Genomic DNA, 53,350 nt, shown 5'->3' with positions numbered 1-53,350 from the left:
TTTACTGACAGGTCATGTAAGAATCATGTGGAACTCTCCATGTGAGGAACACGTGATTTTTGGAAGTAGGTGTTTCAATCTATCTAGCACCTCATTTTTCCTAGCGCTCCTATAGTTCTAAAACATAGCTTTGATCATTATAAAATGGAAGAACTGCTCGGTCTCCAAAAGTCTCCTCCCTTCGTCCTCAAATTCATTTGAAGATTTTTTTACTTTGTTGGCATCTATCAATTCATGATTGTTGTTATTAACTTGTACAACTATCAACTATAGCTTTCTATAATCTACCTGCATGTCCACATTGACACTCTTCCAATGTTGGGAGCAAGGCATGGTTGATAGCTCTTATCTTCTCCACATGATAGGAACTTTGATTATTTGTTCCATATGAGGCTGGTCCATAACTCGTAGCTACAAGCCCATCATGGAAGATATGCTTAGGATATGCCCTATTGATTATTTACCTTTATGAATCTTAATATATGTCGATCTATTTGCATGCCTTTGCCCTGTGCCTAATTGCATCGGGAATCCATTAATGATTTTTTTTGACTATCAAGGAGATGTTTCCAGCTATATATTAGTTAACTGCCGACCCGTAAGCCGCATCGACAGCAATGAGATTACAAAACTCTGGGGGAGCGAGGCTTAACCAGTCGTAATAGCTAGAACCGGAAGCCACACTCGCCTTAGCCGCTACCTAGTCAGCTACATTATTAACTTTCCCTACCAACATGAACAAACCAAACTTACAAACATTCCTTCGCGAGATTGAGGCTCTCTTGCACCAGATTCCTAACACGCCAAGGGCAGTGCTCCACTCTCTGCAGGCATCTGATGGCCTCCTAGCAATTTGTTTCAAAGACTAACCTGCAGTCTCTTCCGGCCACCCTCAGTCCCATTCTGATTGCCCATAGCTCAGTTTGCAAGGCCGAGCTCCCTAGACAAGGTTCCCACACCGCCTGGACGAAGTCACCCCTTGCACCACAGAAAACGGCCGCTGCACCTCCTTGACAGGCGCCCTCCCTGAGCGCGCCATCGGTGTTTACCTTAATCCACCCTGGCTGTGGTGGTTCCCATCTCTTGCTGCTGCTCGCTCCCTTCTGTTTGCTTCCCTTTATCATCTGCCTGTGCTCCTCCGCTAAGGCAACTGCTCTTCTCACCAATACTATCTTCAATGTCTTCTTCTTGCCAAAAACAACTTCATTCCTGCTTCTCCATAGGATCCACAGTGTGCAGGCTATCATCCCTTTGGTCATTAGATCTTTGTCTTTATTCGAGCTCCATTCTCTCGTAATCCATTCCTGGTCTATCATGTCGCTCTCCACCCCTTCTTTGGCTCGCAGTATCTCCCAGACCTCCCGGCTGTATCTGCACGTAAATAATAGGTGGTCGGCCGTCTCGCGAAACAGCCTGCACATGGCGCACCGTTCCTCTGTTCCAATATGGATGTACTGGAGGTAGGCTCGCGTTGGGAGCCTGCCCCAGAAGAGTTTCCAACAGAAGGTTCTAATCCTCGGAGCTACCGGTAGCCGCCAGAGAATCCTCCACCCTTCCCATTGGTGCTCACTCCGCCTTTGCAGAGAGTGGTAAATGGCTTTCACTGATGGAGTTCCCCTTGGGTGCGGCCACCATATCCACCTATCCTCAATGGTGGCGGCACCCATAGGGAAGCTTGATATCTCATACGCCATATCCGAGCCCGCCTCCCTACAAAGCCTCTCGATAGTCCAACACTGGTTGTTAGTGATGTCCGCCACCATCAGGTTTTCGTCCATTAGAGACTTCGCAAGCTCCCTAGGTTGTTTTCTCCACGAAACCTCCTGCGTCCAGGGATCGTAGGCTGCTCTCGTGTTCCTGTCATTCCCTACCAACACTCTACAGCCCATCTTTAGTTGATTGGAAGTTTGGGTTAGAGCACGCCACACCCACGATGCATTTGTTGGCCTCTTTGTTTTCCACGGGTGCAAGCTCCCGTACTTGGCTTGCACTAGCCTAATCCATGGGGCTTGCTCCTTGTTTAAAACCTTGAAGACTAGCTTACCGAGATGTGCCGTTCTTGCATCTCTGAGTCGTCTAACCCCGAGGCCGCCTTGCCGCTTAGCGGTGGTAACCTGTTCCCAGCTCAGCAGGTGCAGCTCGCGGCCAGCACTGTTTTCCCAAAGAAAGGCCCGTGCTTGTTTGGTCATCTCATCCAGCACTGCATTCGGCAGCCAGGTGCTGCCCAACCAATATGCCGGAATCGACATCAGAGTTGCATTAATCTAGGTTAGTTTGCCGGCCTGGGATAGTAGCTTTCTTTTCCAGCCTGCAAGTCTCTTGTTGATGCGTTCCACCAAACCTTGCCTCTCTTCCCCGAGATGAGCACCCCAAGGTATTTGAATGGCATGGCTGCCACCTTTAACCCAAGCTTCTCGCTGAGCTGTCTACCGGCTTCTTCTCCGATCCTGGTTGGAAGGTACATCTCCGACTTGCTGAAGTTTACTCTCTAGTTGGTGATTTGCTCATATCGGTTTAGGCTGTCTAAAATACACTAGGCATTCTTAGTAGATGCCTCCATCATCAAGAGAAGATCATCTGCGTACAATAGGTGAGACATCTGGACTTCTCCCACCCTGTATCCCCGCAGCAGCCCTTGGTCCACCTTCTCATTGATAATCCTCGACAGAATTTGAGTGACTATGATGAAGGGGTAGGGTGAGAGCGGGTCCTCTTGCCGAAGGCCACTGTGAGGTGTGATCCAGTTTGTCGGGCTCCCGTTGATAAGCAAGACAAAATGGGGGGACGAGATGCACGCATGTACCCATTCACACCACTGCGACGGAAAACCCATCCGTTGAAGCGAGCCTACCATGCCGGCCAACTAACACGATCATAAGCCTTTTCCATGTCCATCTTGATCATCATGATAGTCTGATCACCCTTATCGACAGCCATGGAGTGCGCCACCTCTTGCGCCACCAGCGTGTTGTCGACTATGCATCTCCCGGCTACGAACGCCACTTGTTTCGGTCCTATGAGTTTGGGCAGAATCAGCTTTAGACGACTGACCATGACCATGGCGATGACCTTATACACAACATTGCACAAAGGAATGGGTCTATAGTCAGCCACCATTGTTGGGTGGTCCTTCTTGGGTATGAGCGTTATGAAGGTTTCCCCCCATGATTGCGGCATAGTCGAGGAGGTGAAGAAATGGCCAACTGCCTGGCATAGGCTGCCGCCAATGGTATTCTAGTATTTAGTATAAACTTCCGCCTGCATCCCGTCCGGGCCAGGAGCCTTGCCCCTTGGTAGGCTCCATACTGCCGCTTTGATCTCCTCCTGCGTAACAGGCCTCACCAGCTCTATTGCTTCTTCAGCCGAGATACACGGTAGTGTGGGCCACTCGTTAGTCCCCTGGCCTTGTTCTTCCACTTCACTCTAGAGCCCTTGGTAGAAGGATGTGAAGGTTTGGCACACTTCTGTGGGTTCCTGCAACCATCTCTCCCCGTCACCCGTTATGCCAGGTATCGTGTTTCGTTGTCTTCGCATGGTAGTCGAGATATGGAAGAATTTGGTGTTTCAGTCTCCTTCTGTCGCCCACCTGAGGCGAGACCACTACAGCCACTTGATGTTTAGCTGTCTGTTGAGGGCGGCTTTACGGTTGTAGTAGCTTCTTAGACTCTTCAATCCTTCCTCAGACAGCTGGCCATTAGCATCCAGTTCTTCTAAGTCTGCAAGCTGAGTATTAGTGTCCTTCAGCTGACGTTCCATGCACCCTACCATCTCGCGGCTCCACCTGCTCAGGTTCCTCCGGAGTTCACTGATGTGGTGCATGAACGTGTGCATTGGATTGCCTTCGGCGCGCCGCGCCCATGTGTCTTCCACAATTCTTTGGCAGTCCTCGTACTTAGGGGTGGCAAATTTTGACCCGACCCGATAACCCGACACGATAACCCGGCTCTTAATCGAGTTTGGGTTTAGTATAATCGGGTTTGGGTCATAAACCGCCTAACCCGTTTAATAATCGGGTCGTGTTCGGGTTTATATAGCTGACCCGTTTTGATCTGTTTGACCCGTTTAAGTATACGGGTTAGGTCGGGTCGGGTCAAACCAACCCGCCAACCCATATATATATATATATATATATATATATATATATATATAAAGTAACTAAAACCTAAATCACTCATCTCTCGTTCTCTCCACTCTCCGCTCTCCAGCCGCCTCACCTAAATCACTATACCGTCGAATCTCTCCAATCGCCTTCGTCCGCGGTGCCTCCCACCTCCGTCTTTGCATGTCGTTTGCCCCAAGAGTTCGCCGGCAGATCTCCTCACCATCTGCGCTTAGCCCTTCACCCTCATCGGATCTCTCCTGGTCCTCAAATGCTTCAGCACCGGGGACTCCTCTTGCTCCGGCGGATCGACGGATCCAGTAGTTTTGGCCAACGCCTCCGACGTGAGCGACGTCGGCTACTTCAAGAGGAATGCCGCCAAGGAGTTCATCCTTTTTGTCGGTCGGACCATCGCCAAAAGGATGGCACCGGGCTAACGCCAGTCCTTGAAACACGAAGGTGACCCTAGGGTTTCTATTCTTGTGATATGGATTTTTTGGAGGTTTTATGAGAAATTATACAGGTTTGTGTTTCCTTTCATGTGGGGGACGGGAGGATCATATTGCCAGATATGGAGTCGATATGACTTTTCGCTGCCATGTTGGCACATGTAACTTCTCCCACATCTGGAGTTTGTGAAAAGCTTTCCTTTACCAAGCTTGTCTACAATGGTTATTTTGATTGATATGCGCTGAAACTGATTTCAGAATTTTCTCCTTTAACAATAACTTTTTTAGTTCTATTTGTAATATGCCATATGTATTTATATGTGGCTGTGAAAGCAGATTACCCATGCCTTATGGGAGATATGTTTAGATTTAAGCAGCATCTTATTTGTTTCTTAAGGAGTTTATTGTTCCGCTCTCTAGAAGCTTTCTAGATCTAACGGATCTCGAAGACATTTCAGTTCTTGATGGGCCGATCTATTCCATTATTCGTTGCCGTTGTAAATGATCAAGGAGAGTTATATTTTCTTTTGGAGATGAGTTAGATTCAGTGTTTATGGGACTAGCATCTGACTGTTCTCTCTTATGAAAGATGCCTTTGGCACCAACTCATTTGAGGGGTGAATGCTTGCATTCTGAGTAAAGAGCAGGCTAGAAACATACCAGCAGTTGGATCCCATAATTTTGCCATGTTTGGGTTTAACTTTTTAGTACCATGTTGCCTGCATTTTCTGTTATCTCAATACCCTATATTCTCATACTGACTGAAGCCATATTATAGTGACTACTGAAAGTTTCAATCCCTCTAATACTTTACAAAAAAAAATTTAGGAGTTTTACCATATTTCAGCTAAATTTGTATAATTTTGTGATGTTTATTCTGTTTCTCAATGTTGTTTGCAGGAACTGATTGATGATTTTCCACCACCACATCAGAATAGGGGCACAAGAGGACATATGGAAGGGCTATTGTTGGTGGTATTTCATACCCCTGGGTACAAAATAATATGGAGATCCAAATCCATCGGCTTGAGCAAGAAGCATACTGTTCTGTTCTTCGAGCATTTTAGTCTCAACCTGATACCATTACTTCGGTATACATCCCGCATCATCTGAGCTAAATACTTTTCCTGTACATTCTTTTTATTTCTTTTTCTAGTGTTAATCATAAGTTGGCTTCCACTAATTTCTTCAGGAGAAGCAGAAGGAAGGTCTAATAACTGAACTTAAGAAGGAGCTGAGAGTATTTGATCAAGAATTGCATTTCTGATGTTGTATTAATTTTGAGTTGAAAATATATTTTTTTGTTTGTATGATACATCATTTAAGAGTAGTTTAAACTCCATTGTATATTTGTATAGACTTTTGTCACGGTGAATTGTAATTTTAATATTGTATGAGTTTTGAGTTAAAAATAGGTTATTTTATTTATACAATATATTATTTATATAGAATAAATCAGTAAATATTAAATTTTATATAGAATTTATATTAAACGGGTTAGACGGATCGTGTTAACGTGTTGGGTTAATATGACCCGTTTAAGTATACGGGTTAGACGGGTCGTGTTAGCGTGTCGTGTTAATCCGACTCGTTTATTAAACGGGTTAGGCGGGTCGGGTCGTGTTACCCGTTTATTAGTCGGGTTGTGTTCGTGTTTACTAAATGCAACCATTTTATTAATCGGGTCGTGTTCGTGTCAAGGTAAAGTTGACCCGACCCGAATTTGACCCGACCCGAACCCGCTTAACTTGACCCGATTGCCACCCCTACTCGTACTCCATCCAGTAGAGTTCGAACCAGAAAGGTCTCCTCACCTTTGGCTCTGCTAATGGCACATTGAGGAGTGGCGCGTGATCCGAGGCAGCCCGGTCCAGATGCTGGACTTTGCATGCCGGGGTGATCACTCACCCACTCTGTGTTACCCAGGGCCCTATTTAGGCGAATCCACATGCGACGGTCACCCATTTGATTATTGCACCATGTGTAAGGGATTCCTTTGGACCCCAGGTCGCACAGCCCAGCGTCGTCCACAAACTTTGCGAAGGCTTTGCACTTAGGCCCTAGGGTCACCGCTCCGCTGCACCGCTTCTCCTGAGGGGAAAGGAAAGCATTGAAATCCCCTATCAGTACCCACGGCGTATTGATTGTAGCCATAGGCAGCAGTTCTTCCCATAACTCCTTCTGAGCTTCTAGGTGGGTGCTAGCATAAACCATCGTCCAGATCCAGGTTTGCCCTAACGTGAGGGTGACAGTGAGATGCACAGCATATCTAGATATAGCTGCCACATCCACCCACCCGATCTCCTTCCTCTAGAGAACCAGGATTCCTCCTAATCTGCCCTGAGCTAGGATGGCGAACCAAGCCCAGCCTCTTCCGAGCTTCCTTGTCACTTGCTCAACTTCCTCCCAACTAGTATGCGTCTCTAGCAAGGCCAACATGTCCATCTTGAGATCCCGTATCATGACTCTACATCGATCCAGTGCCTCTTTCTTGCGGGCACCTCTGCAATTCCACACTAAGGCTTTGAACATTTAGAAACCCTTAGTTTGGCGAGAAGACGGCCTGTCAGTGAGTCCGTCCTCTCTTGGAGGTAGGTATGTCTTTACTTCCTCCATTGATATCTTCACTTGGCCCCTCCAAATCCATGGCATCCTGATCGGGAGCAGCAATTTCGTTGCTTGCCACTAGAGCCAACTACAGCTATCTCTCTTCCCCTTCCTTTTCCTCCGACTTCTCCTCCCGCTCAGCCAGTAGTAAGCTACGCTTAACCCTCTCCGCCATTGCACCATGCTTGTCCGGTGGGTTCGTCTTCTGCACTGAGGTGGGTGTATAGCTTGTCGTGGCTATCCCATCTTGTAAGATATGCGCCGGGTATGTGCTGGTGTTCCCTCTCATTTCTTCCTGACTTCTAACTGTTTTGACATAGGCCGACCGGTTAACCCGCTGGTTACCAGTGCCCAGCAGCACTGTTATCCCTTGGACTACAACAACTCTCCTTTGCACGATGTCTGAACCTGTCGATTTGTGGTTGGCACTCTCCTTCTGCTCCATCTCATCCTGCATTAATTGGTCCCCTTCAGTGTCGCCATCTCGTTCCGCCATCCATACATCATTCTGCATCTCACCATTGGATTGCCTCTTCTGCGCGGGCCCATCAGCCCGATCTGCTATCATCACTCCTCCCAACCTGATTGGCTTCTGTTTTGAGGTGTACTGCTTCGCTGTTTCCTCTCCAAGGTTCACCTCTACAACCTTCTTGAGCTTCTGACTCTGCTCTCGTTTTACATGGGGAGAAGGCGCCCAACATAGGCTAGCCTTTTCCATGATATCTCTACCTTCCACCCTCCTGCTTGTTCTGTCTTGCTGGTGATCTTTGCCATATTGGCTCGAGATCTTCTTTTTGTCCTGAGCAGTGTTGCCCCTCTGGTGTTGTTTCCTATCTCGCAGGTTGTTTGTCCGCCCTTCCTCTAGCGCGATTGGTACCTGGCCTTTTCTCGCTCCTGCATTGTTTCGATTGAGGCCGCTAGTTCCTTGTCCTCTCTGGGTAGTCTGCCACCTAGGCTTCCTTTGAACAGTGCACCATGGACCATAGTATGAGGTGTCTTCCTCCTCTGGCGAACTAGGGTTTGGCCTTTGGTGGTCTCCTCTACCTCCACCATCTTTGGCCTCCGCGGCTCTTCCGTTGCTGTCATTTGGCTTGAAAACACACTCTTCCACCTTATGCCCTATCCTACCACACGTGAAGCAGAATTTTGGGATACTTTCATACATTACTCTCTGGCCCACTCTCTCTTCTTTTTGCCCAAGCCAGACCGATGTTTTCAAAGGCTTGCTGAGGTCCACCTCAATGCACACCCGAGCAAATCTACTTCTAGTGTGATCTAAGGTTGTGGTCACCCGAGGAATCCATTAATGATCACCATGTTGTGGTCAGAAATAGAGATTTCACTAGTATTGTGATTGGATTCAATGATAAACTCGTACATCCTATGCAATAAATGCTCTATTGATGTATCGCTTTGGGAAGGTTCCAACCTAATTGCCCCTTCCTTTTGTTGTTTGAGCACTGCTTGTTTGGTCATTTATATCCATCCTATATACCGTATTTATCCCCCGAGATTGGCTTGAGTCATTTGGGTCAGCTTTCATCTGTAATGCGTCCTACACGACACGTGCGGCGCATGCAACAGTATGGGTGGGGTCACCACATAAAGATATCTTATCATGAATCAATAATACTAAACAAAGAGTAAATCATGTATTGAATAATATAAATCACAAAGGAGCATGATATATAAATCAGAAAGGAGCATAATGTCATATTCAAGTATACATATATATATATTATTAATAATAAATATGCATGTAATAAGTATTATTACATGAATGCGCATATTATATACTCAACCAAAATTATTTCTTACAATGAAATCATAATATTGCTCCAAGCTCTAATTCACAGCTTCTCAAACTTTCGACTCTCAAACTCTCAAGCATTTTGTGCAACAAGAGCCACCTCCGTGGCGATGAAACATAATATTTTCCACCTTATTACATTTTATTCTATTTTTTTTCTCTCCCTATTTTACTGAAGATAATCAAGTGGCCAATAGATTAGCTCATCTAGGGCAGGAATGAGAGAATTCATGGCAATCTGGGTCTAACTCTAATATTTTAGATGATATTCTGTATAGAGATACATTGGATATCTCTTCAAATACCTAATAAAGTAAATGATCTAAGCCTAAGAGAACTGAGAGCTTGAGAGTCGAGATTAATTTTTTCGAGCTTGAAATTATATTTTTCCTGGTTCTAGCCGGAGCATGAAATTTCTGCATCAGGGACTGCACAGGATCTGCTAAGTGACTGCTTACCACTGGACTTCTCCAGTAACTGGCAGCAACGACTACTGGAACCCCTCTCCCTCTCTCTGTCTCTCTGTCTCTCTCTCTCCAGAAAGTAGTAGAGAAATCAATGCCTTCTTCTCTCATGGACGACCTCAGATTCCAACCCACTTGGGTTCTTCTTCTCTGCTCTCTTGGCCTCTTCACCCTCACGAAATCCTTGTTCTCCCTCCTCCGATGGGTCTATTCCTACTTCCTCCGCCCACCGAAGCAACTAATCGACTACGGGTCATGGGCCGTGGTCACCGGACCCACCTCCGGCATCGGAAGAGCTATGGCCTTCGAATTAGCCCGTAAAGGCCTCAACTTGGTCCTCGTCAGCCGCAATCCGGACAAGCTCGGGGAGGTCTCCGAGGCCATTTGGGGGGTATCTCCCACGACTAAGATCAAAATTGTGGTGTTTGACCTATCGGTGGATGTTAAAGGTGGGATCTTTCGGCTGAAGGGGGCGATCGAAGGGCTTGATGTGGGTGTTCTGGTCAACAATGCCGGGGTGGCGACGCCGAGCGCGGTGTTCTTCCACGAGGTGGATGTTGATGCGTGGGTGAGGATGATTAAGGTGAACTTGGAGTCGTTGACGGAGATTGCACGCGTGGTGTTGCCTGGAATGCTTCAGAGGAGAAGAGGTGCGGTTGTGAATATTGGGTCGGGGTCGACGGTGGTGATGCCTTCGTTTCCGCTCTATGCTGTCTACGCCGCGACGAAAGCGTTAGCCTTCTTGCATCTTCCTCTGTTGATTTCTCCTCTTTTTTTTTTCTGACTAGATTTCTAATGATTTAGTTTTGAATGCTGGTTGCTTGCATGCATGGATACTATTTTGACAAAGAAGACGTTACAAAGATTAGTTTTGAAGATTGTGAGTTACCAAAAGCATAGGTTTTTAATATATACTGAATAGTACATACGGAATAATTGTGAAATTTTAAAGTGATCGGTGGTAAATCAATGAAGTGCCAAGAGATAAAAGGGGACAGTATTAGACAGTGTGTTAGGAGGTATTTTAGGCACCTTGTGAACTTCGTAGTCCCGGTGGGATAGACAAAAAAAGAGAAGCAGAGCAGCCAATAGGACACATCACTGTTGTGGTCATCTGGGTCATCAGAGGGAGACAGTATTACTAGTAATAGAGAAGAGATAAAGGGAGATGGTATTAGCCATTTCACAGTTTTTTTTTTCTGATGGTTGTGTATTTTGATATATGATATAATAAGTTCTTATACCTTGATTATTCAGTCTATGATGTGATTTTAAGGAAAAATATACTGAGCAGACCCTTTGTCAATTAAATCGCCATAATGTTATAGAAAAAGTAGACTATTTGCTCTAAGATTCAATTTTCAATTTTCAACACATCAACCATTCTTTGAGAAGGAAACAAGTCTCAAATATTGATGTTTTTCTTTTTCTTTTTTTCAATTCAGCTTATTTCAGTGTTACTAAAATCATTCTTAGTGAAAGTAACATATTTATCATCAGATTAACACTTAGAAGTATCAAAAATTTAATATGCTATGATAAGTTTCGAAATTTAAATTAACATTGACTACAAAGGTAGAGTGTCATATTCCATATATTTGAGGTTTGATGCATGAAGCCTATTCTGGCATTCACCTCTTTATAAAGCTTTGTGTCAAAGAAACGCCATTACTATCTTTCCCATCTTGTATGTCCAAGGCATGTTTTGACCTTTCTCTTTCCTATATGATCTAAATATTTTCATTTCAATTATTGATCACCAACCTCCTCACATTCTGAATAACCACACACCTTATAATTATATGAAAATTTCCTATTGAAATTTAAGAGAATACATAATTAAATAGCACACCAAGACCATTTTTCCACTTTGATTCTATGTTTATTAACTATTCATTTTTTGTGAATAAATTACCTGAGCTGACGGGAAGCAAAAGCCAATGCTTTTTGAATATCAAGGATAACTTCTCTTTATATTTTTAGCTAAGTTATACTACAGTTGGACACCATATCAAGGTTTTACTTACCCCTGTCTCACTTATTGGCACTATCAGGCATGACCTTTAGAAAAAACCAACTTGCTAGTTCAGTAAGACTCTCTTTGCTAGAAGTATCCCGTACTTGTTTAAGAAGGTCTATTGGATCAGCACAGATCGACATTGATTCTCAAAGATTGATATCATCTAGTCTACTTTAGTCCTTCATTTTGGAGTCAAGTCTGCTTGTATGGTACCTGACTACTTGTCATTTGTTGTGAGTTGACATGCCATCTACGATTAAAGAAGTTCCAGACTTATTGTCTAATTATGGTACCCAAACTATTATTACTTTATTTGTAAGTTAAGTGTCAAGAATTACAACTGCTATTTTAAATTTTAAGTGCTTGCAAAAATTGATTTGCTTTTATGTTTCAGGCTATTTGTCGAGTTTAAGCTGATGCAAACTAGGCTAAGAAGCAAAGTATAAAACTTGTTGCTGAAACTTGAAAGTTGAAACTGCTTTATGTCTTATTTTCTGATCTTTTCATAGATTTTTAGCTTATTTTCTGATTTCTTCTGGCTTTATAATGTTGTTTTACTTCAAAGTATTTGAAGCAGGAGGCTTTACCCCTGAGCACTAGGATGAAGCTATGCGAATATGCCCTCATTTTATACTTGACAGTGCCTTATGTTCCTCTTTGTTGGATAGATAAAGAGAAAAAACCCAGATGACTCAGCCCTCCACTTCAACAAGATGAGTGTTTGGGGTTACTTGACTTCAGCCAAGTTCTATAATGGGGCTTACAGATTTTATAGTAGTCTCTCTCTTGCTGGATTTTCTAAACGGTGCCAAGACGATAGTAGGACAATTGGTTATAGAGCAATTCTTATATGGAACCTTCATTCGTGACCTTTATCAATCCCATATTCTCAAGAAAAATGCTATGACGATGATAAGATCACTTCCAAAGTTCCCAAATGAGATGATTTTCATGGATATGGATGGTTAATTAACTTATTTTGATGAAATTCTAAGCTATCACTGGAACTTCTTTCAGTTTTTTCCTCGAGTCTTTCATGCTGACATTGAGACTTGAGCATATTTATTTTCTGCACAGGTATGTTGCTCAATTGTCGAAAAGCCTCTATCATGAGTATAAAGATAAGGGAATTGATGTACAATGTCAGGTAAGCCTAATTTCATCTGACTTCTTGTAATTTGAGTTAACTGGCACCCTGAAACATCTCTTACTCTAAAGGCTTGAAAGCTTCTTTGTAAAATTTTCGTACTGTACTTCTTAATTATTCTTAATTCTAAGAAGTCTTCATTAGGATTATTCATGTTGAAACTGCAACATGATATCTATTATGTCCTTTTCCAAAATGACCTGAAAAAACCATGAAGCATGCAAGAGTTAGGTATGTGAAGGACTAGAAAATTTTGAGCCATAATGAGGGAGGACAAGTAAGAATAGTGTCTGCCAAATTTGAAGATCCATTAACCAAACTAATGTTTAGAAAGATTTTCATTTATTTATGTATGTTCACTTTCTAGGACAAACCTCTCAATTACAACTTGTTATGAAAGATATAACAGTATGAATGAAAGGAACTAAAATAATAGTAAGGTAGCATAAACAATTAAAAGAAGATCACGATTGAGAATCAATGGAGCAATTGAGAATCATTGGAGCAAATTTCTTTGCATCATCGTAATTCTGTTGTAAGCAATATTAGTTAATGTGTCCCACTTATAGTATCGTAATATTCAAACAGACATACTTACATCTTCTTTGTCTGCTGACCCTTCTGGTGGTTGTATATTTTGAACCCACTCAATTTCAGCAACCCAATAGCTACAACCAGAGAATCATAAACACCCACCAATTTATATAAGCATTGAGCCATATAAACAATATCTATATGCCGCTTGTAACAATTTGTGACATATAATGAGACTAATTGACTAGAAAATAGAACAGCTTACCCATCTTGATCCCAAGATCGTAAGATATGTAATGCCTGCAACCTTCTACCTACATGGAGTAAGTCATCCCTGTATTTTGGATAAAATATTGATGAATAATCAAGCAATATATGTATTTTGGATAAGATATATGATGCTTAAGGAATTATTCTATCTAAATCTTGACTGCATATCAACAAAATTTCTTTATGTAATGTATACTGGAGCACACATCCAAGCTTGAGGACATGTGAAGAAGATGTGAAATTATCACCCTGGAATGAATATATATATTCATCATTAAGGTCTATGGCATATATTGCTTCACTCAGGAAGAACATATATAACACCTAACTTGGTAAATTTCTTCATATATTATACCTTTAAACAGATTGCAGCTATCTGTAGTTTTGTTATCTTATGGCTCCTAAGTGATCAATAGGAGACGAACACTTTAGATTCCAGGGGATTTTACTTAGCTGGTAGTCTGATTTTATTCTTGTAACATGTAATGATGACATTATTACATGACTGTTGACAATATGCACGCAGTCAAATTCAAAGACAATTTTACTTCCACTAGTAGGATCTCAAAATTGTCTACTTATGCTGACTTCTTTTGCAAAGAAGCAACACAATTACCGTCTTTTGTGCTTTCTTGCTGGCTTGCATTGTTTTTCCTGTCAGACAGTATTGAGCAGTCCTTTCAATGTAGAGATCATGAAATCCTCCACAGTGCTTCCAGGCCGATGACAATAGATTTCTACATGAATTTCATAAGATTCATTCTTCAAGTGTATGTTCCCCTACAATTATGTTTATCCTTCTCTAAAGGTATCATGTAATTGCACTTTTATATATATTGAGAAACTTGACTGCATTAGTTCTTGAGCCATAAGTTTGCTCTACTACCAGGTCTCTAATTAAGCTGATATAGAGTGATGTACTTAACCTTTTATATTTTGACAATCACATTTTTGTTTGAGTTGCATTTAATAGGTCGTATGTGTGAATTTGCAAGTGTTGGAATGATTTTATGACCAATCCATCAGCACCCGAGAAACCATCAAGTGTTTGAATGCCCGAGCCACTTGAAAAATCCGTGGCCTTCTGATCTGGACCATTGATGGGGTTTCGGTGTTACACTACATACATCTGAAAACCCTAGTTAGGGTTAACCACAATGGCTATCATTGAGATTTCAGTTTTTGAAGTGTGGTTCTTGGGAGAAAATACGGTTTCAACCGTTGTATCTACCAATTTGATAATGTTTGATTCGATCCTGGAGAAGGGATCCTTGGTTTTTTATCTAGGATTACAAGGAGTTTTTTCACATAAAATTTCATGTGTATTTACGTTTGCCTTTCGCTTTATTCTTCTCATTATTATATTGAGTACGCTGTGTTAGTTAATTCCCTAGGGCTTTGAAGATTATCATCTTCTAAAAGGTTAAAGATGATAGCGAGGTGGATTTGATCTTTTACATTCTAACAATAAGTCCTTCCCTAAATTATGCAGGTCCCTTTATTTGTGGCAACAAAGATGGTATCAGGACTGACTGAAGCTAAAAAGCGTTCTGTATTTGTACCATCATCAAGTGAATATGCTCAAGCCGCCATTCGTTGGATTGGACATGATGTGCTGTGCATGCCTAATTTCATTCATTTCCTTGAATGGTGGATTGCAAGCTTGGTACCAGAATTCATTCATGATAAATTGCGGTTGCGTGTTAATCTGAGACAGAGAGAAATCATAAAGCGGCTCAGAACAGAGGCACGCAATGCTGCTACTCAGAACTAAATAGCTATATGTACCAAGTTTACTGTTCAACTTCACTCATAAACCTTATATTTTCCTCAGTTTGGTTGTGCTATAAGACAATTTGTCTTTAGCATTATCCACATTCTCTTTCTGTATTGTACTTTTTGGTTTTGATTGAGATACTATAATAATTTTGTTCCTTATGCACGATTTTTCATATCGGATGTTCAACTATGGAAAAAAAATATGTAGAAAAGGTACTTTTTGGATCTAATTCTTGAATAAGGTTCCCTTATACTAGAACCAAATGAAGACCAGTTATTAACTTTTGTGTCAAGCAAAGTTCTAAAAGAGACCTCCTTTTCTGCTATATTTTTCTTGAATTACTTTGTGATACCTATTACAGAGAGAGAATCCTCTGTTGGAACTCCTCCAAAATGATAGATAGTATCAGAGATTGTCACAAGAGAATACAGCTAGAGGGTTCAAGGAAAAGAGGTGCCTATATTGTAATTTTGCAGCAAGTTTTATTACTTCAAGATAAATCTAGGGTTCAAGGAAAAGAGGTGCCTGTATTATAATTTTGCAGCAAGTTTTATTACTTCAAGATAAATGTACCTTTCCTTCTTCTCCTTTTCTTTTTCATTTTCTCAAAATGTATGCTTTCTTTTGGAGAGAACACCATGATTCATTAGCTTTTCTGTGCTTGCCATACATTAACTTTTTGGAAAGAAAATTTACACTTTTGTTCAATTGAATGCACCTAAAATTTTGCAAAAGCTCCTTCCTAGTTTAATTAAAGTAAGAGAGTTTCCAGCCCATCTCTTTGTATTTTGAAAATTGATAGTATTTGCCTTCAGGCTTGAAGAAAAAAGTTAGCACACTACTACAAGCAAAACCTAAGCTATAGTTAAACCAATTATTGCACAAGAGAAGAAAATGAACATAGACTGCAGCAGTGGGTCCAATTCTATATCTTTTTAATTTATAACATCCATTCTTTATTACAAAGCATTAACTCCTAAGAAGCCATGAAAACCTGCAGCTCCTGAAGTGTAGCATTGATAGGAATGACCAAGACAAAGAAAAGGACTGACAGTAAAAGTATGTCCTAAAATTTCTGGTTTCCTACAATCAATTACCAGAGTTGTTAAACTAGATGTGTATCTGCAAGAAACCAGGTGCTGGGAGTCATTTTAAATCATGTACAAAAGGTTGCCTATGGATTCACAGATGACATAAAAAAACATGTCATAACAATGTTAGAAATAGAAGAACATTTGCGTGTTGGTTCCTTCATTTCCACTTCAAATACATGAGCTATCGCATGGCCTTGCAAAGCAAGAACACATCCATCTAACTTTTCATTTCGAAAAGCCAAAATAATTGACTTCACTGATGTATAGCTCAGTTCTTTCAAACTGTTAATTAGAAGAAATAACCTGCTGAATCCCAAAGCGTAATGCACATTAATACATCACACAAATTTTCACCACTGCTCTAGAAGTTCTTTGCTTATTAATAACAGGTCGCAGCTTAATGTAATGATTATACAACACCTACAAGAACTTTTGGCGTCCCAATTAAAATGATGTCGTTGGGATTTGAACCCGAAATACGTATACAACATGAACCCCCTTTAACCATCTCAATACTATCCAGTTGGCTTGTGTTCCATCTTATTATCAAACCTCATCGTCATCCAATTAACAGCTAGACAAATACCGTCAAACTCTTCTGCTTCGTTTAGTTCTTTTTTTTAAGGAAATGAAAATAACACTTCTCTATCTTCCTATCTTCCTTGCCTTGAAATAAAAGTCTCCTATATGACAATGCAGCACTGAAGCATTTGATGGGGATATTCTCATCTCTGTCATTGTACATATCATCCCTTCTTTTCTCTTTTTTGAGATTCCCTCCTTTTCTCTTGCTAACTAGTAAGTTTCTAGAAAGGGAAAAGCATAGAAGTTCAGCTACTTTCATTCAAGGTGCTATAATTCATCCTTGTAATTAAGGCTTGGATGAGATGATGATGAACTTTGAAAAATCCCTAGACACAAGTATGTATCTAAATACTAGGCAATGATATCACTCGTTCGCTTAAGTAAAAGTCCGTAGAAATATTAAGAACGAAAGCAGAGATGAACGCCAAGATTTTAACGTGGAAAAACCTAAACGGGAAAAAACCACAGATCCAAACTCGAATTAAAACCAATCACTAGAATAGTAGCAGTTACAAGACTGACTCACAAAACAACTTGTCGATCCAAACGACTTTGTTCCTCTCAGTCTTGCTCGCTAGAACCCACGATTCACTGCTTCTCGTGATTGAAGTCCAACCTCAGTAACCCTCGAGATTGATCTTTCGTCTAGATAGCCCTTAAGACGAAAGATTAAGTTTTATAGATGAGTGGAACCTTGATAGTTGAAGAACCGATGTAGCCTCAAGAAGTCTCCTTCAATAATGCTTCTTCAACCACACTCAAGATAGGGCATCACAATCCTTATATATGATCTCCAAGATAGAGCCAAATCCAAGTCTTATTCGTACTCACGAAAGTCCAATTTTATCAAACTTCGTTGGTGCGTTCGAACGCGACAACTTGAATTTTTCAGGTTGCGTTCGAACGCGTTTGTGAACGCGGCTCTCTGTCTGTGTGAACGCAGTACCCGCGTTCGAACGCGTTTATGAACGTGGCTCTCTGTCTGTGTGAATGCAGTGCCCGTGTTCAAACGCGTTTGTGAACGCGGCTCTTTGTCTGTGTGAACGCAAATTCCGCGTTCGAACGCGTTTGTGAACGCGATGTGAACTCGATGGCTTTTCTCCAATAATCTTGCAATTCTTCAAACCAGAGATATTCTAGACTTGTGTAAAGCTCATATACATGAAAAAATACACTTAGAATATTTTGTACACAATTGCCAACAAATAAAAACCTAACAAACTTTTATTATTGCATAAATCTACTAGTTTCCTTGTAATTATCCCATAAATCTACTACCCATGCTTTATGGATCAAAATGCTAGGCAACTAGGAAATAGCATAGACAATGAGTGATGTTACTTTTAAAGATGGGATAAAAAATGAGCATTTCTAAACAAATTAGGTAGCAGCTAGCTCCAACCGAGGATAAGCTATGAAAGAATCAATTGACATTATTCAGGCATGTTCAAAGAAGACTGTAGAATGCACCGTTAAGGAGAAAGATCAAAACAACACATAGGAGGAAATAGTAAGAAAAGGCACGACAATACTCAATTCAACAAACAATCTTACCTTAAATAGAATTGATGGAGGAAAAGGATCCATATAAGTGTTATCCACTAGTTTGTTGGAAACCAAGCTATATGATTTGGACGTAAAAATATGAACAAAAGATAGTAATAAATCAAAGCCAGAAGTATGCTTCTGCTGTTGTTAGCAAATCATCCTCAATAGATGGCAAAGCAAAGTATAAACTCAGTTAAATTAGTTAATTTGGAACCCATAACTGAAGAATAAGGAAATTTATTATGAGCCACGACAAGTAATATGAACTGTAATTTGATAATTTAAGTAAAGCTAGCAAAGACCCTTACAATGAATTCTCCTCCGAAGTTTGTGCATATATGAGAACTCTAGTATACCTAAAATATGTCCAACCACGGTATTATCTTTCTTGCATGTGTGAGGTGTATACTTCTGTCTTGTCAAAAGGTTTTGCTCTCCTAGGAAGATCTGCAAAGTGACAGAAATCTGACATATCCCTTCGTATCATGATGTTTTTCCTTTTCTCAAATGGCCGAGGACCTAAAGCATTTAGATCTATGCTAGTACCATAATCTTCACACGACTCGATGACAGCATCAAATGATTTTGAAGAAAGATTTAGCCCCTCATTGCAAGCCCTTAGGTACATCTCATAGGCAAGTATTGGTTTACCATCTCGTGCAAGGGCTTCAATCAGCATATCATAAGTAATTTTGTTAGGCTTGATATTTTGAACTTTCATTCGGTGAAACCACTCATAAGCAGCACTAGTCATATTATTCTTAGCACATCCAGTGATTATTGCATTGAAAGTAACAACGGTTGGCTCAATTCCTACTGAAGACATCTCACGAAGGACAGAATCTACCATCTCAGGATTACCCTTTCCGATATAAAGTGACGCCAATATTGTGTAAGCATACAAGTTTGGGCTAATACCCACTTTACACATATGGTCCCATACCCGAAGTGCCTCATCATAAAGCTTCCCTTTCTCAAGTGCGCTAAGCAAAGCTCCATAAGAGAGTATAGTTGGCTTTTCCCCCTGCTCTACCATCCTTCTAAATATCTGTACTGCAGCAGATGTTTCTGATGCTTTCGAGCAAGCAACAAGGACTGCATTCCACTCTCTACTTCCTGGTCTTAAGCCTCTATCTTGCATCTTGTTCAGCAGCCTAACACCCCACCTCCAAATCCCCTTTCTCCTAGCAGCAGTGAGCAGGATATTGAAGTGAGAAATGATTAGCTCATATGATAGATTATTGGGCTTTGGTCCTCTATCCAACAGGTCCTCATAAACCTCAAGAGCTGCCCACCATTTTTTAGCCTTACCCATTAACCATATCAGATGATTACACACTGATAAGCTGATTTCATCATCTGCCTCTCTTATTCTTCTGTACAACTCTTTAGCCACAGTATAATGGTCTTCACGAGTACATGCCCATGCAAGCCGCTCATAATCTGTTCTAGCTAGTTTTAACAAAGCCTCATCCATATCACTTAGAAGATCTAAAACATTGCCAGTTGGATTTTTTTCATCTACAAGCCATTGGCGAATCACTAGATAACAGATGCTAATTGTAAATTTTTCAAGTTTTAGGAACTCATTCTCCCAATCTTCACTCTTATCTTTCCCTATCTCCCCCTTTTCATACTTCTCTCTCAACTTGACAAAGAACCCAAGTGCGCCACTTGCATCATCCATTTTCTTGTAAGCCAGTAGGACAACAGAATAGGTAATGGCAGATGGTGATAAACCATGATTCTCTATGTCAGCAAGAACATTGAGGGCCTCATGGGTTTTCCCTTGCTCCAGATAAATAGACATCAAAGTGTTGTAAGTTACGATGTTTGAGACAATGCCTTGCAAGTTCATATCTTCTAAAACATCTTTAACTTTGTCAAATTGCTCTGTCTGCTTTACCGCACTCAAAAGGCTATTGTAAATGAACAGGTTTGGAGCAATGGAGCCGGTTGTCTCTTTCTTCCTCTTCAACCATTCAACAACAGCAAATGCAGCATCTAATCTTTTATCAACCCCTAAGCCCCTGATCATGGAAGAATAAACAGGGAGGGGCAAATCATCATAGTTCTTCAACAAGTCCTCCACATCATCTGCTGTTTTAGAGTTGTGAAGACTCAACGCCAATGCCCGGACATCGACCCTCCTCTTTCCAACTGATTTAATCCCACCACTACGATCATTCTTTTCATAGTCCACAACTTTTTCTTCTTCCTCCTTGTCATCAACTATCTCACATTTTCCAACATCATCCAAAGTTTCCGAACTAATCTCCAAATGATCACTCCCAACAGTTTCTTGCTCTAATGCCAAGACCATAGAAAAGTACCTGCCAAAGGGAGTTCTCTTTCTTTCACTACAGCTAACTTTGGGATCATTACCTGAAAACCCACAACCCAAATTTACGCCTGAACTCCTCAAACCACCATAATTGCATGAAAGAGAGACTTGGTGAGCACAGCAACTGCTAACATTTGTCCCACCAAAATACCATCTTCTTTTCCTTCCCTTCCTCAATCTACGAGAACAGAGCTTCTCTGAATCGAGATGGGCAGCCGCCAAAAAGGCTCCTTTGAAGTGTAAAGTGCTTAAAGATTGCATTTCGGAGATGGGTTTATGCACAGAAGTGAGATTCCAATGACAACAACATGAATGACCACAGAAATCCAGAGAAGCCTTTGTGAACTATCTACAAGATGACAACCCAACACGAAATCCTATTCTCCGAGTATGATTGGGAAGGGAGTTGAGGTTGGATATTACCTTGTGATTCACAAGTGAGAAGAGGTGAGGAGTTGCTTCTAGAGATAGGGAGGGATTGAAGAGGAAGAAGAACGCACGTCCCTCGCTAAGACCACTCACAGCCGTTCACTTTCGAGATTAGTGTTCGAACCCGGTGCAGAGGCCAACGTTGGCTTGGCTGCTGGTTTGGTTAACCCTGGTTGGCTCGATGGTTCGAATCCAATAGGTTGTACTCGAATTAGTTATCGGGTTGGATTTAGATCCTTACTAGATCCGATCCGAGTGCAGGTCATACTGTTATAATGGAATTCTTTTTAAATAAAATTTAGGATTTTTACAAATCATATCTCATATTTTATTTATTTATAATTCACACTTCGTCTTTTAGGATTTATAATCTGAACCCTCATTTTCCTCTATAGTTTTTATTTAATATTCTGGGTTAACTTAGGTAGTACTAAAAAAAATATTTCTTATAATATATAAAATAATTTATAAATACTTAAATTACTCCTGTCTTTTTTATTTTTTTTTTCTCTTCCCAAAGAAAAAGAAAAAGAAGAAGAGGAGGAAGAGGATGGGGAGGGTGGAAGATAAGATCGGAAAAGGTGGGGGTATTTTAGTAACTCGATCGATATTAGTTAGTCAAAATAAGGTCAGGGTGTTAAATGAGAATTATAAGAGAAAATTAGGGATCATATTACAAAATCATTAAAGATGGAGTGTGAATCACAAATTAGGTAAAATATAAGGTGTAATTTATAAAAATCCTTAAAATTTATTAAAAACATCCTCCAATTTTCTATAGGGTCAAATTACAAGGTGGCTCCTTCCTGAATTTTTATTATTATTACTTAACCTCTAGGAGTACCAATCTTTGTGAAATTATTAGTTTTTTCTGTCAAAATTAACTGTCACATTAATTTTTCATAAAATTGTTAAAAAATTTTAATCATTTTTTAATTTATATTATCTATTTTCTTAAAAGTTTATAATATCACGTAGAAGTGAGCAATATATAGTTTTCAACTTAGTGTATAAAATTGACTGTATATATTTTCTGCGGTCGATACATAATTTTGTTATATTAGAATACACACAACTTATATTTACGATGCATATTAGAGTCCATTATTGCAAATCAAAAAATTAAATGTAATTAAATTATAAAAACCTCATCTTGAGAGGAAAGAAGAATAAGACAATAATTTTTTTTAAAAAAATACTTTTATAATTGATTGATGTAAGAGAAAAAGGCTTTATATCAAAGTTAGCCTATGTGAGGTAGTTACATATAGCTTACAACTATAAGAGATTTAGTAATATAAATAAAATTTAGGAAGTCACTGAGAATTTTGATCTAACCACAGGAGTGAAAATTGAGTGCATATAGTTAGATAGTGATTGACCCACATCTGGATCTAAACTTTTGCTCCAGATACAAATATTAGATGAATATCAAAGTAAAATTGGATATAGATATAGATTGGATCTTAAACAAATACGAGCTAGGGCTTTAAATTGATTCTGAAGTCTTTTGTTGAATCTTTTTCACGGCTCGATAGATAATTTGATATGCAATATGCTAATAAATTTATTATATTTAGCAGTGCAATGTGGATTATGGAGGATGAAAAGAAGTTATGACTAAGCTAGTTAGGAGAGCTAGAAAATTTTAAAAATCTATTAAATACCAGTGAATTCAAGTTATATGTTTGTCGAGAAACAGATATTCGAATATGAATTTGTATTTGAATTCATAATTGTTATGAATCTATCTAAACCAAATTCGTATATCCATATCCAAATTCAAATCTAAAAATTTTTACGCCTCCAGGTTAGATAAAAAATTTGTTTTCGAATATGAAATGGATACTAAAACAACTAATAATTTCCACAAGGAGTAAAATGAAACGAATAAAGTTTATATGAGTAATTTGATTTTAGTCATAACTACTGAGGAATAATTTATAATTTATCCAAATAAAAAACTATTGAAATTTATTTAAAACACCCTATATTTTACTTATATTATTAATCTCACACTATAATCTCATTACTTTTATTACCTTAAATAAATAATTTTAGTGTAAAGGTTAATATTCTAGGTATTTTAATATTTTTTTGGAAACTTATTAAAAAAAACTTTATTTTTTACTTTTTTATTATCATATTTATCATTTGATCTCATAGAAATCACTCTGTGTGTTAATTTGAGACTTTTAGAAGGGCATATACGAGAATTCGCAATTTTTTCCTTTTTTTATTGTAATTTTCTAACGGTTTACTGACCGTACCTCCGAACATCAGCATTCAGCAGCAATACCAACCACCAGATTGGAAACAAATATCTTTTGCCGTTCTCTCTGGGCTGTGTTCATATTAATACAAAGGCTCCCAAATTTCCTCTCTGACGCAATAGAACGAACACCACATACCCAAATGGCCATGGCTTCCACCTCCATCTCCCATCACAAGGTACCCAAATGTCTGCATTTCCTGGAGGTTTCTTACCTCTTAGTTGGTTGAGGCAATTCAACAAATGGTTAGTATGCAGGTATATGGTGGTTTCCTTAAACAGATAATGTGCAGAAAGAAAGAGAAGGATAGAGATAGCGACCACCAACACCCATTTAAGGTAGTGGAAATCACACCGCCGCCCAGGAATCTCGGCGTCCGTTGCTTTCCGATGGTATGCTTGTTGAGCTCCACTTGGAAAGTTAAATTTTTTATGCTCAAAGAATGAAGTACAATTTTTTTAGTGTTAACCATCCTTTATTAAGATCAATTAGAGGAGAAAAGAATTAGCATTTGATTGTTTTTTGTCTCTCCAAAATTTGTTGTTCTAGATCCTTCTGTCTATTGTTACTAAAAAAGCATTCCTGAATATATCATGGGTCGACTACCATATGGTCTTCTTAGCCTCTTATTGATGAAGGCATGGCAATCATCGTGGCGATCCATGAGCAATTGACATCATTCATCAGCAATCATCAAGGTGCTGATTATCAATTTTGAGAAAATTTCATATGCAAGAGACTTTTAAGTGTGATTCTTGTTTGGATGTAAAAAATAGAGGTGCAGAAGTATTTGGGGTCCTGACTTTTTCTGAAGTTGCGAATAAAGGATAACAATGACACAAAAGACCTAATTTTCCACAGTTGAGGAATTAGTAAGATATCAGATTAGGGCCCAAGTGCAATAAGCCAATAACAACATGATGCTTGAAATAAGTTTCTATTACATGGTTATTAATGTGTTAATTATAGTAACAGTTGTGTGTAGTAACACCTTGAAGATATCTCACGAGCAAACAATGAGAAGAAGCATAAGAGAAAAAGGGTTCTTAGATAATTACCATTTGACGACTTTTCAAGTATCAGAATTTTGCGCTACATTGTTTGAAATATTATAAATGTCACTAAAATTCATTGGACTAGTTCAAGTATGCCAGTCTGTTAACTCCATCTAACTTACTAGTTGCTACAGTTAAAATTTAAGCTTTCTACATAATTGCCTGTGAAAAACTTTTAAAATACTCCAAAATATCATAATGGCTAGCGAAATCAGTGAACTCATTTGAAAATGTCGTACTGCCAGTTCAATCTAATTAACAACAGTTAAAACTTGTCTGTGAAAACCATTCTTTTTTCTTTAAATTACCTAACAATACTCAATATTGTGGAAGAAAGGATCTCAGTCAGAATCCAAGAATTGTGAATTTCTTATATTCTTGCTGACACATATTAGTAATTCTAAAGTTTAAGAAAAAGAGAGCATAATCGTCATTTTGAATGCATATGTTAACTTTGGCAGCCACTCGTTTGGAAGATTCCATGAACATTTCTTTAGAAATTAATCATAAATGGCATTTCTGAAAGAGTCCAATGATTTCAGTGGCAGTAATTTTAATTCCATGAATATTCCTTTAAACAAACTTTTCCTATTTTCTTTACAGCATGAGTTGACTTTTTTCTCAGAAGAGATCTCCTTTTTTTCCTCTTTATTAATGCCAAAATCAAATATTTTATCAGAAATCTACCAGCTATCTCGATGTGATAGGTCATGAAAGTCAAACAGGCAATCTTCATACTTTAAGCTAGACGTGCAAATTAGGCTATAGCATAAAAGGACAAACATATACGAGTTTAGTATAACTCCTTGTAGTTCAGGATATCAATGTCAAACTATCTATTGTATGTGAACATCTAGTTTGCAAACTATCTGGACTTTGTGCTGTTGATGTCCTTTTCAAATATTCACACTATGGTGCTTCTGTATTCATCATGAATGTATCTGATGTTGACATGATAAGTGGAATGTATAATTAAGAATGGTTAACCAAACGACGAAAATGAAAAGCTTTCTAGTGTATCATGCCGAGACACTTTTTTCGACTCATGAGACTGATGGAAAATACACTGTTCTCACAGCATAAGGTCAAGGTTCACAATCTTCATGACAATAAAATAGCAGCAGTTGATGTTTTGCAACATGAGCTTAATGCAAGAAAAAATTTAACCAGTTCCAGATTTCCAGGTGCTTTTTAGGTTGCAAACTTGTTCAAATAGTATCTGATGACTTGCCAAGTCTTTCTAGTCACCCTGAGATTAAATGGAAGAGAATCACAGGTACTCTTCTGTCAGATTAGTGCAAGCTCTGGTAACCGCACAAATGAAGCTTTGCATGGTTTACAACAAAGTGGAAATGCTAGAGTTGTGTCAATATTATACATCCATGTCTTTGCTGTAGCATACATGCAAATATTTTACTTCTGTTCACATACTTATTGGCCCTTCAATTCCTATCTGTGGAGACAGTTTGTTTGCCTCTATGCTTTTAAGTAATCTGTTTAGCTATGTCATACCTTTGATATCGGTTGGCTTATTAAGGCAAAATATCATGAATTTTCATTTTCTTATATTTTTATTAAATTTCTCATTGCTCTATTCTTGTTAATCAGAACATACATTGTGGGGAGAGTGTCACAATAGAAGGCCAGGCTTATATAGTCTCAGCCGTTACCCACCGATACCAGCTACGCAAAGGAAAATATGAACCTAGTGAGAAAAGGCTTGATGTGCAGTCATCTGGTAGATACATCTTGAATTTGTACTTGAAGAATCTTCTCGAGCAATCATGAAGACAATCACATTCTTGTTGTCAGATGTAACATTTATTGTGTGACTAATGAGAATGGATTATTTTGCTAGATTACTAAAATGATCAATGGAGTAGTGTGTCTTCTCCCCCTTTTTTGAGAGAAAGAAAGTGTATTATGTGTTCTTGTGGAGTAGTTCTACAAACTTCTATGCAAAGTAAGTCCAATTAGAAGACTAGCAGACAAGTATATTTTCTTGGTTCATAATATCAAGTAGTCAGAGGCTTCACAGAAATAAAGTGTACAAATTTTCCAGCATCAAGTCTGTGCAAAGATTGGGAATCCTTTGCTCTAATATTTCTTCCATGGCAAATTCCAAGACTATAAATTCGCAATCAATACTGGATTCTTTTCTATCGGAGCTGAGTTCGACCTATTTGAGAGATTTGGCTGCAATTAATCAGACAATAAATAACATTCTCAATGTGACCTTCAGAGGAACCCATGATAAACTAGTTATATAACTGATAAAGCCTCCTCAATAAGATTCACTTATTATTTGAGGAAACGTGATGCATTATGTGCCTGCACCAGCCTCTATTTCATTAATCTCTGTAATAAGGTGAATCTTTGTTCTGATGTATTGTCATACATATTTTCATCTTATGAGATGGCAGCAATGCAAACGATAAAATCGACCACAGCTGGATTTTAACTGATGGATGTAAAATTCATGACCATGCAACAATTAATTCTTGTCTTCTTCTAAAGTAAGAATGAAAAAAAATATATATTTCTCCAATTTTATTAGAACTCTCTTGAATAAACTTTCGTACTAGTGTATGACATTCTAAAGAAAGTTGCACTCTCCTGCTCTCGCAAGGGAGACGACTAATAAATTGAAAGTCTGGTTCACATCTCCACAGAGGGGAATATAACAACAAAACAAATTAACAAAAAATCTAGCTGATGACAACATGCACCCTTGACAGTGAACCCTCAGTTAAACTACAGTTTGCAAGTCCTCGTGCCGTGTCTCTCCATTGCGCAAAAAATTTCCAAGAATAAATCTTCCATGTTTGCATTCCTGACAATAATCTGTAGGGCAGGATATACCTCATACAAAATTGTTTCCACAGGGAAGCCGCGCCCACTATGCTGAACTTGCACTCACCTTTTTCCGGACAATTCTCTTTCGTCGTGCCTTTGGGGGTGTCGCCTCAGATTCCCCACTGCCCTGCTTGATACCTAGCAATCCAAGTCCAGAAATGATGGCATTCTTTGATATGAACCACTTTGACTCTGGTCTGTCAATAGCCTCTGAAGGTCTGTTGTATGCTTTAAGTAGACTGTCAGACTGCATGAGTGGATCAGCCTCTACCCCAAGCCAAGCAAGTCTTGATGTCTCCCCAATCTGAACATTCATAACCCTGTCCATCCACATGAAAAGTGGTAGAAAAGATGATTACTACAGCAGAACAATAATGTCCAATTCAACATATGGGCAAGTAGAAACATCATCAACAGCAGAAACAAGAAGGAACAAATACTGGGGAACAGCTATCTATATCACTTTCCTCCATTCATCTCTACTTTCAACAAATAATAAAAGGTTCGGCAATTGCTCAAGAGAAAAAGTAGGCTCACAATAATGTGATTAGTATTTCAAATTTGATGGTTATGGCTGGCTCATCGTGCTTCACATATCAGATATTGATTCAGTGTCTAGAATAGAACTGCTTGCTAATCCATGTATAGTCAAGTAAATGGTTCTCGATGTCAGACATATTAGTGCATTCGAATTGTCAAGCTACATGAGCTAAACATGAGCAGCCTAGCATTTTATTAAGTTCGTCTACAAAACCAAAAAGCACACCGCCAAGTTAGGTGGTCTTAAAATCTCAGAAAAGATGGGCAATATACAAGAACCTTTCTGTAACATTCTGAGGTTACATGCTAATGCTCCACAGACAAGGAAAGGCACTCACAATAGCTAACATTTCCCTGATCTATATTAAAGAAGACATCTCAGAAAGAAAAAAAAATTCTGTTAAGCCAACTCAATAATAACTTTCAGATGGGAAGTATAGAACTTCAATAAAAGAGAGTAGACTGAGGCATGATATAAATAATGGAGAGTGGTTACTGACCTTAGTGCCGTGCTGAAAAAGATGACTACACCAAGAACATCAAAGTGGTTGAACATAGCTCGATCAAATCCACACAAGAGCTGATAACGCAGGTTCGCATAAAGTCCTAAGAAAGCCCCATAGCCAAGGGCATTTGTGCTGACAGAAGGAACAGTTACTGATAACCTATACCAAAACACAATAGGCTTAAGCACATGGCAAGGAAGAATAAAAACAGCCACTTGTACAAGATAACTTAGGTTGGAGAAGACAAGGGTAAATCCACTCACCTCCCCTCTTTTTTACTAGAGGAAAATTTTGATAAAGCACCCTGCACAGAACCAGCAGTTAATCCAACTAGACAGAACTCTGCAGCCTTGTAGAAAAAGGAGTGAATTCTTTTCTGCAAGTCAAACTCTCTCATAGGATAGCTCTTCTCAAAAATATTATTTGGGAGCTTCTGGATTGTGTTTTGCAAGTCAAAATGGAAGGTATTCCCATATGATCGGCATGGTGCAAGTGACCAAACCATAAATGCATTGCAAGCTGTTACTGTCAGAACATTAATGAGTGCCAAATCCCATTCCTGTTTAATCCTGAACAAACAAACAAATATAATACATAAGGCATAAGAAATGCCTCTTTTATGTCCCTACTAGATGAAAAAAAAGTACCTGTCCTTCCGATTCTTCAACTCCCACCAAACAGAGCAACCTAGAGTTGCTGCTGATTCTAGAAGAATCTTATATAAGAAAGATGGATCTGCAATCATCCTGTAAACCAGAAATAAGATTACATACTAGTGATATCACTTAAAATGTAAACTAAAAGCATGAAAAAGCATGAAACAAGGAAAAAGAAAGGAAACCTTCAAGTATCATGATATCATCTGTTAGTATGTAGTAAAATATCAATTGGACATTTAGCAGTACTAAGCAAGAAGGTTCTTCTGATTTGATGATAAATAAGAGGATTAAAAATTTAAAATTGTAAGGAAAGAACTGAGGATTCTTCTAATATATAAACTGCCAAACTTCATGAGCAGTGCTCATCAAGAGAATTACTCCAATAACAACATTTGTGGAAACAGAAGGTATCACATGCAAATGCATTGCCAAACCAATAGAAGGCTATTTTCTTCCACTTTAACAGAATAAAACCCTATAATAGTCATTTGACAATTTGCAAAACTAGACATTAATTTTGCGGGCATGCATTTCCCTGTCTACATCTTACAAACTTTGAAATTCAGTAAAAGAAAACTCAAGAATTATAAGTTACAAAATTAATGGCAAAGGTCAAACAACTAATCACTGAATGTGATTAAATGATTAAATCACACCAAAGATTTGGGATGGAAAATCAAGGGAAATCCAGAATTACATGCAAACCAACTATACAAATCTACAACAAAATTAGCCCAAGCCAGGCAAATTTAGTTCTGCTGGTGCACTGAGGTAAATTATGATGAACATACAACTGGGCACTTGGCAGCTCAAAGTCAGCTCTAACAGTCAGATCTTACTCAACCAGCATGATTATTTTGTGCTGAGCAAGTCTGCCCTTGGATTTGCTCTTGCTTGACTTACATAAAACTCCTATTTATAATTGACCATCTGTTATGTATTGAGCCAAAGGTTCATCTACACTAAAATCTAATTAGAATGAAAGATGATGAAATTCTATTCTTGAGGGAAATGAGAAGAGCCCTGGAATAAAGTGTATTCATATGGTGTTGTAAACTCTAACTGAAGAAAAAACTAAGGACACTCTAGAAACTTACCAATATAAGAATGCTGAAATCAATGCTATCCTGGAAATGCTCGGGAAGACTCTATAACCCTATAAATGATCATTCACAATTTTATTTGTTATTATAATTATTCCTCCAACAATTCACCCATATTTCAGTCATTTGTTAATCCAATTAGCCCCATGTCCAACAAAAAGTGATGCTAAAAAGGAACATTACTGTATCCACATAATTATCACATAACAGAATATATCCAATTATTTGTCTTCAATATGACTTACTTAGAACAGAAAAAAAAATGTGGTCCTCAACACAGAAATAATTGAAACCCATTACAAAAAATTTACCACAAATATTACAAGTTCGCAGGTCATATCTTCCAAATTTTCCTCCATATATAAGAATTTTCATCCTCTTCTAGTAACATTTTATTCCACTAATGAAAGGGAATCAACAACTCGTATTGGATCAAACAATTTTTAATTACGTAAAATTCTAAATATTATTTAAAAATGCAGAAAAAATTCTAAAAATTTAGAAAAAAATGAGAGGATAATAAAAAAAATTAAAAGTTACTCACATATGAAGCCTAAAAACTTTAAAAGATGTATTAATTTACTTAAAAATTTATCTCTCTCTCTCTCTCAGACTCTCAATAACTGGTGCTGCTGCTTCATCACAGCAGCAACAGTAAAGGTCATCAGAATTACTCAGTGTAGGAAGAGAAAGAGAGAGGGATGAGAGGAATTAAGAACTGAAAAAAATAATAAAAAAACTCATCTAAGGTCGTTGGATCTTTGTCGTAGAATGCCGCCAGAGATCTACTCGGTTGCCGGTGGAAGAAGTGAGAAAGAAGAGTAAAGGAGAGAGAGAAAAAGAGAGAAAGAGAAAAAAGAGAGAAAGAGAGCAGGTAGGGGTGGGATCTAGGTCGGATCCCACCCGTTCCCGCTAGTTTCGGGCGGGATCGGTCGATACAGTCAATACCCTAGCCTCCCCAACTGGGATCGGCCGATACAGCTGATACCCCACCTGGGATCGACCGAAACTAGGAACCTTGCTATTAACATCCTAACATTTGGGTGGTTATATACTTATATGTCCTTATATGCTATTTCTTATCCTCATATATAATTATATATACAATCCTTTGAGTATGCCCTGTCAGTCATTTCATAAGGCAAAAACATCAAGAATCTACAAATTGCTATGCAAAACTTTCTATTGTCAAAAATTAGAATGGCAGCCACCTTCCCCTCATGAAACATTGTAAGATCTCCATCTTATTATCAATAGCCTCACTGCCATGATATGTTTTATTTCTCTTCTCCTCAGTCAAATAGCAACCTCTTCCTTTACATATGTACCAAGGTTCTAAAACTTAGGATTGAGATCGAGACTGACTATATTGATCGTATCGCTAGCCCGAATTGGATCAGACTATTTTTAATTACGTAATATTTTAAATATTATTTTAAATGTAGGAAATTTTATAAAAATTTACAAAAAATAACAGGAAAATAAAAAAATAAAAATTAGTCATATATGAAGCCTAAAACTAAAGAAAAATCTCACTCAAAATTGTAATGAATTTAAACTTGAATTAGACAAAATTTTATAAAATCGTGAAAAAAAATCTCTCTTCATTATTGTTCTATAGCAATAAGAAAAGAGTAGTTAAAAAGTGCACGAGAAAGAGGAAAATGATAAATGAGAAAAAAAACTCATCCAAGTTCACCAAAGTGTGAACTAGTTGGAGAGGTTTACTGGACCCACCAAATGAGCTCAATGAAGTGTGAGAGTAGAAGGAGAATGAGTGAAATAGAGGGTAAAAACTAAAAATTTGAAAAAAAATAGTTAATGACATTAATTACTAATGTCTTCTATGTTAAAAACGTTTTAAATTTGACCTGAACCTTAAAAAAATTAGTTTCAACCAACATTATTGTTTTCAGTCGATATGACTGAGTTTCGTCAAATTCGGCCGAGACGAATTGGCCAAACCGGCCAATCCCAAACCGAAACCAGCCACTAGACTAGTTTCGAGTCCGAATTGGGATCGGCCGATTTTGGGATCCATGATATGTATTATGTAATAATTCCATTTATGTAAATAGAGAATAAGAACTCACGCAAACTATGAACCATGGTCCATGAATATCCTTAAAGAAGCATCTTTGAGTGCTATCATACTAATATAAATCATAAAGTAGTCAACAGGTCAAGACCAGAAGAGTAGCCACCTCAAACTCTAGTGCATGAAGTATAGGCAAAATCATGCAAAATGAACCTATGATATACAAAAGATTGAACTTCAAGCCAGACACAAATGTATCATTATCAACTGTATAAAGACTTAGGAAAGTACCTTCCAATAAAAGCTCTGGACAGAGATTCTGGAAGACCTCGCGAAATTAATCTAGATGTTGTTGGTCTTGCATTAATTGACAGGAATCGTACCATTTGTGCAGAGCTCACCAAACCCTACAATGCATTTAAGTTTAGTTCTATATAACATTTACTGTTCCAAGCATTAGAAGAAATAGCTTATACCATTTCGTAAGCTTGGCGTAGTCCAGCAGGTAAATTCACCATGGTTTTATACCACTCCTGAAGCACAGCATCTACAAACTTCCTGTCAAAAAGCTGCCAAAGTACAGAGAAATGTTTGCATGTCATTTTTCGCTCATTTATATTCTGACAACAACACTTTCTATATTTATTACTTGAATTAACTTGCCTACCTCTTGAAGAATAAGGCGCCTTCTGAATAGTCCACCTTCATCTCCTTCATCCCCATCATCAAAGTCATCAAAGTAGTCATCATCATCACCATCATCATCACCCCCATCACCTCCACCATGACTATTCTTCTTACCGATATCGCCACCGCCACCACCGATTGCTGTCTGTAGCATTTTTAAACAAAAGAGACATTCACGCACTAAACAAAAGAAAATAAAGATTAAGTGCCATATCAACATATGCTTTATGTGGTTTCAAAATGAAACAGAGCATATGGGTTAAATTTCAGAAAAAGAAAAGAAATGGCCGAATGCTTTATGTGCAGCAACAATAAATTAAAATAACAAAAAGAGTTCGTGCTGCTATCCAACTTAGAGGAGGCTATATCATAGAAAAGATGTTGAACTCCTACAAATTGTTTCAATCAAAGGATCGAAACAGATAAAGAGTCTTTTCACATCAACACATCAACTAAGCCCCTCATCCCTACCAATTTTCTAGAATCATCTAAGCCACTTTAAAGCATGTGGTATCATATTCAAAATAACATGTAGGGCAGCAACTCTTGAATTGCATCCATTCAAGTTTTCTTTGGTGTACATCCATTCTAGTTTCCTTCAAATTAAATTACATGATAGGACAAACATCCCATAAATCAAATCATACAGAAAACTAGGTGCAACTGATTTATTGAATACTAGTAGCAAATTGTGAATCTTGCTAATTTTCCTTAAAAAATGTTCCAATGCACAAGACTCCTGGCAACACAAGATATGGGAGGGTAAATGAGTGCAACCTAACCCCCACTAAGTCGTTTCGATGATGGATGGTCGATTGATGCAAGGAGGAAAAACTTAGCGCAGCAGCTGGTGAAGCCCTAAAATTACCAATCTTCTTTATGTTCACCTTACCTAGAATTCTAATTCTTTGACATTTACTCAAGAAGCTCCTCAGCATGAGTACTCCATAGCTCAAGACAAGTTTCTGAGTAGTAATTTAGAAGGACTATTCATTGCTCAACCTAATAGATCAGCATAAGATAACTTCTAAGGGAGAATTATCATGACAATAGTGTTCCAAGACCCTAAGCATAATACTTGGATCAATCTCAAACCTCTCTACCGAAAGCACAACTACAATCACAACTACTCCAATATTTCTTCAGCATTACCAATGAAAAAACCAAGAGAAAAAAAAAATAGAAACCTCAATTCTTGATCTCATTTTCTCATGTGAAATCCTTGGCTTCTGAAATGCAACCTCCCTTTATACGTTGCATTTATATATAAAGAGGAAAAGGAAAAGGAAAATGATGTAATCACAAGAGGCAGAGCCTAAGTACATCTGATTACTGAGGATCCTCTAGACCCAAGTATACCAATTATGAAAGCACTAGAGACAAATATTTTACAATCAGGAAGGGATAGGGAGAGAAGAAATTTGGGGTCATACTAGGGTGCAGCTATTGAAGGGGATGAAGACATGAGAGAATGTTGAAAGTGGTGCAGAGAAACACCAGGCTTTTTTAAAAAAATAATTAGAAGTCTCAATAGTATCAGGAATCCTCTTCTTATAGGAGGACATTATCTTGGCCAGGTAGCTCCACTGATGTGTAAAAAATTTCAACTCTAACCTTCATAGCAAAAAGGCAAGTACTCTAATTTGCCAGCAGTTGCAACACTCAACATCTTCCCATAGGGGAAGGCAACCATAGATTTCTCATTATCACAATTGGCAGATAACTTCTCACTTTAGAACCAACTTCTGTGGCACAATCACAATTGTTTCAACAAGCTCCTGTCTCCAGCCATTATTATCTCTGAAAGAATCAATTTTTACCAGAAATTACATGGAGAATATTAGGAACAACGTACCTAGTTAACATACAAATCAATCTATACCCCCAAATCACGTAAGACCAAAAATTAAGCACGCAACTAATGTACGAGCATTTCCCCCTAATACTGCCAATCTAATCCCTACTTGGCAACCCATAACTATTAAATAGAAGAAGCCCATCGTATAGAAGACTCTCCGAACTGCAAAATCATACATCACTTACTTGAAACGCCCAAAAGCTACTTCTTTAGCTAATTAAGTAGCACCAAAAGATGACATATTTTCTGGGCAATTAATCATTCCAACAAAATAATTCCAAAATCCTCAAAGATGCCATCTAAAATATAAACAGAAGAATCCATAAACCAGAACTCTTCCCACATACCTCAGGGCTCGACTTGGTCGACTTCTGCGAGAGATTCAGCTTCGACTTCTCCAGCGTCACCGCGCCAAACGCCCCGTACTGCCCGCCCTTCATCACCGGCGACGGGGCCAATCCGGACGACGAGCACGACGGCGGCCCGGAGTCCGGCGAGGCGGTAAAGCACCGCTCGAGGGCTTCCCGGCCGCCGGGCTCCACGGGCGCCTGCGGCGCGTCCGCGGCAGCTGCGGAGGCCCTGAGGGGCCGCAGCGCCACGGGTCGCCGTCGAGGGAGGCGGAGGAGCCCAGTCCTGGGGTTACGGTTAGGGCTAGCGCTAGGGTTTAGGGGCGGCAAGAGAGCGAAGCGGGAGCGGTGGAGAGCCATGAGGGGTTGGGGCGAGGTGGAGTGGAAGACGGCGTGGGATGCCATCGGTGTTCTTTGCCTCGCTAAACGCGCCTCTCCCGACTATCCTCTTTGGCCTTTATCTTTCTTTTTTTCGCCCCTTTCTCCTTCTCTCTCCAGAAGGAAGAGTGAGAGGATTCTATCTTCTTCTTTTTCTCTCTCTTAATGGGGGAAGAGTTTTGGGCCGGCCTCGGGTTCCTGCGGGACCCACCCGTTCCCACACAGGAGTTGAGGCGATTTTGTGGATGCCTAATTTCTTGCTCTTAGGGATAATTACACCTTCAACGGATGCCCATTTTCACTTAGACCTCTCGCTTTTTTTTTAATAACAAATTAATCCTCTTAACCATATAAAATATCACATACATTTTTATGTTATATAATAACATATGAATGTCTCAACACCAAAAATTGGAAAAAGTAAGATGTAAAATTACGAGTAAAATGATTATTTGAAGTTTTTAAAATTTTCTATAATAAAAGGGCCTATCTGTAAGAAAAATTAAGAATAATTTTTGTTTTCACTCCTAAATTATTACTATTCTCTATAATGACTCCTTCTGAACTATTAAAATACCTAAGTGCATATATATATATATATATATATATATATATATATATATATATATATATATATATATATATATAATTATAATAGAGAGGCTCATAATTTATATATACAATCTTTAAAGTCTATTATTATAAATCAAGCTCTAAAAATATTTCCTCACTATCTTCTATTTTCTAAAGCCTTATTTACTTTAGGAGTAATGTAAATTTTAGAATATACATCTATTTTTAGTATTTTCAAAATTAGGTTTTTATTATAAAAATAATTATTTTTATATTTACTTATATTTTAATATAAGAATATAATAATTACCATAAAGTGAAGGAAAAAAAAGGATGTGTTTTATTTTTTTATAAATTTACTATAAATATTTTTCTTGATTTGATATATAATTTCGATGATTATAAGATGTTTAGCTTATTATTGGAGAATAAATAGTTGTATTCTAGAATAATTAAAGGAAAAGATATTTTTAAAGTGAACTGGTGCTAAATTACTTGTGGGAAGACCTCTTGGTTCATAGGAGCTACACAAATTAGATTAGCTCCAAAAACTCCTCGCCACCACAAGAACTAGGAGAGCTGAGTACTCTTCCACCGCTTTCACTTCAATAAAACCTTCTAGCGAAGTAGAGGGAGAGGGAGAGAGATGAGAATGGCGGTGAGCAAATCCGCGTTCGCCTCGGCGCTCCCATCCTTGCGCGTCAAGAAGCCGACGCCCATGATCCGACGCTCCTCCTCCGTGTCTCCTTCCACCGCCGTCGTCGCCACTTCCACTGAGACCGCCACCGCTTCCGGTAATCCCCTCTCTTCGAGATGACTCAATTTGTTTTTCTAAAATCCTAACTCTCATTTTTTATTTTAAGCCATCAAATCAAACTTTCATGGTTCAATTATTTGATTTTCTTGAGCAATGTTTACACTTTTACAAGTTACACATTGTGTGATTTCATCTTATAGATTCTTCCAAAGCAATTTATTTGTGCATGCTATGTCTGCTGCATCTTGTACATTTTATTCTTAAAATTTGAAGTTGTAAACTGGTATCATTAATTTGTTATTAATATTTTATCTCAGAATGCCATTCAAATGAGGTGTAGCAATAATTTTGCTACATCTGATATTTTTCTTGCATACTTATTCAGATTTTGCATAAAATTCATGCATTTCAATTTATCTGGTTGGTGATGAAATATGTGTCTAATAATATTTCTCATGAAATGCAGACCACATTTTATTTATTAAGGATGTTGCTGCAACTAAACCTCCTGAGCATCTTCATTGTTTGTTGAACATACTCCAAGCACGAGGTGAACTTTTCTTAATCTTGAGTTAACTGAATTTCGGTTCCATTCAAATATACCACCAATAAGAATATCTACAATGTATTTTACTATCTAAATTGATGATAATTGTTTATCCACTGAGGTGAATATGAAATAGCCTTAGCCTTCTAATGAGGTTGTCCATGGTATTTATGCATACGAGTGAAACATAGATAGTCATATTTGTAAGGGTGTAATTTCAAATCTTGCATCATAATCACTATAGTAGATTTCAAAAGAGTCAGTATGACCCCTATTCCAGAAGTAACATTAAAAGCTTATGATCTACTTTTTCTTTTAGTCAATGCAAGCTTGAAAAGTAGTAACTTAGTGAGCTCATATTGGACTCGGATAGTTAATGGGTTGAAATTTCTGGCCTTAATCTTGTACTGTAAAAAAAATCCCTAGACACACGTATGTATCTAAATACTATGCAATGATATCACTCGTTCGCTTAAGTAAAAGTCCGTAGAAATATTAAGAACGAAAATAGAGATGAACGCCAAGATTTTAACGTGGAAAATCCCAAACGAGAAAAAACCACGGATCCAAACTCGGATCAAAACCAATCACTAGAATAGTAGCAGTTACAAGACTGACTCTCAAAACAACCCGTCGAACCAAACGACTTTGTTTCTCTCAGTCTTGCTCGCTAGAACCCACGATTCACCGCTTCTCGTGATTGAAGTCCAATCTCAGTAACTCTCGAGATTGATCTTTCGTCTAGATAGCCCTTAAGACAAAAGATTAAGATTTGTAGATGAGAAGAGTCTTGTTAGTTGAAGAACCGATGTAGCCTCAAGAAGTCTCCTTCAATAATGCTTCTTCAACTTCGCTAGAGATAGGGTTTCACAATCTTTATATATGATCTCCAAGATAGAGCCAAATCCAAATCTTATCCGTACTCACGAAAGCACAAGATAGAGTCAAATCCTAATCTTATCCGTACTCACGAAAGTACAAGATAGAGCCAAATCCAAATCTTATCCGTACTCACGATCTTCAAGATAGAGCCAAATCTAAATCTTATCCATACTCACGATCTTCAAGATAGAGCCAAATCCAAATCCAAATCTTATCCACACTCATGAAAGTACAAGATAGAGTCAAATCCTAATCTTATCCATACTCACGAAAGTACAATATTCTTAAACCTTGTTGGTGCGTTCGAACGGGCTCGAGTGCGTTCGAACGCGACAGCTTGAATTCTTCAGGTTGCGTTCGAACGCGTTTATGAACGCGGCTCGGTGCGTGTGAACGCGTGCCGTTCGAACGCGTTTGTGAACGCGACTCTCTGTCTGTGTGAACGCAGTATCCGCGTTCGAACGCGTTTGTGAACGCGGTGTGAACTCGACGGCTTTTCTCCAATAATCTTGCAATTCTTCAAACCAGAGATATTCTAGACTTGTGTAAAGCTCATATACATGAAAAAATATACTTAGAATATTTTGTACACAATTGCCAACAAATAAAAACCTAACAATCTCCCCCTTTGGCAATTTGTGACAAAACACCTAGGTTACAAGATATTACACAGACTTCAAATGAGCAATCAACAAGACTAGAATATTTTGCACATCAATCCCTGCAAATAAACATATACCAATCCAAGATCAAGTAAAAATAACTTGAAATGAATAAACAATCCAACCACAAGTTATCAATGGAGCATAAGTTCAAAAGTACTTAAACAGACAAAGTTCACAATTTCTCCGAGCAAAGTTATAAGCAAGATTAGAAAGACAGAAAGACTCTAATAAACTCCCCCTATTGCCATGCTCCCCCTACACACGTAAACTCTAAAACTTTAAACTCGCACCACACACAACACACTAGACACTCTCTCCCTTTTTGACACAAATGCCAAAGACTAGGAACTCGGAGGGAACTGACGATGAAGAAACCATGAAGGCCGTAATTGAAACCCATCTTTCAGTTGAAAACGCTAAGATATCACATTCAATCGCACAAAAAAATCAAGATATTAACTTTAACGTGATCAAAACTTGAAACCGCACGAAATCAATCAAGATCAAGAGACTTAATTGAATAAAAAAAATAAGAAAATTGATGAATGATCATACCTCGCAAAAAGTGAAGAAAATCTTGAAGTTTCAGCCAAAAGACTTTAAAAGGGTTTGAAGTGAAAATTTTGATGAAAAAGATGAAGATCTTGAGGATTTGGATTTTTTTTTAAAAATTTAAACTAAAATAAATCAAAAATCTTTTTGGAGATGCACTTCTAGAAAATTCAAAATATATTCAAGACATAGAATATGACAATCAAATGAAATAAGTCATACACAGATCAATCAAATCATCAAGAGCATATTATAATCAATTCTAATGCATCACTCAAAATTAAATTAATCTTGATTGATCATAACGATATGCATATGCAAGATGAGCATAGATAATATGAACCAATCTTTTTAAACAAACTTTTCTATATAAACAATGATGCAACACAGTAGTCAAACCGACTTAGTATTGAAATTTTGCACTTTTCGACTTATTCTCCATAACATAACAGGAATTTTCCTGTATTATTTTTTATACATAAACCAATATAGGTGTAATGATGACTTTCACACATGAGTAGGTAGCCCTTTTCTTGTAATACAAATCAAACAAAGTGCAAAAAGAAATTCACATATATTTTTTTTTGAATTTGCATATAATGTACTGAGTCAAACTGGACTCGAAACAAGACGGCTTTCACACTAACTCATTGTAGCCCTTTTCATTGATCTTTTATGAACATATTTTTTATGACTAAGCATGAGGTCAAACTGTGCAAATCAAAGTTAATAGTGAGCTATTTTAAAAAAATATTCATGATATCATGCTCACACAATAATACACATACGTTATGAGTGCATTAAACTTTTTATTATTATAGAAGTCGAGGGAGTGACAAAATCAAAATTGAAACAATATACGACAAGATGACAAAATTGACTATAATAACTCATAATCAAGAGAAAAATCATATTTTTATGTCAAGTGTATATTATTGAATCTAGGAGTGCATCAATTTTTTTTTTTATAGCAAAAACTCTCGACAAATCTGAAACTAAAAGCAAAGAAAATTTCAAAGTAAAATAAAACCTAAAAAGAAACGAAAAAAACTCATAAAAATGAAACATGCAAACCAAAACAAAAAGAAAATCAATCCAAAGCACAAATTCCTAAAGAAGTACGAAGATACTCAAATCTCTGTAAATCCAAAGGTTTTGTAAACAAATCACCTTTCTTGACTCATATGGCCTTTGTTTTCATCCCATAAATAAAAGCACTTCTAGGTTTTTGCAAAAGTTTGCAATGAGGTCGAATATGCCCTAGAATGCCGCAATGATAGCATGTCGGAACAAACTTTTTTCTACTCACCTTTTGTCGAGGAGTGTGACTAGAGTTTGCCTTTGGTACCATCGAAGATTCACCAGTTTGTATATTCAAGTTCTGTTTAGAAGGGTTCATCCAGGATTGCTTTGTAAATGCGGTTGTTGGCTTCAGGTATTTCTCTTTTTGTATACCTGCAGAAACAAATACAGTTTTGTTATTATTTGAATTACCAGTGTATCCAACACCATACCTGTCTTTTCCAGAGATCTGAGCTTTTAGAATCTCATTAAGTTTGTTCTTCCCTTTTAGAAATGTCACTTCCTTATTCAATTGCTCTAGTTCAATTTCATCAGCCTTCATTTTATTTTTCGCATTGTCAAGTTGTTCAGAAAGGTCTTTGACATGTTCAAGCTCCAATTTGTACTTCTCCTCAAATTTAATTCTTTCTGGTTCAATTACCTTGAGTCGTTATTCTTCTTTTTCACAAAGGCTTTGCTTTTATCAAGTTTTTCAGCATTCAACTTGTTTGGCTTCCGAAAGAATTTATTGAACTTTTTGACAAACTTGGTCAACATCTCAAATTCTAAATCACCTTCATCATCAGACTCCTCTAAATTTTGTTCAACTGTGGATAGGGCCATCCCTTTGGACTTCCTTGGTTTTGAAAGACTGGACTCAAATGTTTGTATATTTCCTACCAATTGTTCAACTTTCATAAAATCGATATCCTTAATTTGATCCATCTAGAATAGGAGGTCTAATAGATGATGGTCCATCTCTATGAAAATCCATGCCTATTTGATCTCTCTCAAAGGGTGAGAGAACCTGCTCTGATACTAATTAAAAAAACACCTAGACACACGTATGTATCTAAATACTAGGCAATGATATCACTCGTTCGCTTAAGTAAAAGTTCGTAGAAATATTAAGAACGAAAATAGAGATGAACGCCAATATTTTAACGTGGAAAAACCCAAACGGGAAAAAACCACGGATCCAAACTCGGATCAAAACCAATCACTAGAATAGTAGCAGTTACAAGACTGACTCTCAAAACAACCCGTTCGAACCAAACGACTTTGTTTCTCTCAGTCTTACTCGCTAGAACCCACGATCCACCGCTTCTCGTGATTAAAGTCCAATCTCAGTAACCCTCGAGATTGATCTTTCGTCTAGATAGCCCTTAAGACGAAAGATTAAGATTTGTAAATAAGAAGAGCCTTGTTAGTTGAAGAACCGATGTAGCCTCAAGAAGTCTCCTTCAATAATGCTTCTTCAACTTCGCTAGAGATAGGGTTTCACAATCTTTATATATGATCTCCAAGATAGAGCCAAATCCAAATCTTATCCGTACTCACGAAAGTACAAGATAGAGCCAAATCCAAATCTTATCCGTATTCACGATCTTCAAGATAGAGCCAAATCTAAATCTTATCCGTACTCACGATCTTCAAGATAGAGCCAAATCCAAATCTTATCCACACTCATGAAAGTACAAGATAGAGCCAAATCACAATCTTATCCGTACTCACGAAAGTACAATATTCTTAAACCTTGTTGGTGCGTTCGAACGGGCTCGAGTGCGTTCGAACGCGACAGCTTGAATTCTTCAGGTTGCGTTCGAACGCATTTATGAACGCAGCTCTCAGTCTGTGTGAACGCAGTACCCGTTCGAACGCGTTTGTGAATGCGGCTCTCTGTCTGTGTGAACGCAGTATCCACGTTCGAACGCGTTTGTGAACGCGGTGTGAACTCGACGGCTTTTCTCCAATAATCTTGCAATTCTTCAAACCAGAGATATTCTAGACTTGTGTAAAGCTCATATACATGAAAAAATATACTTAGAATATTTTGTACACAATTGCCAACAAATAAAAACCTAACATACTGTTTGACAGGTGAAACAATTGTTCCTCCTGGAGCTAAGGAAGGGTTGATTCCTCTCATTGTACCTCTATCAGAAAGTCCATCAGGTTCAGGCGCAGTTTAAAATTTGGCAGTTGCTATTGGTGTCCAGAAGATTGTGGTTTGCTTAACAGGCCTAACTCCTACTGTTTGACTTGTTATTGGGCATGATATAGGTACTTTGACCTCCTTACTAAGATGGCCAACAGCTCCACCTGGGTAATTTCTTGTTCTTTGTCCTGTGTTTGGTTTCTCAGCATCTTTCTTCCAAGTGAATTATTTTTAACTTTTGCAATACCATGCTTTTGCCTTTCCCATAGGATGGAGATGCCAGTTGTGGAAGTTCGTAAGCATGGGGTCTGGCTTTTGGCAAAGAATGTAAGGCCACAATTCAAGAGACGACACTGTTGTCTTGCTTCTTGTTGTATCGCTGACATACATCTTTTTGGACTTTCTACTAATTTAATGTGGAATTGACCATCTGTTGCAACCATGAATATAGCATTTTAACAGGCATACTATTGAATGATTTACGATGCCATCCAGGATAAAAGAAGAATTACTTCTAAATTTATTTTCTCTTGGCATTTCATCTTCATATTTCTTTTTTCTGTTGCCTTTGTTCATTCATAAAACCTTATAGCTGATGCTTCAGGCCTCTTTATTGTTCTTAATTTGAATATTTCTATCCATATTTGGTTTTGGAACAGCAAAAGCTGAATTGTTTAGAAACACAATTAAACTTCTCCTGTTGGTTCATCTATATTGCTGGCTAGTCCTAGTAGCCTTAGATCACAATTGTTATATGAATTATCAGTACTTTTAGCTAATTTTCTACAATATTAAATGTTTATGCTTTTGTTATCCATCTAGTAAAAGGAAAAGAAAATTATCTACTTCTTTTGGTATAAAAGCAACCTGATATTTATATTTTGTTGTGTCCGGTAATCGGTATGCATCAGTTGCTAAATCAAACTTGTGCTATCATCCTTGTAATTGCTTCTAGGAGGCTTGTGCACTTGTACCATCTTGCATGAATGTAATTTTCATAAAGTGTGTTCATTTTTCTCCGTAACTGATCATTGGTCTTTGAAGTACTGTGTACTCTTTGAAAAAGCATGGATCTCTATTCTCTTGAAATAGATATTTTATATATATATATATATATATATATATATATATATATATAATATCTTGGTCGACATTTCTAGTACTAGCTAAAGTAGCTTGCAAGCAAAATTATGATAGGTTAAGAAATTGTTCCATGATACTATTGTATGATAAACTTTGTCATGCTACAGTCAGTTAATCTGTGTCACAATTTAACGTATATATGTTATATGAGAGATAAGGACTTGACACCTAGAGTTATCCTTTTTCTGTAGGTAGATCAACATATTCATAGAATCCTTGTCGAGGCAGATGCTAGAGACTTTCAAGAAAGTAGTGATACACTATGGAATGCTTCTGCTGAAGCTGGAAAAAAGATTTACAAAAAGGGTGATCTTGAAGAGTCGGGCATTCCTGATCTTGACGTGTATATTTTAAAGAAGGTCAGTGTGCGTGTATATGTATCACAGTGTCGATTAAATAAAGACGGTATATTGTTACTTTGATGGTTGATTTCAGGTTGGACTCTTTCCTGATGTTATAGAAAGAAAAGTGGCACGCCATTTGGAGAAAGGAGATCATGTTAGGCATAAGTACATTGTGATTTTACCTATGAAGGCTACTGATCATTATGTTATGTGCTTTCGGTATTAATCATGCCTTATTTGTTATAGGTTTCAGCACTGGTCACCGGAGAATTCTACACTAGGAACCAATTCCCAGGATTTGGACGACCTTTTGTGTTCAATGCAGAGATTTTGTTGAAGTTTGTAGCCATCTAAACATAATAGTTCTTAAGGATGTCTCCTCTCTTATTTCAGATATGGCTTGTTCTTCAATGCTTAACTTTGTTGATTCATGTGGCCATATAGGGTTGGGCGTAAACTTGAAGCCAAAGATGCAGCTCGGGGAGCGCTGAAATCACCATGGTGGACACTCGGTTGTAGATACCATGTATGACTGTTGTTATTGTAAAGACAACACATCTTGGTTTATCAGGTGCTCTATTTCTTCATATGTTTGCTAGAATTGATTTGATTACTGTATTCTCCTGCTTAGGAGGTTGCTGAGATTGCACAGTGGGAGGATGAGCAGATTGAGTTTATAAAGGAGAAAGTGACTGAAGATGGTAAGAATGAAGACCTGAAGAAAGGAAAAGCACCAGAACAGGTAGTCCTGGACAAGTCCTTTACTTTTAACAACATAAACAATTATCATAATTTACGTAACTCTCCTTAAATTTGATATCTGAATCCTTTGAATTGTTTTTATATTTTTATTTTTAATGCAGGTAGCTCTGGATGAAGCTGCTTTCTTACTGGATTTAGCCTCAATCGAAGGCACATGGGATGAGGTTGTAGATAGGATTGCTGAATGTTATGTGGAAGCAGGCCTTCATGATGTTGCGAGGTTTTTGGCTTACAAAGAATAGTATATAGGTATGCTAAGTTGCTACACAGCCTCATTTTTGGTGCTGTATAAGTTCCACACTAATGTTTTTCAAGATTTTTGATGTTGCCGATCCTTCAGTGTTATATCTCATTCATTCATCTTCGTTTAGTATAGTTCGAAATGATCCGAGACCTTAGTACCTTTCTTTTCTCTGTCAGGTATCCCCAGCCAGGATGCTTTGACAGTTTGCTGAGCAGAGATCTCTATTTATCCAGAGGCTACAGTAGCTGGTAACTTTTTATTACTCCACTAATAGCATATCCTTGTTCTTGTTGATTTTTATGGCCAAGTTTTATATAACTTTTTTTGTCTCTGGTGGCTCTAATCCAGTCCATACAGTATGATAGACCAGTGAATTAAATGCTCATGGACAGGATGAAGGACTCCAATTTTTATAATTCTATATTCTGTTGCGAACGAATCTGAACACTGTCTCCGAGCGCACCTGACGAATATATAGATTAGGTTTGGGATTTATTGGTTCTTTCTTAAACTGTCTTCAGTAGAATAATCCAAATGAAATCCCATTTTTTTCCCCAAAAAGAGAGAAAGGGGCTTGCGTTGAAAATTTTCAATTTTGTTCTCTTTTACTCTAGCTGGAGATCTCTCTTAATACACACGCATATGTATGTATAACCCATTGACTACATTTGGGGATTCACAATGGTTCCCCCGTAAGGTGGAGAAAGATGAATTATTGTCATCTTTTTTCCAGATAGAGATGAGGTTTATGGAATCTCGAGATGTAACATTGTTAGACATTAATGGTCTTCCAGCTAAACTAGTATTGCTGTGATTCCAGTTGAACCAGTTATAACCATCTGAACACAATCCCATTAGTCTAACATATATATATATATATAGAGTTTATAGCCAATTGATGAAAAATAGTTTAACATATATATATATATATATATATATATATATATATATATATATAAAGTTTATAGCCAATTGATGAAAAATAGTTGACTTGAAATCTCCAAGACGTATGCTTTTTATATACACGAAGCCCATGTTTTAGTGCATCAACAATGGTTCTTGTTTCTCGTTTTTGCAGTGGGATGCATGTACAATGTGACATCAATTAGGATCTCCCTTTGTGCTCTGATATATGATTTGTACACGTAAAAGTAATTGCAAATATGTGCAGATGTTCCTTGACTCAAGATGATATATATATACATATATGTATATATTCTTTCTTTTTCTTTTTTTGGGTCAATGTTTGTGTTATATTGCCATTTAAACGTTACGTGGCACTAAGCCAAGCTGAATTGCTTACATGTATATTCCTCCAAAGCTGATACCTATACATATACCCCTCAAAACACTGATTCTTAATTGGATATCTCTCAAAGTCCTTGTTTCTGTATGACTACCCAAAAATAAAATTAAATGACTGTTAAATTTTTGATCCACTTAATACTAGAAACATAAAAACATCCGTACTCTAGCTGCATATATTACTCTTAACTAAGCGCATAGTCTTTTTCATCTATTAAATTGGTTAAAATTTTGCATATGACACTATTTTTTTTAATAAAATTGTGATTTACATCATATATTTTTACTATTTGTAAATCGAGTATTTAGTAAATATGTGTAGACAAATTTTGCATAAATTTTTACTAGCATCGTAAGAATATTTTATTAAGTAGAGATATTTTATTTTTAAAACGACTAAAATGCTCTTGGTATAACTTTGTTGAGGATATTTTTATAGTGCATAATATAAGCCAAGATTTTGTTAAAAGATAAGGTGTTATATATAAATTTTTTTTATAACAAAAAAAGTATATTAATTAAAAAACAGTACCTATACAAATAAAAAAAAATTTAGAAGGGTATATAAGTGTTTTTTAGAAAAAAAGATTTTGAGGGGTATAGATGCAAAACTAAAAAATCCGGAAGTCACCAACATTATATGAAATATGACCCCTTCAACAATATAATAATACTATTTCAAGTAATGACAACAGATTATAATTAAGTAATAGTAATATTTATTTCAATACTAATTAAATTTGTCTCTAAGTTTTGATTAATTTACCTATTTTTTTTATATTCGACTGTGGCTAGGGGGAGAGAGAGGAGGACGTATGATTGCTGGTAGGGCAGAGGGAATGCATGGCAGCCAATATTTTGACGGTTGATTAGTAGTTTAGAAAGAAGGGCATTTAATTTAATCTGATCTTATTATTTTCCTAATAAAATTAAGGGCACTATGACCAAAGGGACCCACTTCAAATATATTTAACTTAGACGTGGGCCATAGCACATATCTAAGGCCTCATGAGTTGGGCCACATAGTACTAGTGATAAGTTATGGATAATTGGAATTTTTTTTATTAATATCACTCCTTGATCTAAAATTTGTTCCAAATATTATTCAACTTCTAAAAAGTACCCGCCTCATAATATGGATTTAATTTAATAGGCGGAGTTTTATATTTTTATAAATATGCCAGGATTTGAACCCACAAATCTATATTAACTCACAAACTACTCTAAAAACTCCCTATATTATTATCATTTTATAGATTAGCATCTCTTAGCTCATTTTTTTTTCTATATTTTTTATTTCACATTTGGAGTTAACTTAACCCAACTATTTTCAAATAGAAAAGTATCAACCAAGAATTATCCTATTAGAATACTAAGGATGATTTCTAAAATACGTAAATTATCTTTTTTTTTCTTCTCTATTTTTATAATAAATATTAATGATTATTTTTGGATTTGGCTTGTGGGTTTAAGATAGAGTAATTAGATTTAGAAACAGACAAGAAATAGGTTAAAGATGAATATGGCTTATATAGGTTTAGTTAGTGTGGGGTCTAGGTTAAATATTTTTGAGTATTTTAGTAATTAAACTAGTAGAGCTACATAAATTATAGACTAAGATTAATAATAATTAATTAAAAGATAATAGTGTATTAGATGAAAAATATAGTGAAAAATGAGTGACTAGATTAAAAAAATTTCAAAAACAAAGTGTTAATAGAATCATAATAAAAATATAGGACATTATCTAAAAACTATATATATATATACACACACACACTGAGAAGACAATAAATCATTGGCTTTAGAAGTAACATAAAAAGTGACGCTCGAGAGGGTCAAAGAAGACAAACATTTGTTGCGCAACTAATAGCAATGTGCACGAGCCAGTAAGATTACTACATGGATATCGTGCAAATTAAGCTTAATGCTAAGGATACAGAGGTTGCATGAATAGTGAAGGAAGACGACACGATTGTGATTAGAAGCAAGAGGAGGAATACTACATAGCTTGTATCATACAAAGTTATGAATTATGGGCTTGAAGAGTAGTCTGTGAGACTTAGTTGGTGTTGGCTTCCACGAATAGCCAAGAAATTAAGATATCAATTACTATAAAATATATAGCCATTTGCATAGGTATATATAATATATAGAATATATTTATTGGTTACAAGTAAGAGGAGGAATATAATATGGAAGACAAGTTCTTAGAGAATGTGGCTAGTATGGGTTGTCAAACTGGTTCACGAGCTACTTGAGCTTAATCAATTATTTTTACTTTGATTTAGAAATAAGTTGAGCTTAACTAATAAACAAGCCAAACATGCATTTGATCTGAAAAGCATGGCTATGTGTACAAAGAATTGTCATTTGTGGTTCTTCAAGGAATCACTTATGGTTGGAGTCTAATCAAGCTAGACTCCCTTGCCTATTTCGAAGTATTTGCCCTTAATCGTATAATTAAGAGTATTCACTACTTCACAATGAAAAATATCGTTCTCCAAATGGATTGTTTCTGTTTGGTATAAGTTCTTAGAGGTGAAGACAACCCTCTCTAGACCATTAAAAATTAGGAGTAAAAAATTAAAGTTAAATTTTCTTTATTTTTCAAATTTAAAGCTGACCGCCGATCCTACTTCGATAAGTATGAAGCGCTCAGTCGAACAAGTCTGCAATCAAAGTGGATACTTGTTCTTGATGGTTACCTACGAAGAAGGTAATCGATTGGGTTGCAAACAAGGATTTTATTGTAGATTTTTGAAGAGTTCATAGTGATTATTCAATTTTGCTACTTGACTTTCATGATACCTTGCTTTTGACCTTTATGACGATTATTCTAATAGCATGGTGTAACTCCTGGGGGTGGGGCATTCACTTGTGGAATAAGTTTTATATTGATATAGCTATGCGTATTTATTATACTTGTATAAGAGAAGTTATACAAAGAGAAGCTATTATAATGTTTACTTCTAAACGATATAATATGTAGTAATTATAATTCACATGATGTAAAGCTAAAATGATAGTTTGGCAGATGACTAAATATCTTTTATAACTGATAGATAAGAGCAATTCTAACCGGCGGTTGAGCTCTAATGGAGCTGTAAAACTAGCTCCAAATTTGGAGCTAGCAATAATGGGGCTCTAAATTTGGAGCCCCACCATAAAAATGGAGCCCGACTCCATTTGTCATTTCAACCTTTTGAAATACCAAAATTATCCAATAATTATTACATTCAATCATTTTAATTTTATTTATATTTTTTATTAAATAATTTAGTTAGTTAAACTGAATATATAATTAGTTTTACTAATCAGTTTTTAACAAAAATAATATCATTGGAAAGGTCTCATCGAGACCTTTAAAATGAGTCTAATATTAAATTATTTTTGAGCTAATTTAAAATTTTAATTTTTTAATATTTATAAAAAATGAGTCTAATAAATTATGTGTCCTAAAATATAATTACTTAAAATTATTCTCAATATAAATATTAAATATTAAAATATATTAGATATGAAATACATCCAACATGAAATATATTAAAAATGAAACCGAGACTGGAACCGGTTGCTACGGAACTGGAACCGGTGGCTACGAAACCGGAACCGGTAGCTACGGAGATGACTTACCAGAATATTAAACATCTATTGTTTTTATTATGTTTGATTAATTTTTGCTTATTTTATGTAATGCAATTTTGATATTTTTAGTTAATGATATGTAATGCTTATTTCGATGTTTATTTTGTGTAATGTAATTTCGATGCGTTTAATTAAAAAATTAGTAATTTAAAATTACTTCTGAAACTATTAAATATTAGTCTTATTTTAAAGATCTCAATGAGAGTTTTCTAACCATATATTTTTTATTAAAAAATAATAATGTTAAAATGACATATTAAGTAATTTAAAATAGGTAATATAATAATATATATTATATTATTATTTTAATATATATGGAGCTCGGTGCGTTGGAGTGCACCGGGCTCTTGCTCCATTTTTGGCTCCATATTTAGAGCCTTTGGGCTCCAAATATAGAGCTACGGTTGGAGATGCTCTAAGGAGAAAAGAGGAGAGGAGAGAGAAGATAAAGAGTAGAAAGAGTGATTGAAAGAATAGTTGATTAAAATGATGTCTTTTCAGGGTAAATTAGTAATTAATAAATATAAAAATATTGGAAGGAAGAGAAAAGAAGAGAGAAGTAGGTACTATTAAACTAGTATTAAGATAAGTGATTATTAACACTAGTATAGAGAGGCTGATACTAGAATAAATATAAAAATATTAGAAGGAAGAGAAAAGAAGAAAGAAATAGGTACTATTAAACTAGTATTAAGATAAGTGATTGTTAACACTAGTATAGAGAGGCTGATACTAGAATAAATTTTCTTCTTATATGAGTGAAGACCCTAAAGCTAATATGCATCTCATATTTGGCAAACTCAACTAGAATTAGCTTATATGTCAAATGTTAATATTGCAATGCATTTTTAATGGGATAGCACTTTAAAACTTAGTATCTTAATCACTACAACATCTAAACGAGACGATAATGGGGTCGAATTAAACCAAATGTGCTCCAACACAAGCACAATGTGTTTATCAAATGGGGTATCGCGTGATACATATTATTTGAATTCTTATGAGTTATTTAGGTTATATACAAGTTTATTTGTGTTATAAATATATTATTTGGGTTATAATCGAGTTATCATATCACTAACGAATTAGCAAGTTATGTTAGTAAAGAGTTAAGGTAATAAATATGAGTATGTCCTATTAAATAGTCGAGTTAGATGATTAGAATCCGATTATATTAAACACAAATATGTTTGAAGCTTTTAGGCTCATATTGAGTTAGTGAATTTGGTTTAAAAATTGACACCCCTATCTAAACATATTGGGTAATAAAATTAATATAATAATTTTGAAACCCTTAGTTGGGGTATTTGCACCAAAAAATCTTTAAAACTTTAAAATAATAAAATTAGGCTCTTATGGGTACCTCTTATATAAATTATACATATTTTATTGTAAAAAAGTGTGTGTCTAATGCAGAAAATAGATGCTATCATTATTGGTCATTGATTTTGTAAACCTAGCATCAAAAAAATTTGATATTAAAAATTGTTGACCATTATATTTTTTCAATATCATTTTGCTTAAAAAGTGTAGCGACTCATTAGGTTGGATAATTATTCGAATAGATTCATATAAAGAATTAATGACTTTTGAAAATTGTTATCGCATTTCTCCTCAAAAAAGAAGGTTTTGTAATGGAAAGTTAAAACTGCACATATAGTTTGGTGGCTATAGAAAGAACATTATTCTCTTGTATATGAGATGAGTAGCTTAAAGAATGCTAAGATGACAAAGATCATCAAATTAAAATTAAAAGAATTCTTGCTATCATAGAGTCATCATATAGATATGGATAGGAATGTATAACCGTATTAAGATGTTTTTGTATGTTGATGCTGTCTTTTTACAATATATGAAAGTGATAAAAGTTAATGTTTTTGCATTCTCACCTTTTCGAGAGTAATTCTAATAGGAAAAAAGAATGCAAGAGTTGTTTCACAGTCTTCACAAAAAATTGAGTTATGAGCAATTTAATTTGGACTTATTACTGCAAGACTTGTGGAACGTTTAATAATTGAATCAGATGCTAAAAATGTGATGAAGATGCTTCGATTTTGGCTAAGATTAGTTGTCTGGTCTTCTGCAAGAAGTTTGGTGGCTTTCTACTAGTTTTAAAAGTATTTCTAATTTATCCTAAAATACTGTTATATAGAGGTATATTCATTAGCCTATGAAGGGATTCACATAGTTTAAAATCATATCTTCTTGGTACTATGACTTTGTTTTCATAATATTTCGTTCCTAATTATAATTTTTTTTAGCTTAATGGAGAAAAAAAATATTCAAGTTGTTTTCCGACAAACATATAGAGCGCCTAGTTTTATATAGAAAATAAATAAAACCTAGCACTATAATAGTCTACAGCTAGGACGTTTAATCATTCGATAGCTATTTATTCCTCCTTTTTGCATGCCTGCCCAAAATAAAAATAAAAAAAACAAAGTTTTACTATATAAGACTCATTTATGGTCTTTAGTATTCTTATTACAAAATCATTGCTGCAACTTAGAGTTAGTATATAGTTTTATCTCCTTATTATTTTTTCCTATTATCTTGTTGCAACTCTATATATCCCTTATTCTTGTGGGTTTTATTTGCATCTCTATTTTCTCATTACACCAAACTCGGATATTATTTGCTAGCTACTCACAATCCACAAACAAACAAACGGTTCACTATTTAAGTTTTCTTATAAATTTTTTCTTTTTTAAGATAATAAAATGCTTCTTTAAAAAATAACTCCCTTTTAAGCTATATTACCATGCAAATCATCGTCTAAAAAAATAATTTATTAAATCACCTTTTAAGTCAGCGATCTTTCTAAGCTCTCATCTGCTGGCATAAACGCATACACGACAATAACTACTATGAAATTGTAAATAAAAAGTCAATCATAAATGAGTTTTTTTTTTCAATATCCTAGTAGAATTACCCCACCCCTATATAGGGTAAATTTATAGTTGGCAGATTATAATTTATTCCTATTGGTTTTGCTGGGGTTTAGTTTATGGATGTACTTTGAACTTAAGCACTCTACCAATTTTTTAGTCTCCAAAACTAACAGCATTTTATTGGTGCTAATAATTTCTTTTACAAATAAATAACAAAATGACTGAGCTATGTTCTCATCTACAAATTAGACTATATTTCTATAAAGATGATCAAGTCATTTTAGATATCAGTTAACGGTTGACTAATAGCTAAAATTTAGCCTGAAGTAGTTAAGTA

At 36.8% G+C, this 53,350-nt stretch overlaps 5 protein-coding genes across 9 annotated transcripts; 3 read left to right on the top strand and 2 right to left on the bottom strand.

Moving 5' to 3' along the window:
• Positions 1-9,300: 9,300 nt before the first annotated feature.
• On the top strand, positions 9,301-15,338 carry LOC140801915 (very-long-chain 3-oxoacyl-CoA reductase 1-like). Its single transcript, XM_073157285.1, has 3 exons — positions 9,301-10,161; positions 12,527-12,596; positions 14,893-15,338. Exons 1-3 carry the CDS (start codon positions 9,524-9,526, stop codon positions 15,172-15,174), a joined length of 990 nt encoding a protein of 329 aa, XP_073013386.1. The 5' UTR covers positions 9,301-9,523; the 3' UTR covers positions 15,175-15,338.
• Positions 10,249-21,322, bottom strand: LOC140801913 (protein LOW PHOTOSYNTHETIC EFFICIENCY 1, chloroplastic). Of its 3 annotated transcripts, none has more exons than XM_073157284.1 (4): positions 18,716-21,322; positions 13,396-13,464; positions 13,195-13,264; positions 10,249-10,265 (listed from the first exon to the last, which is right to left on the bottom strand). In XM_073157284.1, exon 1 carries the CDS (start codon positions 21,010-21,012, stop codon positions 18,787-18,789), a length of 2,226 nt encoding a protein of 741 aa, XP_073013385.1. In that variant the 5' UTR covers positions 21,013-21,322; the 3' UTR covers positions 10,249-10,265; positions 13,195-13,264; positions 13,396-13,464; positions 18,716-18,786. The 3 variants fall into 3 exon arrangements, with proteins under 3 accessions (XP_073013385.1, XP_073013384.1, XP_073013383.1); XM_073157283.1 differs by lacking the exon at positions 10,249-10,265 and adding an exon at positions 13,067-13,126; XM_073157282.1 differs by lacking the exon at positions 10,249-10,265 and having other exon boundaries at positions 13,067-13,264.
• Positions 21,323-23,474: 2,152 nt separating this feature from the next.
• LOC140801867 (uncharacterized) lies at positions 23,475-26,492 on the top strand. The gene is made up of 3 exons (XM_073157216.1): positions 23,475-23,631; positions 23,711-23,845; positions 26,117-26,492. Exons 1-3 carry the CDS (start codon positions 23,596-23,598, stop codon positions 26,294-26,296), a joined length of 351 nt encoding a protein of 116 aa, XP_073013317.1. The 5' UTR covers positions 23,475-23,595; the 3' UTR covers positions 26,297-26,492.
• Positions 26,493-27,031: 539 nt separating this feature from the next.
• Positions 27,032-35,727, bottom strand: LOC140801866 (protein RETICULATA-RELATED 6, chloroplastic). Its single transcript, XM_073157215.1, has 8 exons — positions 35,103-35,727; positions 32,878-33,042; positions 32,687-32,779; positions 32,502-32,617; positions 29,058-29,156; positions 28,674-28,979; positions 28,405-28,569; positions 27,032-27,684 (listed from the first exon to the last, which is right to left on the bottom strand). The coding sequence occupies exons 1-8, from the start codon at positions 35,505-35,507 to the stop codon at positions 27,408-27,410; spliced, it is 1,626 nt and encodes a 541-aa protein (XP_073013316.1). The 5' UTR covers positions 35,508-35,727; the 3' UTR covers positions 27,032-27,407.
• Positions 35,728-36,530: 803 nt separating this feature from the next.
• LOC140802437 (protein IN CHLOROPLAST ATPASE BIOGENESIS, chloroplastic-like) lies at positions 36,531-46,398 on the top strand. Of its 3 annotated transcripts, none has more exons than XR_012111652.1 (13): positions 36,531-36,847; positions 37,277-37,360; positions 42,619-42,693; positions 42,802-42,844; positions 42,946-43,003; positions 44,011-44,178; positions 44,255-44,317; positions 44,410-44,501; positions 44,608-44,689; positions 44,795-44,905; positions 45,027-45,174; positions 45,346-45,417; positions 46,248-46,398. XR_012111652.1 is itself a non-coding variant. In XM_073157973.1 (12 exons), the coding sequence occupies exons 1-11, from the start codon at positions 36,700-36,702 to the stop codon at positions 45,165-45,167; spliced, it is 1,065 nt and encodes a 354-aa protein (XP_073014074.1). In that variant the 5' UTR covers positions 36,531-36,699; the 3' UTR covers positions 45,168-45,174; positions 45,346-45,755. The 3 variants fall into 3 exon arrangements, 1 of the variants encoding a protein (XP_073014074.1); XR_012111651.1 differs by lacking the exon at positions 46,248-46,398 and adding an exon at positions 45,518-45,755; XM_073157973.1 differs by lacking the exon at positions 46,248-46,398 and having other exon boundaries at positions 45,346-45,755.
• The last annotated feature ends 6,952 nt before the right edge of the window (positions 46,399-53,350 follow it).

Source organism: Typha latifolia, chromosome 15 (genome assembly GCF_019914945.1).
Source record: "Typha latifolia isolate L0001 chromosome 15, TyphaL0001v2, whole genome shotgun sequence".
NCBI lineage: Eukaryota > Viridiplantae > Streptophyta > Magnoliopsida > Poales > Typhaceae > Typha > Typha latifolia.
The sequence above is the reverse complement of the archived record's forward strand: the minus strand, read 5'-3'. Positions and strand labels throughout refer to the sequence as shown.

What these genes read in the sequence shown, in the direction of transcription:
- LOC140801915 (XM_073157285.1), top strand. Translation starts at nt 9,524, where the DNA reads ATGCCTTCTTCTCTCATGGACGACCTCAGATTCCAACCCACTTGGGTT. An exon ending in GTCTACGCCGCGACGAAAGC is followed by an intron (nt 10,162 to 12,526) that starts GTTAGCCTTCTT and finishes TTTTCTGCACAG; the next exon opens with GTATGTTGCTCAATTGTCGA. An exon ending in GAATTGATGTACAATGTCAG is followed by an intron (nt 12,597 to 14,892) that starts GTAAGCCTAATT and finishes TAAATTATGCAG; the next exon opens with GTCCCTTTATTTGTGGCAAC.
- LOC140801913 (XM_073157284.1), bottom strand. Translation starts at nt 21,012, where the DNA reads ATGCAATCTTTAAGCACTTTACACTTCAAAGGAGCCTTTTTGGCGGCT.
- LOC140801867 (XM_073157216.1), top strand. Translation starts at nt 23,596, where the DNA reads ATGGCCATGGCTTCCACCTCCATCTCCCATCACAAG. An exon ending in CCTCCATCTCCCATCACAAG is followed by an intron (nt 23,632 to 23,710) that starts GTACCCAAATGT and finishes GTTAGTATGCAG; the next exon opens with GTATATGGTGGTTTCCTTAA. An exon ending in GCGTCCGTTGCTTTCCGATG is followed by an intron (nt 23,846 to 26,116) that starts GTATGCTTGTTG and finishes CTTGTTAATCAG; the next exon opens with AACATACATTGTGGGGAGAG.
- LOC140801866 (XM_073157215.1), bottom strand. Translation starts at nt 35,507, where the DNA reads ATGGCATCCCACGCCGTCTTCCACTCCACCTCGCCCCAACCCCTCATG. An exon ending in TCCAGAGCTTTTATTGGAAG is followed by an intron (nt 29,157 to 32,501) that starts GTACTTTCCTAA and finishes TCTGGTTTACAG; the next exon opens with GATGATTGCAGATCCATCTT. An exon ending in TTGAAGAATCGGAAGGACAG is followed by an intron (nt 28,980 to 29,057) that starts GTACTTTTTTTT and finishes TTGTTTGTTCAG; the next exon opens with GATTAAACAGGAATGGGATT.
- LOC140802437 (XM_073157973.1), top strand. Translation starts at nt 36,700, where the DNA reads ATGAGAATGGCGGTGAGCAAATCCGCGTTCGCCTCGGCGCTCCCATCC. An exon ending in TCTGGCTTTTGGCAAAGAAT is followed by an intron (nt 43,004 to 44,010) that starts GTAAGGCCACAA and finishes CTTTTTCTGTAG; the next exon opens with GTAGATCAACATATTCATAG. An exon ending in CACTCGGTTGTAGATACCAT is followed by an intron (nt 44,690 to 44,794) that starts GTATGACTGTTG and finishes TCTCCTGCTTAG; the next exon opens with GAGGTTGCTGAGATTGCACA.